The sequence below is a fragment of the Pygocentrus nattereri genome, chromosome 27 (assembly GCF_015220715.1).
Source record: "Pygocentrus nattereri isolate fPygNat1 chromosome 27, fPygNat1.pri, whole genome shotgun sequence".
In the NCBI taxonomy this organism is placed as follows: Eukaryota; Metazoa; Chordata; class Actinopteri; order Characiformes; family Serrasalmidae; genus Pygocentrus; species Pygocentrus nattereri.
The window spans coordinates 1,934,704-1,995,651 of NC_051237.1; the positions used below are offsets into that span (position 1 = coordinate 1,934,704).

The following is a 60,948-nucleotide window of genomic DNA, read 5'->3' on the forward strand; positions in this document are numbered from 1 at the left end:
ATGGCAATGACCACCAAGGAGAGGCTCTCTCTCCCTCCTTACAGGTCACCCAAATCGGTGTCAGACTACAGCCAGTAGCTCAGCCTTCTTGATGATTCAGGCCGTATAGCGTTTAATACTGATCAGAAACCTTTTCCTAAGGTCTGATCATCTCTACTCAGATACACGCCGCAGGCCAAGCAGCAGCGATATGCTCTGCTGCACCAGCACCACCAGTCTACCAAAATCTGCAGCACTGATGTTTATTTCAGGCCTTGCTCCTCATATCTACACTTTCCCTGCTCTTCCCCCACCCCAGAGCTCCCCGGCTCTAGCTATCTCGGGGCGAACCTCACCGCGCTGCACGGCGGACGAAGCGCAGTGTGGACGGGTCTCCGGTCCGCACTACGCCCCGAAAATGATTCAGCAGCTCCGCGTCCGCGGCTCCTACCTCTCGGGCTGCTGCCCTCCTGCAGGTACGGCGGCGCTGTGGGCGTGACATTGCCCGAGTTCTGTGCTGGCAGCAGCGGGGATCGCTCGTCCGTACCATCGGAGGCCATTATTAGCAGCGGTTACACCGGAGAGGAACAAGAAAACAACAGCAAACACGCACACACGCGCACACACACGCTCGGCGCCACGGCTGTAGAAATGGGGGGCAGTGGAGATCCAGCGCCGCTCCAGCAGCACCAGGAGGAGGCGGTGCCTGTGACGTAAGCAGGGTCCAACCGAGGGGTGGGAAAACACGAAGCCCCCTGCTGGACCTTACCAACAAAACAAGCGCTTCTTTTCTTGCTTCATCTAGCTAGGACTGCCTAGCAGGATTGACCCAGTGTCCTCCATAGCCACGATTCCTGACCAGCTCAGCAACAATAGGGATTCTTATTCATACGATTCATAACTTTATCTGCACACTTCCAGTTTTATTTGGCACATTTAGTACTTAACATGAAAGCAGATGTTTGGGGTGAAGAAAACGAGCCTTTTCAGATATTTTAGATACTATACTGTGATCAGATCACCCAGATTTTTACCGATTATATCATAGTGTTAAAGCCCATTGTGTGCTGCATGAATATACATATGAATATATATATACACACACACACACAATATACTATGAATATACACTGATCAGCCATAAATTAAAACACCTCCTGGTTTTTCATTCATTCTCATTTGATCAGCTCCACTTACTATAAAAGTGAAGTTTGTAGTTCTACAATTACAGACTGTAGTCCATCTGTTTCTCTGCATACTTTGTTAGCCCCCTATTACCCTGTTCTCCAGTAGTCAGGACCACCACAGAGCAGGTGGTTCATTCTCAGCATTGCAGCGACACTGACTGACAGTGGTAATGTGTAAATGTGTTGTGCTGGTACAAGTGGATTAGACACACCAGCGCTGTGGGAGTTTTTAAACACCTCAGTGTCACTGCCGGACTGAGAATAGTCCACCGAACAAAAATATCAGATGAGCTATCGTCTCTGACTTTACAGCTATAAGGTGAACCAACAATGTGTGTGTCTAACAGAGTGGACAGTGTTTTAAAACTCCAGCAGCACTGCTGTGTCTGATCCACTCGTACCAGTGCGCCACACAATAACACATCACTAGAGGTCTTCACAATATATTGCGGCACAGGACTAATTTTCAGTGTTGCGCGTGGGAGCGGGCGGGTTACTCAGCCCACTGCCAGCAGGAGTGGGACGAAGCACGCATGTAGGTTTTGTTTAATTCTTGCTCTGTGTTTACTGGGTATAAATGCCATATGGTGAAGTTACTTCACAGTGAGCCTGATGACTGCCAATTTATTTCAGCACAAAATAATGTATTTGTGAATAGACTGTCAAGTAGATGTCTGTAGACTGAGTAGATGTCTGTAGGCCTTGTTGGAACTGTGTGGATGGGAACAGGGATTCGTTGTGGGACAAATGATTCAGGTTTTCTGTGGAAACATGCAAGAGCAGGTGAGAGGGGGACTGAAAAAGCAGCCTCGTGCAGATCTCACAGCACCACCACGTCAGTGTCACTGCAGTGCTGAGAACGATCCACCACCCAAATGATGCCTGCTCTGTGGTGGCCCTGTGGGGGTCCTAATATTGAAGAAAAGGGTAAAATGGAGTTAATGAAGTATGCAGAGAAATAGACCACAGTCTGTGGTTGTAGAACAACAAAGTTCACCTATATGGTAAATAGAGCTGACAAAATGGGTGTAGAAACAAGGAGATGGTTTTAATGTTATGGCTGATCAGTGTATACATTTTGGGACCATCTTACAATGTTTTTATGTTATTATTTCTGAGACATTCATTTTGTATCCTTTTGTATCGGATGTTTTAGGCATTAGTGGATGTCCAAAAAACGGAATATCTGAATGTCTGGCCTGTTCTACATTAAAGATAGTGGCTGTGGCCAAAACTGCATGGTAATGCATGATACTAACTAGTATGTCAAAGTTGTATGCCACAAATAACAGTGCATTCATTAGTATCATACGCCTAGTGTAAAAGCACATTCAGAGGCATCATATTGAGGGTTTAGGATGTTTCTAAGAGCCTGTAACTGACAGGGGCCCTAAAAAGTATTAAAACATTAGTTTTTTTATTTAATATTACATTATTAATGTATGATCATTAATACAAAATTTTATTTACAATGTACACATAAAAATAATGGTTTCTATTCATTTTCTCTTCATGTTTTTGGCAAACATAAACATCCACTGTTTAAAGCTGCTAAAGAAACAAACTCAGGTTACTCAAATTCAGACACCCTTGATGAAAAACATGAAGTTGAAGAGTCAACTCCAAGCATTTTGACTCTCAGAGTCCTTGGACAAGACATGGCCAAGACCCCCACGCCTGTTGGAGTTGAAGAATCAATTATTTAGAATCAACCCAGCACCACTTGCTAGCAGTTAACTGAGTCTTAGCCTCGTAATGAAAATTCTGGCTTCCAAAAATGAAAAGGCAGGAGAGAGAAAGGGCAAAAGTATTGAACCATTAAACCAGCCCTGTCTCCTCATTCCCATACCCCTACCAATGAACCAGCCCTGACTCCCCATCCCCATACCCCTACCAATGAACGAGGCCTGTCTCCCCATCCCCATACCCCTACCAATGAACCAGCCCTGTCTCGTCATCCCCATACCCCTACCAATGAACCAGCCCTGTCTCGTCATCCCCATACCCCTACCAATGAACCAGCCCTGACTCCCCATCCCCATACCCCTACCAATGAACGAGGCCTGTCTCCCCATCCCCATACCCCTACCAATGAACCAGCCCTGACTCCCCATCTCCATACCCCTACCAATGAACGAGGCCTGTCTCCTCATCCCCATACCCCTACCAATGAACCAGCCCTGTCTCCTCATCCCCATACCCCTACCAATGAACCAGCCCTGTCTCCTCATCCCCATACCCCTACCAATGAACCAGCCCTGACTCCCCATCTCCATACCCCTACCAATGAACGAGGCCTGTCTCCTCATCCCCATACCCCTACCAATGAACCAGCCCTGTCTCCTCATCCCCATACCCCTACCAATGAACCAGCCCTGTCTCCTCATCCCCATACCCCTACCAATGAACCAGCCCTGACTCCCCATCCCCATACCCCTACCAATGAACGAGGCCTGTCTCCCCATCCCCATACCCCTACCAATGAACCAGCCCTGACTCCCCATCCCCATACCCCTACCAATGAACCAGCCTTGACTCCCCATACCCCTACCAATGAACCAGCCTTGACTCCCCATCTCCATACCCCTACCAATGAACCAGCCTTGACTCCCCATCCCCCTACCAATGAACCAGCCCTGACTCCCCATCCCCATACCCCTACCAATGAACCAGGCCTGACTCCCCATCCCCATACCCCTACCAATGAACCAGCCCTGACTCCCCATCCCCATACCCTTACCAATGAACGAGGCCTGTCTCCCCATCCCCATACCCCTACCAATGAACCAGGCCTGACTCCCCATCCCCATACCCCTACCAATGAACCAGCCCTGACTCCCCATCCCCATACCCCTACCAATGAACCAGCCTTGACTCCCCATACCCCTACCAATGAACCAGCCTTGACTCCCCATCTCCATACCCCTACCAATGAACCAGCCTTGACTCCCCATCCCCATACCCCTACCAATGAACCAGCCTTGACTCCCCATCCCCATACCCCTACCAATGAACCAGCCCTGTCTCCTCATCCCCATACCCCTACCAATGAACCAGCCCTGACTCCCCATACCCATACCCCTACCAATGAACGAGGCCTGTCTCCCCATCCCCATACCCCTACCAATGAACGAGGCCTGTCTCCCCATCCCCATACCCCTACCAATGAACCAGCCTTGACTCCCCATCCCCATACCCCTACCAATGAACCAGCCCTGTCTCCTCATCCCCATACCCCTACCAATGAACCAGCCCTGACTCCCCATACCCATACCCCTACCAATGAACGAGTCCTGTCTCCCCATCCCCATACCCCTACCAATGAACGAGGCCTGTCTCCCCATCCCCATACCCCTACCAATGAACCAGCCCTGTCTCCTCATCCCCATACCCCTACCAATGAACCAGCCTTGACTCCCCATCCCCATACCCCTACCAATGAACCAGCCCTGTCTCCTCATCCCCATACCCCTACCAATGAACCAGCCCTGACTCCCCATACCCATACCCCTACCAATGAACGAGGCCTGTCTCCCCATCCCCATACCCCTACCAATGAACCAGCCCTGACTCCCCATCCCCATACCCCTACCAATGAACGAGGCCTGTCTCCTCATCCCCATACCCCTAACAATGAACCAGCCCTGTCTCCTCATCCCCATAACCCTACCAATGAACCAGCCATGTCTCCTCATGCCCATACCCCTACCAATGAACCAGCCCTGTCTCCTCATCCCCATACCCCTACCAATGAACCAGCCCTGTCTCCTCATCCCCATACCCCTACCAATGAACCAGCCCTGACTCCCCATCCCCATACCCCTACCAATGAACGAGGCCTGTCTCCCCATCCCCATACCCCTACCAATGAACCAGCCCTGACTCCCCATCCCCATACCCCTACCAATGAACCAGCCCTGACTCCCCATCCCCATACCCCTACCAATGAACCAGGCCTGACTCCCCATCCCCATACCCCTACCAATGAACCAGCCCTGACTCCCCATCCCCATACCCCTACCAATGAACCAGCCTTGACTCCCCATACCCCTACCAATGAACCAGCCTTGACTCCCCATACCCCTACCAATGAACCAGCCTTGACTCCCCATCTCCATACCCCTACCAATGAACCAGCCCTGACTCCCCATACCCATACCCCTACCAATGAACAAGGCCTGACTCCCCATCCCCATACCCCTACCAATGAACCAGCCTTGACTCCCCATCCCCATACCCCTACCAATGAACCAGCCCTGTCTCCTCATCCCCATACCCCTACCAATGAACCAGCCCTGACTCCCCATACCCATACCCCTACCAATGAACAAGGCCTGTCTCCCCATCCCCATACCCCTACCAATGAACCAGGCCTGACTCCCCATCCCCATACCCCTACCAATGAACCAGCCTTGACTCCCCATCCCCATACCCCTACCAATGAACCAGCCTTGACTCCCCATCTCCATACCCCTACCAATGAACCCATACTTTAAAAAAATATGAAATAACGTCCTCTGTGTCAGTTTGTACTGCCAGTATTCAGTGCACCTGCTTCCACTGAAGAAGCAGTTTTCTTTACTGCTTTATTGCACTTAATTCTAAGCTGTTCCCCCTGTATTCTCAGTTCTGAAGGTGGTATAATATGAATAAAAGTTACTGAGCGAAATGATCATGCATACAAATCGATTATCAACATCACTGTTGTACTTCCACTCCAGCTGTAATATACAAGGGGAAACACTTTTAAAGTAGTTAAAGATGTTCCCCCTGTATTCTCAGGTCTAAAGGTGATATAATATGAAAAGTTACTGTAAAGTCACATTAATACCATAACTGTAAGACATCACCTCCAAAACCTATAGGGAAACTAACTTCGTAGGTGCACTGTGATGAGTAGCCTAACAAAAATAACTCAGATTAATTACTTTGCCTACGGAGCCCTGCTGGTGACATCCTGTATAAATAAAAATAATGCGTGGTAAGGTGTGGGAATGACTTAATTAATGTCTTGGCTACACCTTATTAAAGCTTCAGAGAGAGATTCTAATGCGTGGCCACAATTTAGTAAGCCGTGATCTCATTCCCATGCCTTACTAAGTCATGGCCATGCCTTAGGATCTTGTTCCCATGCGTTAATAAGGCGACACATTATTGTCATTTATATAGGATGTCACCAATGGGGCTCTGTACTTAGCTGTGTAATGCAGGTTATTTATTTCAGCAACAAATGTTTCAAACCCATTTAAACAATTTAGCGAGAATAATAAGGACATGGGACATAAATACACCTTAAAAATCACTGAAGTCTGAACAAAAGAATGTGTCTGCATGTACTGTATTTAAATTAGAAATGGCACATTAAATCGCCAGGATAACCCACGGAGTGTTTGAGGATTAAAACGTCTGCTAACAACAGATCTTTGTAACGGGAGCGAGGAGGCGGACGCGGAGATAAGTGAGATTTATTATTGGCAAATCCAAAATCAGCTAATTAAAAGCAGCTAATGCTGCTGTTAATGTTTCGGGGCGCGGCTGAAGTTACTGTCCTATTCACCCGCTGCTTGTTTGAAATTTCCCGTTCCACCTTAAATGGTGCAGCAGTTGCAGTGTGGCGCTTAGGCCGTTTAAGGTGGAACGGGAAAATTCGAATAAGAATCTGACCGGCTGAGTTGAGTTTGCGCCTTTACAAAGCTGCGTTGACAGTCCTAGTGGAGTAGAATGCTTTGATGAGGGAACACAAACAAAATATTTATTTTTCTTCATATTCATGTTCATTAGTGTGTTTTATTTGAGCTCCCTGAGAGTAACTGGTAGCATTTAGTAACTGCCATGAAGTGTAAACTATGTAAACCCTGGTGTGGTTTTATAGATAAAAACTTGAGACTGTGCTTTATGTGACTGCAGGTTTTCTTTGTATATTTTTGTAACTGTTTTGTTAACTCCTGTAGTGGCAGCGAATGGACATTCTGCAGAGATTATAACAAAATAATGGAGCCACTACCAGGGAGGTACAGGCAAACAGTCTTATAAGATAAAAAAAGATAAGACAATCTTTTTTTAGTCCCACAACGGGGAAATTCTCAGTGTTACAGCAGCAAAGGGACAGCAAGGCACTGAAGTAAGAGAGAAGTAACAAGAAGAGAATTAACTAGCAAGCAACTTTGTACTTCAAGTTTTTTTATATATAAAAATATATTTAAATATATATATTTATATATAAAAATATATTTAAAATATAAAAATATAAACTCTATGCTTCACAAAAATAATAATAATATAAAGAATTATATATATATATATATATATATATATATATATAATTTTTTTATTTTTTTTTGGTAGATATTTGATCTGTGGATATTTGTGGATCCAGTGATGCCTTGAACTTCATTTGAGTGGAATAAAATTGAAATTATCATTCAAAATTGAGCCTTGTTGAATGGCTTGCAAGCCAGGGGTCTCATTTATCAATCTTTTACGCATAGACCACTGTAGTCGTGCATCATTCTGTAGTCTTCGTAATGCCCACGTTAGGAACTCCAGGTCTAAGCTTCATTTCTCTATGGACAGAATGAATAGAGTTTTCGAAAAATCACCTCTATTGCCCCCTGTGTTAAATACAAATGTTCAGAACCTGACACGTTTTCTCCTGTGAACAATCTTCTCTCTAATATCACTGGTTTCTCTGAATTACAAGGTTGTTAAAGAGTTGAAATATGAATATTGCTACATGTGAGCTAAAGCTACTGTGCACTGAATTCACGTCAGTGGACTGGCAGCATCCTTAAGCAGGTTTTGGCAGTGAGCATTTCCATGTACAGGCTGAGGGCAGATGAAAAAGAATCACAATATCAGCAGGTTTCCCTTCAGTTCTCTGTTTTTCATCTCATACTCAGTGAAAGGTACTGAAATGTACCTGCACTCAGGCTGATCCAGTACAGACTCAGCTTAATATCAATACTCACCCCCTGATAAACTGATTTAGGCTCTCAGAATATCCTAATTATTATATTTTTCTGAGGACATTTTTTTAGGACATTCGCCAGCTTTTTGTTCAACTTTTCCCATTCCACTTTAAATGGTGCACCAGTCACATTCTGAACTGCTGTGCAATTTAGATACTCTGATTTCAAAAGGACATTCATGTATGGCTAAATGCACTAAATGGGGCAGTCGTGGGCTGGAGGTTAGGGATCTGGCCCTGTGACCGGAAGGTTGCCGGTTCGATCCCCAGGACCAACAGTCCATGACTGAGGTGTCCTTGAGCAAGACACCTAACCCCCAACTGCTCCCCGGGTGCCGTGGATAGGGCTGCCCACCGCTCTGGGCAAGTGTGCTCACTGCCCCCTAGTGTGTGTGTTCACTAGTGTGTATGTGGTGTCTCACTTCACAGATGGGTTAAATGCGGAGGTGGAATTTCCCCGGTTGTGGGATCAAAAAAAAAAGTATCACTTAAATGTTAAAAAAAAAAAAAAAAACTCAATTGAATTTACAAAATAAAATAACCAAACAATATAGTGTATATATGTAGACTTTCATTTGACACATTGAAAAAACATGCTTTTATTATAGGGATAGATATTTATTGTAGCCAAATGGATGTATGGTGTTGCTTTCCACTGCAGGAGTGTCAAACTCAACCTCTGAAAGGGCCATGTTAAAAAATCCCAGCAATCCGTGGGCCAGCTGTGCTTTTAGTCTGTTTTTACTTAACATTTTGCCGTGACCTGAAGGGGCCATTGTTTATTCAAAATATGCCAAAACTGCAACAGCAAAATAAGCATTAAATACTTATTGAAAGATAATTGTAAATACTAATGCATTTTTAGGTGTTTTTTTAAATTGTCTATTTGCTTGAACTAGACACCAGGCATCTTTTCTATTTGTGTAACCCCAGGCCGATAGATTGTGGTGTGGCAAGGGGGTCAGAACGCACATTGTTGCAGTGCATGCTGGGGACTGTAATACATCTCAGGGTGAAATTGTCTAGTAAGAATTGAAAATTTAAATAATTTCACGGGCAAATAGGACAGAGTCACGGGCCTGACTTGGCCCCTGGGCCTTGTGTTCGACACATGGTCTATAAGGGCTGCTAGCCATGTTTCTGCTCTTACATGTAGTTCTGCCATTGAGAATTTGACCATTCTTTGCAGCAACACCACGGTAGCTGTAGCATGGCCCAGCCATTTCTTGCTTGGTCTCAAGCAGGAGATCCTCATCCCCTTTGTGATGATTAATCAATAACAATGAGGGTCAGAGACAAACAAAACAAACAGATAATACTGTTTGAAAAGTAATTCAGTCACAAATCACACTGATAATGGACTGAAAGCTTTGAGTAAGACAATGTAAATACCAGAGCAGCTTCCTTGTTAAAAAGTCTATAGCGTTTATTCAGTTTATGTGGGATCCAAGTCTTTGAAATCTTTTGATGCATTTATAGATGTTAGAACTGTGCATGTTTACAACCGGACTGTTTTGCATGATAAAAAAAGGAAACTGTTAGAAGCTGTGCACACCTAGACTGAAGTTTAGAAATATTACCAAATGCAGTGTAGGAAGAACTGCACTCAAGTTTTATCTGGTTTTTTTTTTTCTTCTTTTCTGGGAATATCAGTGCTCTACAATATGATTGCATAGCACCCCCTGCTGGGCTGTGTCATTATTAGCGCAGTAAATATAAACACCAATACTAATCTGAAAAATGTAAACTCTAGCTTTGTCTCTGCTGCCACTGAGTGGAACAAAAAGCAGTGTAAATAAAAAACGAGATCCAATCTTGATGGATTTAGTGAGCGAACAGTGGAAGGTTATTAAAGGAACTCTTGTAAAGAAACACTGTACATGTATGCAGATGAAACAGAATTCATTTTAAATGAATGCGGTGGCGCAGCACTCCCTAAAGCATTGTCTAAGCCAGTGGTTTGCTAAGTATTTTTTCTCCAATAAATAGATAGTTCAGCATATTTAGTTCGTTTATTTGCAAAACAAAACGTGTTTAGTTTGAGTTCGTTTGGCGTAGTAGAGTCACATGACACGCAGCGCTAGCTAGTGGATTAACCAGCTAGTTAGTTAGCTACTTCAGTCTGAGTGAAGCTGTTGTCTTGTGTACACATCATGGATAAATGGTTAAAAACAGGGTCTTTGACAACAAATGACCCTGAAGCTGGACCATCTACAAGTGAAGCAGCCACTGTATCTCTTACTGAGAGAACCGAGGAAAGCAAGCATAATAAATAAATCGAAAAGACGAAGGTACAGCAGTGAGTACCTGGCACAGAAAACGAGCCGCTGTTCTGTCGAGTTGTGCTACGCATCGATATTTGCTACTTTGCGCTTTTGCGCATGCGCAGACCCACAGCCTTGTCATAAGTTTCCACGCCCATTAATCTATGCTCCCTTTCTGTCGAGTATACGTTCAGGTGAGTAATTTCTTATCTTTTTTATTGTTTCCTGACCTATAAACATTTATATAGGCTCCTTAATAAATGTTTTGCATCCTGCCTGCTCTCATCGCACTTTTCTGCAGAATGTAAAAACTAACTGATAATGTCGTGAATTTTGTGTTCTCTGTAACCAAACCATTTTGTAATCCTAACCATTTAGCTATATATATATATATATATATATATATATATATATATATATATATATATATATGCATATATGGTTTGTATACAGAAGTTATAATAAACTGCATATCCATGCTTCCCTTGTCCATACGGTGCACACAGAGTAAGCAGTGATGTAAAAAGATATGGGTCTGTACTGGAAGCATTTTTCGATAAGGGATGCATTATTTAACATGTGATATTAGTCTATCGATATATGCTACACATGGAAAATATTTAATAAGGACGTTATAATGGATTTAAATCCATGCTTCCCTTGTCCATACAGTGCACGTACTTGATTTTGTAATTAAATGCGTCATAATACCGAGTTAGGCTCTATTTAATGGGAAACACACAACTGGAAGTGCAAACCGATAAGGTAGCATTTCTCGACGGAGTAGCACAGATCGATAGAGTCTGCTGACGATTAACGCTACGGTAGCATTTTTCGACAAAGCAGCACAATTCGACAGAACACCGCCACCACTCGGCGTTGTGTGTTCGGAGGTCTTGGCAAATGAAGCGTTGAAGCCAACCAAGTTACGTCGGCATTTGGAGACCAAACACAGCGAGTAAGCATCTAAACCTGTGGAATTTTTTGAGAACAAACTTAAAGAATACCAAAGCAGGAGAAAGACCCTTGAATTGGCTTGCTCTGGAACCGATAACGCTAAAGCTGTTGAGGCTTCCTACCGTGTTGCGCAGCTAATATAAAGGCTGGAAAGCCCCGAACGATTGGGGAGAGTTTGATTTGACCTGCTGCGAAAGATGGTTAGCGTGATGTTGGGAGAAAAACCCTGCGAGCAACTGCATCTCATATCACTTTCTGATAACACAGTTGAACGGCGAATAAATGAAACGGCACATGATGTAACCCAGCAGCTTATATAGAGGGCGAGAGTCGCTTTTATGCAATACAACTGGATGAATCTACTGACATTGCCATAACCGTGAAATATTTGAAGACATACTATTTTGTAAGCCTCTACCCACCAAGACAACTGAAGCTATTTCTGATGTTTTGAATGCGTTTATTGGTCCAAATGTGTGGGGGGTGGCACTGATGGAGCAAGGGCGATGATGGGACAACGCAACGGAGTCATCGCGCGCGTGAAAGCTGTAGCCCCGCTTGCGACTTCTGTCCCCTGCAGTTTTCACAGAGAAGCATTAGCTGCCAAGAGACTGTCGAGAGACCTTAAAATTGTGCTGGATGAGGCAGTGAAGATGGTTAACTTCATTAAGGCTCGGCCACTCCAATCCCGTTTTTCTCGTGTTCAATGCGAGGAAATGGGCCGCAGTCACGTTCAGCTTTTACATACTGGGGTAAGGTGGCTTTCTCGCGGCAAGGTGCTGGCTCCACTTTTTCAATTGAGGGATGAAGTAAGAATTTTTTTTTTATTGGACTCAAACTTTGAACTTTCAGAACGCTTCACTGATTTTGAGTGGCTTGCTAAATTGAGTTACCTCTCAGACATTTTTACCCACTTGAATGGACTCAACCTTGGCCTTCAAGGCAAATCAGTTGACAGCGTTTCACGTCCAAAACAAAATAGAAGCTACAATAAAGAAGCTGGTCATGTGGACCAAGCGTGTGGAACAGTCAAACTACGAGTCATTTGACCATCGGTCAGATTTTCTGACTAAAGAAAATGCTTTTCTGCCAAATGCGGTTCTGAGCACCTGCAAAGTTTGAAAATGCAGCTGCGCGATTACTTTCCAGCTCTAGTTCATTTCAGCTGGATAGAAAATCCCTTTGTCGGCATATGCCAAGGAGCCATCACAAGTCTGAGTGCGTCTGAGCAGGACAGCCTTATTGATCTCTCTTGTGCTTTAAAATGATTTTTTTTCACAGAAGTCCTTGGTAAATTGTTGGCTTCATGTTAGGTCAGAGTACCCTGATCTTTCAGACAAGGCAGTGAGATTCCTGATGCCATTTCCCACAACTTACCTCTGCGAAACTGGATTTTCTATGTTGGTGGTACACAGGACCAAATACAGGAATAGGCTTAATGTTGAGCCAGACCTCCGTTTGCAACTTTCTGCACTTCAACCTGACATTCACCACTTGGTAGCTGGCAAACATCAGCCATCTCATTAGGTGAGTGACAAATGCTGTTTAGTTTCTTTTGTTGTGTGATTATGCAGTCAGTTTCACAGATCACGTGGCTGGTTGCACTGTATTTGGTTTTAAACGGCAATATGAAATATTCTGGGGGGCCGTGGAAAGTTTTGGGGTGGGTTAAGTGGGCCTTGGGTTGCAAAAGGTTGGGAACCCCTGGTCTAAGCAAAATAAAATATTCTCTTGTGTCCATGCAGGCTGGCTTAGTGTCAGTAAGCACAGTGGCACTTACTATAATGCTGTTTAACTGCTGTTGTGGGCTGTGCTGCAGAATGTTTGCTTAATGTAACACAAGATAAGAAGTGGAGACTCGGCTCAGTGTAAAGCATCAGTGGAAACAAAGACCATATTGTTCTTATTCATAGTTATATTTACGATCCCTTTCCATTAAAATTCAACAACTGAATCGTGTCCCCCTCATTGATGCAACAATAAAACCAACATCAAAACAATAAAATATGACATAAAAAGATGTATCGTAAAGTATACTGCGTATTGTCCACAAAAAACAACCCTTATTGTGGTCAGCCTACAGTACTATTAATGATATGCAATAATATGAACCCATTGTGTATCCAAAAAGTCAGTCGGTCATATTTATGTGCACCATCCAATAACAAATTTATTTAGGAAACTTCAGTAATAAAAAAGTGTAATGTTCAAATCAGCAGAAACTTTGAGCATCAGTTTTGAGTGTAATATGCTCAGGGGGGTTAAAGTTATCATAGTGTATTCTGGCACTGTACCAAGTCAGCAGAACACATGTAAGCCCTCCTTATCAGAGAGAACCAGACTGATGTGAAGAACACACTTTACCACTCACAGCCAATCAGAGAGGTGGTAATCCAGAACTCTCCAATGTTTTGGGCGACAGACTAGGTGGACACCAAGGGTGTGGCAAAACAAGATAAGCTGTTTATGAAAAATTAGTGTCACTTGCTTGGTTACCACCATGGCTAAACCACCAGACCACTGCAGTTTAAAGAATTAAATCAATCCACTGATAACACCTAGAAGGCAGGCCTGGTAAGTTCTCTGTGTATTTTTAACAACATATAAAGTCTGTATTTTCATTTTAAAATAAGTTCTGTATTATTGCAAAGTGGTTCAGACAAATACAATTGTTTCTATTCATATGTTCATATGTTATGCCTTTAGCCTGTTAACATCCATATCTGATCATTCTCTGAGCTTGCCTGAGCATGAAACTGAAGATTTATTCAAAATGCAGCAAAAACAAAATAGATACAAAATTGAAAACAAAAACAAAAAGTGCACATCACAGTGAGTTTGAAAGAATCACACTGATTACAGGTATCTACGCTATTTAGCTTGTTTTTAAAGCTATAAACTGTCTGGCACCTGTGTTCCTCACTGATAATTCTTAAGATTTTTCTTTTATGAAATAAACTATATGGTTATAGATTTTAAACTTAACTCTTCGTATTCAGGATTTTGGTCACATGGGACTAGGGGTGTTTATTAAAGAAAAAACAAAACAAATTTGATCAAGTATGAGAATTTGCAAATTAAAAAATTCTATTGAGTGCTGTTTGATGTCCATCCAAGATAAAGAAATACACCATTTCAATAGTATTAGACCAATCAGAGGTTGGTGGACATGAATGGGTTAAATGTACTCTTTTTTTGTTCTTAACTTGTATCACTTCAGATTGTGCATGTTTAATTAAAGTAGTCTGGAATAACAATACAAAATAATAATAAAAGTCACGAATAAAATTTGTCAGCATAGTAATGCATCTAATGCAGCATACCAGTGAAAAGTCCTCCTTCAGGCTATCTAGCAAAAAAAACTTAAATAATACTACAAAAGTATTATAAGTAAACAATCAAACTGTGACCGCTGACCTCTTCAGACCTGTGTTGTCTCTACTGTGTTCTTTATTTCAAAGATGTCAGCTTGAAGTCACATATATGGCAGTAATGTTTCCCTTTGTGGAATACCTGATTTAGCCTTACAGGCCCATCAGATCAACCAGGTGCCTTGTTTCAAGCAGCGATGGCAGAATCCAGGGACTACGGTAAAGGCTGATACCTCAGTTTGTACTATATGAAAATACACAATTGACGGTGTTAATGTTCAGCTTTCTTTAATATTTACTCTGCCAATGATTGTTAGTAATTCTCTAGCTTTAAAGATATTGTAATATTAAGGAAAATGTACACAAAACAAAAACATTCTTATGTGATATATTTGTTTTATCTGGATGTTTATGCCCGTTAGTCGGAGACTTTCTTGCAGAGTTCAAGGAGCAGATCATTGTACGGGCAACACGAGTCAGTGACATCACAGAGGCTGTCGTCTCTGAAAACCTGATCAATGACAGGGCAGCCCGTCAAGTTCAAGCTGCTCACACTGAGCAGGAGGCAATGAGGCTTCTGTTTGAGGCCCTGGAAAGAGAACCTGCTCAACACAAAGTGTCCTTTCATCTGATACTGAGAATGACAGAGCCAGAACTTATTCAAGAGCTAGGTGAGTATTCCTTAAAGCTAAGAATTACGTCGTCATAACAAGCTAGTCAAATGTTTTAAGCACAGTGTTGTCTATTCTGTTATCCAGAACTTGACGGTCTTATTGACATATCTAAAATTATATATATATTTTATATATATAAAATGAATAAAAGTTTCTCCCCCCTAATTTTGTGATCATAATGCATATTGAAAAGTAAGGCACAACATCACAGTATTTTGGTGCATGTGGGAGTGGCATTCTTGGTATTTTTGTGACTATGGGTGCAGGTGGCACTTATAAAAACCTGGTTAGGCATGCTGAAGCGATATCAAATTGTTCTGCTGCATAAACTGTCCAATTTATGCTGAGTAGCTATAGTTGTTTGTAAAAATATTGAGTTGTTTGATAAAATAAATCAGCAAAATATATTTGATATGTCAGGTGAAACAGTCTACTAGGCAAAACAGCCATAAATCTGGGTTGTTGAAAATGGGACATGCCTTCACTTAAAGCCAGGAAAATACCATTTTAGACCTTAGAAATATTGTTATGATTAGGCCATTTCTTTCCCAGAACAATGAAAAAGTCCATGCATGTCCATGCATTCCTAATAGGCAGGATTGATTACTGTAATGGTCTTTTTACAGCAATACATCCCCTACAATTTACACAGAATGCAGCAAAAACAAAATAGATACAAATATACAAAAATACAAAAAAGTGCATCACATTGTCTTTGAAAGAATTGAGCTGATTGTGGGTATCTTTTAGGATAGATTTGAAAGTTGTTTTAGTTGTTTTTAAAGCTTTAAACTGTCTGGCACCTGTGTTTATCACTGAATGTCTGTCTGTTTAGTTCCCACAAATCACTTTTACATTACAGAAAAAGTGGAAAGACCTCTTTGTTATTATGCTTCTGAACTGTGGAACTCATTACTTTTCACAACTGAGTTGAGGTCACTTTTAAAAATCTTACTCTTTCATTCTCTTTCATGTTGAGCTGCTACATGTATTAAAAATACTCTATAAAGTTTATTTTTACTGTGTGGGCTACATCAGTAACCAAAAGAGTGGGTCCAAGCCCCAAATAAGCAAGCCAGTAAATAAAGCAACACTCCCAAAAAGGAAGAACAGTTGAAAGGAACCAAGAATACTCAAAATACTCTTGTCAACACTACATAGTCAAATCAAGTTAAAGTTTATTTTAGTAACACTTTTTGCAACTGGTGTTGTCACAAAGCAGCTTTATCAGGAAAAACTGGGGTCCATGCCCCCATGGGCATGCCAGTGGCGACAGTGGCAAGGAAAAACTCTTTAATAGCAAGAGGAAGAAACCTTGAGAGGAAGCGTGACTCAAAAGGGGAACCCATTCCTCATCTGGTCTACACCGGATAGGAAACAGTAACAGCAGAGAAAAAGGTTTGACCATTGGTGCAGCTTCAGAGAGACTGATTACAGTGTTAACTGAGTGCAACAGAGACTCCGGCAGTCCTGTCTGTTACAGCCTAACTAAAATGGTGAGCCAGAAGGTAACAGACATGAGGGCCCCCTGAGATCTCAGCGCTCCTCCACTCCACTGTGAAACACGTGAGAGCAGTGGGGTGACAGCACCAACACTCCCAGTTTCCCATAATACTTTATGTCCATGAACCTCCAGATCTGCACCCTTTATCTACTCCGTTCTGAAAACTGACTGGAAGATTATTCCAAAGCTGCGGGATTTTGTATAGGAAGGCTCTTCCTCCAATGTAGCTTTATTAATTCTAGGTACTAATAGTAAGCCAGCACCCTGTGAGCTGAGTAGGTGTTATGGTTCATGATAAGAGGTAAGTTCATTCAAGTACTGAGGGGGGAGGCCATTTAGAGCATTATATGTCAGTAAAAGAATTTTGTGAGGGTGGTCACTCACACCTGTTTATCATCCCATTGACTGAAAACACCCTACTCTAATTTCATTCAAATGATCTGCTAATCTTAAAGGTTCACATATACTTGCAACTCACAGATCCATTATATTGAATCATTTTCCTCCAAAAAATAAATGACCAAGTCTAATACTTTCGGCTCATTTGGTTCTCTTTATCTACTATTAGGACTTGTGAAAATCTGATGAATTTTAGGTCAAATATAGAAAATTCTAAAGGGTTCACAAACTTTCGAGCACCACCGTATGCCATGGCCAGATGTCATGCATACCCTATACATGTGGCTAGGAATCACAGGTTCTCATTGATTCCACCTTCTTCAACAGAATGGCGACAACGGAACAGCAAGCATACCCAGACAGAAGTGGATCAGTTTTCTAGACAGAAGAAAAGGGAGGATGACAAGAGTAGAAAGAATGCTGACACACAGCTAAAGAAAGACTCGCTGAAGAGAAGAAGAATGGAGACAATGCAAGCCATAGAACAGATTGAGAAACTTTGGGAAGGAACAAAACGAGAGAGAAATGAGCTTGACAGTATGAGGGAAAGAATCCAGAGACAGCAAGATGAGATTGCCAGGATGACAGTCGAGAAAAGACAGCTAGAAGGAATGTTAGCACAAATGAGGATACAGCTGGAACATGTCAATGAAAAGATGCAACAAAACAGGGAGGGGATAAACCAAGAAAAAGATAGGATTGAGCAAATGAGAACTGACCTGCTAGCAGAGAGGAATTCCTTGGAACACAAACGTGATGAAATTGTCAGAGAGAGACAAAACATAGAAATAATGAAGTATGAGACATTGAGAGCAAAAGAGGAGATGGAGAGCAGTCGTGAAGCTACAAAGTATGAAATGGAACGAATGGAGCAAATGAAGACTGCCATACAAAGGCAAATACACGACATAGAAAAAGAAGTTGAGGAGACCAAACAAGCTAAAGACAAGATGGATCAGCTAAAAGCTGAGCTTGAGGAAGAGAGAAATGATCTAGACAGGAAGAGGGATGATATTAAACGACAAAGAGAGCAATTTGAGCAAATAAAACATGAGCTACATAGAGTGAAAGAAGAGATGGAGCAAAGATGGCATGAGACAGAGAAGGAGGATTTGGAACGGAGAGCTATAATTCAAAGAGAGAAAGAGGAGCTGACAAATGTGCAAGCGGAAGTTCAGAAAGCAAAAGAAGAGACTGAGAAGAGCAAGGAAGAATCAAAGCGTGAGAAGGACAAAATAAACCAAATGAGAGCAGAAATGCTTAAAGAGAAACACCTCTTAGAAAAAAGGTGTCAAGAGACTGTGAGAAAAGAAAAGGAGTTGGAGCAGATTATTCACAAGATTAAAACTGAAAGAGAGGAGTTGGCACTAAATGGAGAGTTAGTAAAACAAGAGTGGGAAAAGGTGGAGCAGGCCAAGGCAGATTTCCAGTCTCAAATGACATCCATTGAGACAAAAATTGAGGAAATAAAGCGAGCAAATGAAAAACTGGACCGGATGAAACTGGCCATTCATAATGAAAAGGAGGTTCTGGAAAAGCAGAGGGATGATATACGAAAGGCTAAAGAGGAGATGGAGAAAAGGAGGTACGAGATAATGACAGAGGAGCTGGAACAAAGAGCTCAGTTGCAGAAGAATAGAGATGAACTGGAGGCAATCAAAAAAGAAATACAGAGAGCTAATGATCTGGAAAGAGCAAGAGTGGAGAGAATGAAAGAGGACATCACTCGGACAAAGGAGGAGGCTCAACAAGACAGAGATGCAACTGAACAAATGAAAGCTGAGATAAAGATTGAAAGGGACAACCTTAGAAGAAGACAAGACGAAATATTGAGGGAGAGGCAAGAGCTAGAGAGAATTAGGCATGAAACAGTCAGAGCCAGAGAGGAGATGGAGAAATGCAAGGAAATCACAATAGGGGAGAATGAAAAAATGGAAAAAATGAAGGTTGACATTCAAGCCCAAATAGAAGATATAGAAAAACAGGTTAGAGAGACAACTGAAGCAAAGGAAAACATGGATGAGATGAAAGTGAAATTGGAGGAGGAGAGGGACGATTTGGAAAGGAAGAGGGACAGTGTCAAAAGAGAAATGGAGCAATGTGAGCTTATTAAATTAGAGATCATTCGAGTGAAAGAGGAAATGGAGAGTAGATGGCAAGAGACTGAAAGAGAAGAAGTAGAGATGAGAGAAAAAACACAGCAAGAGAGGGAGAGACTTGAACAACTGAGGGATGAGCTGCAGATAGTCAAAGAGGATACAGAAAAGAGCAAGAAAGAGATAGGGAAAGAAAGGGAAAGTCTTGAAATGCTGAAAAGACAAACCGCAGAGGACAGAGACGCTGCAGTCAAAAAGATGGATGAGGTCAAAACAAAAACTGAGGAGTTATCACATGTTAAAAATGAGATAGAAAAAGAGAAAGAAGACATCAAAAGAGATTGGGAAGTGATTAATCAAAAGCTGAATGAAATTACACAAATGAGAGACGAACTTCAAAATCAAATGGCAGAAATTGAAAATAAGACTGCTGCAGCCAAGTCAGCCAAAGACGAGGCAGATAAAGCCAAGCTTGCAGCAGAGGAAGTGGAGCTGATCTTGAAAAAGCAAAAGGAAGAAATGGAAAAGAGAAGATATGAGACTGTGAAAGAGGAGCTGGAGCAAAGAGCTGAGATACAAAGAAAAAAGGAGGAACTGGAGCATTTGAATAATGAGATACAAATAGCCCAAACAACATTACAAACAACAAGAGACACTGACAAAGATACATTAGAGAAGATTTTGCTTGAAGCACAGGAAGAGAGAATGATTACTGAGCAAATCAAAACTGCACTGCAGAGTGAAATGGTTCTTCAGGAAAGGCGAACAGGTGAGATAGAAAAAGAAAGGCAAGAGCTAGAGAATCTTCAGTTCCAGATGCAGAAGATGAAGGAGGAGCTGGAAAAGAAGCAGTATGACACCATGAGAGATGATCTGGAGAGGAGGGCTGGGCAGCAGAGAGAAAGGGAAGAGCTTGATAGGATCAGGGCTGAGCTGGAGAGCGACAAAGCGGCCCTACACAGAAGCGGCGAGATGATAAATCAAGATAAAGAAAAGTTGGAACAGATGATGATAGGATTTCAAGAGCAAAAGGAAGATATAAAAAGAAGACTAGAACATGCCAGACAAGCAGAGGATGGAATAAGACAAATGAGAGAAGAAATTGAGCTTCAAAGAGAACATCTGGAGAGGGTTCGTGTGGAGACGGAGAAGGAGAAAGAGCCATATGAAAAAGTCAAGAATGAGCTTAACAGATTGAGAGGGGAGATGGAAAGACTTTGGGATGAAGCAGAAGGAGAAGAACAGGAGGAAAGAGAGAAATTTCTGAGAGAGAAGGAGGAGATGAATAAGAAGATGGAGGAGATGAACTATGAGATGATGCAGATCCAAGACTTGAAAATGGAGTTAAAAAGACAGAGGGAGGAGGTAGAGGTAAAACTGGAGAAGGCAAAGAGAGAAATGAATAAACTTGAGCAGCTGAAGGCAGACCTGCAGAGACGCAAAGAGGAGATTGAGAAAAAAACTGCAGAGACTAAGAGTGAGAGGGATGAATTGGAGCAGGTGAGAGCTGAGATACTAAGGCAAAAGGAAGACGTGGAAAACAAAATGCGACTAGCGAAAACAGAGATGGAAAAGATGCAACGAGTCAAGGAAGAAATACAACAACAAAGAGATGAATTGGAAGGAAGGATGCAGAGGGCAAAAAGAGAAATGGAAGAGATGGAGCTCATGAAAAAAGAAATGGACCGAAAGAAAAAGGAGGTTGATCAAAGAATGAAGCAGACCATGAGGAAAAAAGAAGAGATGGACAGAATAAAGATGGAAATACAGAAAGCCAAAGAAGAAATGGAACATAGAAAGGCAGAGACTGAGAAGGAGAGATATGAGATGGAATGTGTTAAAGCTGAGATCCAAAAAGCAAGAGAGGAATTTGAGATTAGGGTAGAAGAGAGAGGTCCAGATCTCGAAGAAAAAGAAGAGATAAATGCTGAGATCATCAGCTTGATTCGTCAGATTGAAAGAACTAGGGAGATGATATGGAATACTAAACTTCAGGTGGAAAACAGGGTGGCGGAAAGTCAACTGGAAGCAGTATACAAAGAGCAGATGAACGCAGAGATGCAGAGACTCATTGTAGAAGTTGAACAAATCAGAGAGATGCTGCGAAGGCTTAAAAAAGAAATGGAACAAAACAAGGAGGTTATCAGGAGTGAGAAGGATGAGATAAGAATGTTAAAGACCGAGATGCAACGAAGAAGAAGAGACTTACAATACAGAGAAGAAAAGAATATGAGAGAGCGGGCTGAGTTGGAAGTCATGAGTGCCAAGATAAAGCGACAAAAAGAAGAGCTGGAGGACAGACTAGAAGACATTGTACAACAAAATGAGAAGACAGAGCAGATGAAAGAAGAAGTGCAACGGGCTTTGGAGAAAATGGAGCTTGAAAAGGAGGAAATAAGCCAGGCAAAAGAAATAATACTCCAAAGGAAGACCAAGGAAGAGAAGGTAAGCAAATATTTAGTGTTTTTTTTTTCTTTTCTTTTCCAGTTGTTCCATAGTATGAATGGTTATATTATGTAGCAGGACTGAAAAAGTCTGATGTATACATGACATTTTGAAAAGTGTTAAACAAAGAAAAGTTATGACAAGTAAAAGGAAGAAGAAATATTTATGTATTTTATATATATATATAATTTACATATTGCCAAAATAAAGGAAAGGTTTGTAATTCCAATGCTTTGGGAGGACCTTGTGCAACAGTGATTAGATGATTTAGAATCTGGAATCAAGATGATATGCTATGAAAAATGTGCAGAAGGAAATGCAATCAAGCAAACATTTATCTTAGGTATCCCAAGATGACTACAAAACAGAGAAGTTACAGCCTGGAACAACAGACTACCTCGAAAAAGAAGAGATGAGAGCTGTTGAAACACTTTCAACTGATCACTATGCAGCTATGATGTCTGATATAGACCAAGAAAGGAATGAACTGGAGCAATACAAAGAAAACATGTTAAAAGAGAAACATGAACTAGAAAGGACAAAGGAAGATGTTCAGATGGCAAGAGATGAAGTTGAAGCAAAGCTGGCCAAACTGAAAGAGGAAGAAAAAGAGATGGAAAAGAAGAAAGTGAGTCTCATAAATATGGAAGAAATACTGAATCAAAGGAAACAAGAGCTTGACAGCATGCAAGTAAATATAGAAAGACAGAAGAATGAAAAGGACTACACATATAAACCTACAGCGATGGAAACAATGCAGTCTGATATGCAAGTGCAAACTGAAGAATGGGGAAGCGTGAGAGAGATAAAAATAATGGAGGCAGATAAAAAACATGAGCTGGAGAAAGAAAGAGCAGCTTTAGAGACGTTCCGAGAAGACATTCTTGAACAAAAGAGTATTTTAGAGAAGCTAAAAGAAAAAGTAAAACTGAGAGAAGATGAACTTGAGCTTAAACAAGCTTCAATTCAGAAACAAAAACAAGAACTAGACACAGACATCCAGTTAAGGAAAGAGGAGAGAGATGAAATAGAAAGGAGAAAAAAGCAATTACACAAGGATATTGCCATGATGGAACAAAAGAAAACAAACATGGAAAGACAAATGATGGATATTAGCTTTTACCAAAAAGGTTTACAGAAGGAAAAGGATATATCTGCACAAGCAGAAATGCTTGGGGATGTAGGTGCTATGTTTACTGGCGTTGAGATACAACAAACTAGGAGAAAAGATGATCTGGAAAGGGAAAAGAATGAGTTAAAAATGGCAAAATTAGAAGTAAAGAAAGCATGGGATGACCTTCATACTCAAAATTTAAAAAACAGAGAAAATGAAGCAAGGATAAGAATAGAACTAGAACAAGAAAGAGATGCTCTAAATCACTTAAGTCTCAATATTGAAACACAGAGACAAGCTATGAAAGATGAACAACAAAAACTCAGATTAAGAATGGAAGAGCTGGAGGTCCTGCAAAGCAACCTGCAAAAACAGCAGAGAGCAAATGAAGACGCTGTGAAAATGACTATTGCTGAGAAGAGGAATCTAGAAAAAATGCAGTCTGACATAAATGAACAACAAAAACAACTGACAATGTTCCAGGATATCCAGAAGAGAGAAAAAGATGATCTTGAAAAGATGAGGTCTGAAATTGAAAAGGAAAGCCAAAAAACAAATAGTAGGCTAAATGAGGAATTGAAGAATGAAAGAGCAAAACTTGAAAGTGTAATGTTAGAACTGGAAAGTGTAAAACAAAAGAACATCGAACTGGATAAAGATTTAGAACTCCATAAAAAAATGAGGGACATACAGAAAGAGAGAGAGAAACTTGAGCAGATGAACATGCACATCTCAAGCCAAGCCAAAGATGTTGAAAATGAAAAGGAACAAGTGAGACTCAGAAAAGAGGAACTGGAAGAGATACAAGTAGAGATTTCAAAACAACAAAAACAGATGGATGACATGAAAAACACAATAATGATAGAAAAAGGACAGCTTGAGCAAAAGTGGAATGACCTGAATAAAGAAAAGAAAGAAGTTGATGATATCCTAAAGTTTGTTAGTACTGAAAAGAGCAATATTGAAAGAGAAAGATCTGAAATTGATGAGGAGAAGCAGCAACACAAGGCCAGACTGACCAGAGAGTCAGAGGATATGAAGCACAAGAAAGACACAATTGAGGAGGAGAAGAGCATGTTAGAGAAGATGAAGGTGGATCTAGACAGAGAAGCTGAGAACATAGAGAAAATGAAGCTTGACTCACAGAACGAGAAAGTGAAGGTAGAAGAAATATACGCACAGATTCAAAGAGAAAGAAACATTATCAAAAGTCTTGCTGAAGAGAACCAAAAGGAAAAAGAAGAGCTGGATGGCTTTCATGCTGAGATAGAAAAGCAAAGAGAAGCAGTTAAAGTAGATAAAGAGATGATGGACAAAGAAAAAGCAGACCTGGAGATGATGAAAGAAGCGGTAAAGGAAAGAAAAGAAGTTCTAGAAGACCAAATAACCAAAGAAAGGAAAAAGAATGAGATGACACAGGCAGAGATACAGAAGGAGAGAGACACTGTTGAACATGAAAAGCAAAGACTAAGACTGAGACAAGATGATCTAGAACGACTGCAGGCAGAAATGATAAAACAACAAAAAGCAATAGATGAGTTGAGGAACACGATCAGTACTGAAAGGAATCTGCTTGAGAAGAAAAAGGCTGAACTTGATGAACAGGAACAAGAAATGAACTACATCACTGCTCAACTCCAAGAAGAGAAGAACAATTTTGAGACAGAAAAGGCTGAAATAATAACAGAGAAAGAAAATATGATGGATAAACTCCAGAGTGAAAGGGAAAATGTGGAACTTCTGAGGAAGGAAGTGCTCAGTGAAAAAGAGTCATTAGAAAATAAAGTAGAGATTCTGAAGACAGATATGGATGAAATGGAACAAAGAAAATTCAATTTGGAGAAACAGTTAGAAAACATAAAGCTCCAGAAAGAAATGATTGAGGATGAGAGGAACCAACTGGAAGTGGCAAAGGCTGAGCTGCACAGAGAAGCTGAGAATATTGAAAAATTAAAACAAGAGACACAGAAAGAAAGACAGAGAGGAGAAGAAATGGCTGCACAACTTCAAAAAGAGAGGGATGATGCTGCAAATCTTTCTGAGGAAGTGAAGAGGAAAGTGGAAGACCTAAATAGGATGTGGGCTGATCTTGAAAAAGAACGAGAGGCACTCAAATCTGAGAAAGACAAGCTCAGGATGGAAATGCGTGATCATGAGAGCTCAAAGACAGAACTTGAGAAAGGCAGAGAAAATCTAGAAAAACAAGTGACTGAACAAGAGGAACAAACTAAAATAATTCTGTCAGACATACAGAAAGAGAGAGAGAAACTTGAGCAGATGAACATGCACATCTCAAGCCAAGCCAAAGATATTGAAAATGAAAAGGAACAAGTGAGACTCAGAAAAGAGGAACTGGAAGAGATACAAGTAGAGATTTCAAAACAAGAAAAAGAGATGGATGACATGAAAAACACAATAATGGTAGAAAAAGGACAGCTTGAGCAGAAGGTGGATGAACTGACTAAAGAAAAGAATGAAGTTGATGATATCCTAAAGTTTGTTAGTACTGAAAAGAGCAATATTGAAAGAGAAAGATCTGAAATTGATGAGGAGAAACAGCAAATGGAGAACAAGTTCAGAACTGCACTGAAGAGAGAGATGAAAAATGTGGAGCTCCTAAAGAAAGAGTTACTTGATGAGAAGGAATTAATGGAAAAGAACAAACAGCTGTTAAAGAGAGACATGGACAAAGTGGAACAACACAAGGCCAGACTGACCAGAGAGTCAGAGGACATGAAGCACAAGAAAGATACACTTGAGGAGGAGAAGAGCATGTTGGAGAAGATGAAAGTGGAACTAGACAGAGAAGCTGAGAACATAGAGAAAATGAAGCTCGACTCACAGAACGAGAAAGTGAAGGTAGAAGAAATATACGCACAGATTCAAAGAGAAAGAAACATTATCAAAAGTCTTGCTGAAGAGAACCAAAAGGAAAAAGAAGAGCTGGATGGCTTTCATGCTGAGATAGAAAAGCAAAGAGAAGCAGTTAAAGTAGATAAAGAGATGATGGACAAAGAAAAAGCAGACCTGGAGATGATGAAAGAAGCGGTAAAGGAAAGAAAAGAAGTTCTAGAAGACCAAATAACCAAAGAAAGGAAAAAGAATGAGATGACACAGGCAGAGATACAGAAGGAGAGAGACACTGTTGAACATGAAAAGCAAAGACTAAGACTGAGACAAGATGATCTAGAACGACTGCAGGCAGAAATGATAAAACAACAAAAAGCAATAGATGAGTTGAGGAACACGATCAGTACTGAAAGGAATCTGCTTGAGAAGAAAAAGGCTGAACTTGATGAACAGGAACAAGAAATGAACTACATCACTGCTCAACTCCAAGAAGAGAAGAACAACCTTGAAAGAGAAAAGGCTGAAATAATAACAGAGAAAGAAAATATGATGGATAAACTCCAGAGTGAAAGGGAAAATGTGGAACTTCTGAGGAAGGAAGTGCTCAGTGAAAAAGAGTCATTCGAAAATAAAGTAGAGATTCTGAAGACAGATATGGATGAAATGGAACAAAGAAAATTCAATTTGGAGAAACAGTTAGAAAACATAAAGCTCCAGAAAGAAATGATTGAGGATGAGAGGAACCAACTGGAAGTGGCAAAGGCTGAGCTGCACAGAGAAGCTGAGAATATTGAAAAATTAAAACAAGAGACACAGAAAGAAAGACAGAGAGGAGAAGAAATGGCTGCACAACTTCAAAAAGAGAGGGATGATGCTGCAAATCTTTCTGAGGAAGTGAAGAGGAAAGTGGAAGACCTAAATAGGATGTGGGCTGATCTTGAAAAAGAACGAGAGGCACTCAAATCTGAGAAAGACAAGCTCAGGATGGAAATGCGTGATCATGAGAGCTCAAAGACAGAACTTGAGAAAGGCAGAGAAAATCTAGAAAAACAAGTGACTGAACAAGAGGAACAAACTAAAATAATTCTGTCAGACATACAGAAAGAGAGAGAGAAACTTGAGCAGATGAACATGCACATCTCAAGCCAAGCCAAAGATGTTGAAAATGAAAAGGAACAAGTGAGACTCAGAAAAGAGGAACTGGAAGAGATACAAGTAGAGATTTCAAAACAACAAAAACAGATGGATGACATGAAAAACACAATAATGGTAGAAAAAGGACAGCTTGAGCAGAAGTTGGATGAACAGAAGAAAGAAAAGAAAGAAGTTGATGATATCCTAAAGTTTATTAGTACTGAAAAGAGCAATATTGAAAGAGAAAGATCTGAAATTGATGAGGAGAAGCAGCAAATGGAGAACAAGTTCAGAACTGCACTGAAGAGAGAGATGGAAAATGTGGAGCTCCTAAAGAAAGAGTTACTTGATGAGAAGGAATTAATGGAAAAGAACAAACAGCTGTTAAAGAGAGACATGGACAAAGTGGAACAACACAAGGCCAGACTCACCAGAGAGACAGAGGATATGAAGCACAAGAAAGACACAATTGAGGAGGAGAAGAGCATGTTAGAGAAGATGAAGGTGGATCTAGACAGAGAAGCTGAGAACATAGAGAAAATGAAGCTTGACTCACAGAACGAGAAAGTGAAGGTAGAAGAAATATACGCACAGATTCAAAGAGAAAGAAACATTATCAAAAGTCTTGCTGAAGAGAACCAAAAGGAAAAAGAAGAGCTGGATGGCTTTCATGCTGAGATAGAAAAGCAAAGAGAAGCAGTTAAAGTAGATAAAGAGATGATGGACAAAGAAAAAGCAGACCTGGAGATGATGAAAGAAGCGGTAAAGGAAAGAAAAGAAGTTCTAGAAGACCAAATAACCAAAGAAAGGAAAAAGAATGAGATGACACAGGCAGAGATACAGAAGGAGAGAGACACTGTTGAACATGAAAAGCAAAGACTAAGACTGAGACAAGATGATCTAGAACGACTGCAGGCAGAAATGATAAAACAACAAAAAGCAATAGATGAGTTGAGGAACACGATCAGTACTGAAAGGAATCTGCTTGAGAAGAAAAAGGCTGAACTTGATGAACAGGAACAAGAAATGAACTACATCACTGCTCAACTCCAAGAAGAGAAGAACAATTTTGAGACAGAAAAGGCTGAAATAATAACAGAGAAAGAAAATATGATGGATAAACTCCAGAGTGAAAGGGAAAATGTGGAACTTCTGAGGAAGGAAGTGCTCAGTGAAAAAGAGTCATTAGAAAATAAAGTAGAGATTCTGAAGACAGATATGGATGAAATGGAACAAAGAAAATTCAATTTGGAGAAACAGTTAGAAAACATAAAGCTCCAGAAAGAAATGATTGAGGATGAGAGGAACCAACTGGAAGTGGCAAAGGCTGAGCTGCACAGAGAAGCTGAGAATATTGAAAAATTAAAACAAGAGACACAGAAAGAAAGACAGAGAGGAGAAGAAATGGCTGCACAACTTCAAAAAGAGAGGGATGATGCTGCAAATCTTTCTGAGGAAGTGAAGAAGAAAGTGGAAGACCTAAATAGGATGCGGGCTGATCTTGAAAAAGAACGAGAGGCACTCAAATCTGAGAAAGACAAGCTCAGGATGGAATTGCGTGATCATGAGAGCTCAAAGATAGATGGCAGAGAAAATCTAGAGAAACAAATGACTGAACAAGAGGAACAAACTAAAATGATTCTGTCAGACATACAGAAAGAGAGAGAGAAACTTGAGCAGATGAACATGCACATCTCAAGCCAAGCCAAAGATATTGAAAATGAAAAGGAACAAGTGAGACTCAGAAAAGAGGAACTGGAAGAGATACAAGTAGAGATTTCAAAACAACAAAAACAGATGGATGACATGAAAAACACAATAATGGTAGAAAAAGGACAGCTTGAGCAGAAGTGGAATGACCTGAATAAAGAAAAGAAAGAAGTTGATGATATCCTAAAGTTTGTTAGTACTGAAAAGAGCAATATTGAAAGAGAAAGATCTGAAATTGATGAGGAGAAGCAGCAACACAAGGCCAGACTGACCAGAGAGTCAGAGGACATGAAGCACAAGAAAGATACACTTGAGGAGGAGAAGAGCATGTTAGAGAAGATGAAAGTGGAACTAGACAGAGAAGCTGAGAACATAGAGAAAATGAAGCTTGACTCACTGAACGAGAAAGTGAAGGTAGAAGAAATATACGCACAGATTCAAAGAGAAAGAAACATTATCGACAGTCTTGCTGAAGAGAACCAAAAGAAAAAAGATGAGCTGGATGGCTTTCATGCTGAGATAGAAAAGCAAAGAGAAGCATTTAAAGTAGATAAAGAGGTGATGGACAAAGAAAAAGCAGACCTGGAGATAATGAAACAAGAGGTGAGGAAAAGCAGAGAAGTTCTAGAAAAAGAAATTACAGAAGAAAGAAAAAAGAATGAGATGACACAGGCAGAGATACAGAAGGAGAGAGACACTGTTGAACATGAAAAGCAAAGACTAAGACTGAGACAAGATGATCTAGAACGACTGCAGGCAGAAATGATAAAACAACAAAAAGCAATAGATGAGTTGAGGAACACGATCAGTACTGAAAGGAATCTGCTTGAGAAGAAAAAGGCTGAACTTGATGAACAGGAACAAGAAATGAACTACATCACTGCTCAACTCCAAGAAGAGAAGAACAACCTTGAAAGAGAAAAAACTGAGAGGAGCCAACTCGAAGAAATAAAGGCTGAGCTGCACATAGAAGCTGAGAACATTGAAAAATTAAAACAAGAGACACAGAAAGAAAGACAGAGAGTAGAAGAAATGATTGCACAACTTCAAAAAGAGAGGGATGATGCTAAGAATCTTTCTGAGGAGGCGAAGAGGAAAGTGGAAGACCTAAATAGGATGCATGCTGTTTTTGAAAAAGAACAAGAGGCACTCAAATCTGAGAAAGACAAACTCAGGATGGAAATGCGTGATCATGAGAGCTCAAAGATAGATGGCAGAGAAAATCTAGAAAAACAAATGACTGAACAAGAGGAACAAACTAAAATGATTCTGTCTGACATACAGAAAGAGAAGAAATTGTTAGAAGAAATGAGAGTGGAATTCCAAAGCGAATCCAACAGAATTGAGATTTTAAAGCGAGAGGCACAGAATGACAAGAAGAAACTGGAAGAACTTTCCATTCAACTTCAAAACAAGAGGCACAGTATTGATCAACTTGCTGCAGACACTGAAAAGAGGAAGGATATTCTTGATGAAATTCAAGCTGACATAGAAAAGCAGAGGGACACAATTGCCTCAGAAAAATGCTCAGTTGAAAATGAAAAGAAAGACCTGGAGAAGGCTAAATTAGAGATTGCGAAATCTAAGGAAGACTTAGAGAACCAAATCTCTGAACAAAGAGAAAACTATGCTGTTGCACTTGCAGAAATACAAAAAGAGAGAACGGCTCTTACACAGATGCATGAAACAATCTCAAAGCAGCTTGCTAATGCTGAAAATGAAAGCAAGAATATATCACAAAGAGAAAATGAGCTAGCACAGCAACAGGCTGAGGTTCTCAAACAACAGAAAGAGATGGATGATCTGAAGGATACTATCAAGCTGGAGATGAATCAGCTTGAGCAGAGACAGGCTGACTTAGACCAGCTTCAGAAAGAGGTGGATGATTTTATGGAATTCACCAAGAATGAAATGAGAAATGTTGAGAACGAAAGAGCTGAACTGTTAGAAGAGAAACGAAAAATGGAGAGCAATTTGAGGTCTACTCTCAGAATGGAGTTACAAAATGTGGATCATCTAAAGAAAGAACTACTTGCTGAGAAGGCAATCATTTTCAATAGCAAACAGGCACTGCAAAGAGATAAAGATGATATTGAGTTGAGCAAAGCCAACATACACAGACAGTTAGACGACATCAGAATTCAGAGACAGATTATTTCAGATGAGAACAAAATGTTGCAGAAGATGAAGAATGATCTGCACAGAGAAGCATGTGATGTTGAAAAGCTTAAGCAACACCTAGAGAACGAAAACCAGAGGGCTAAAGAGACAACAGCCCAACTCCAAACAGAAAGAGATTATTTGAAGAGCCTGACTGAAGACGTCAAAAGGGAGAAGGATGTTCTGGATGGACTGCAAGTTCAAACAATAGATGAGATGACAAAGGCCAAAGAAGAGCTTGAAGAACAAAGACAACTTAGAGAAGATGACACAGAACAACTTCAAGTCAGAATTCAGAAACAGCAGAAAGAAATTGATGACATGAAGAATATCATCTTAATGGAGAAAAGTCTGTTAGAACAGAGGCAGACTGAATTTAATCAGCAATGCAAAGAAATGAATGATATGATGGAGTCTATCAGGATGGAGAAGAGTGATCTTGAGACAGAGAAGAACAGTCTTGAGAAGGAAAGGGTTAAAGTGATGGAGCAGAAGCAGCAAATGGAGAGTGATATGCAAGATGCAGTAAAGATGGAAAGAGAAAACATGGAGCAACTGAAGAATGAATTGCTTGATGAAAAGAGATTTATTGAAAACAGTAAGAAAATGTTGCAGAACAATATAGCTGACGTAGAAGAGAAGAAACTAGAACTGGCTAGAGAGGTAGAAAACCTAAAAATGCAGAAACAAGCTTGTGAGAAAGAGAGGGGTGACATACAGAAAGAAAAAGCTGGCCTGCAGAGAGAGTTAGATGACATTGCAAAGCTAAAGCAAGACACACAGACAGAAAGAGAGAAAGTGTCTGCAGTAGTAGCCCAACTTCAGAAAGAGAGAGACCAAATTAGTAATGATGCTGAAGAGAACAGCAGGAAGAAAGACATTCTTATTAGGATGCAAGATGACATAGAAAAACAAAGACAAGCAATTGAGGCTGATAAAGATATGCTTGAACAGTTAAAACACAAACTGGACAGCGATAACGAAGATACAGCTAGAGCAAAATTGCTTCTTGAAACTCAGTTTGCTGATGAAAGACAACATAATGAGCTGGCTCTGGCAGAAATACAGAAAGAGAAACACATTATTGAAATGATGAATCTAAACATCTCAAGACAGATCAATGATATGGAAAATGAAAAGGAAAAAATGCACCTAAGACAAATTGACCTAGAACGACAGGAAGCTGAGATTCAGAAACGACAAAAGGAAATGGAAGACTTAAGAAATACTAATATGAAAGAATTGGATGATCTCCAGAAGATGCACAGTAAAATAGATCAACAGCAGAAAGAAGTGGATGAGGATATTGAATTTATCAAGAAGGAGAAGCACAAGCTTGAGAAAGACAGAGTTGAAGTATTTGAACAAAAACAGAAAGTAGACAGACGTCTGAGTGATGCTCTAAAGAGCGAGAGAGAAAATGAGCTTCTGAAGAAAGAGCTGTTGGATGCCATGAAATCAATTGAGATTGAGAAAGATGAGATGCAGAAGATGAAGGCTGAGCTAGCAAGAGACATTGATGTTTTCGAAAAGTTGAAGCAAGAAATGGCAACAGAGCTCCAGAAAGAAAGGGATAGACTTGCCAGTCTGGTAGAGCTGAACAGAGAGAAGAAAGAAGAACTGGATATGATGAATGTTGACATAGAAAAGCAGAGACAAGCAATTGATTCTGATAAGAATATACTTGAAAATGAAAAAGAAAAACTTGTGCAACAAGCAAAAAGGAATATGGCTGCTCAGAGAGACCTGGAGAAGTCAAAAGATACTCTTGATAAGATGAAACTGAGTATCTCAAGAGAAAGACAGAATCTCGAGAGAGAAAAGGCAGGTGTGGAAGAAAAGAAGCAGTTTATAGAAATCAGCTTCAAGGATGCGCTGGAGAAGGATGCATTGATGAAGGATGAATTGAAGAGGGAGGGAGAAAGAATGGAACATCTGAAAGAAGAATTACTTCGTGAAAAGGAATCAATTGAAAGAAGCAAACAAATACTGCAGAAAGACATTGATGGCTTGAAACAACAGAAAGCTAACATGGATAAGGAATTAGAAGCACTAAATTTTCAGAGGCAAAACATTGAAAATGAGAGGGATGAGCTAGAGCTAATGAAGACTGAGCTACAAAGCAAGGCAGAGAACACTGAAAAGCTAATGCGAGAGAGAGAAAGACTTGCACTTCAGAGGGCCCAGGAAGACACCACTTTGGATACAGACAAACAACAAGAAGAATTTGATAACAAGGTGAAAATGCTTGAAAGCTGGGCAAAGGAATTGGAAAAAACTAACACTGAGCTTGAAAGAAGAAAAGAGGATCTTGAAAAACAATATGCAAAACAGATGGTACACGGTGCAAAAATTCTGAGTGATGTAGAGAAAGAGAGAGATACAGCTGAGGATTTTAAGCTGAGCCTCCTTCTTCAAGTGAATGAAATAGAAAAGGAAAAGAATCTCATCACAGTTAAAAATAATGAGCTACAGCTCTTACAAGGAGAAATGCAAAAACAAAAAGAAGAGATGATTAAAGAGGAGGAAAGAATAGAAAAAGAAAGATTGAGATTACAGAGAGAGAAGGAAGTATGTGTAAAGATGAGAAAAGAGTCCAAGAATGAAATGGACAAGATCCACAAACTAAAGCTAGAGGTACAAAACCAGACTGAAGAAAATGAGGAAAAAATGAAAGGAATTATAAGAGAACTTAACAAACTTGAAGAGGCAAAAGCTCTGCTGCAGAAAGAGACCAGTGAGATTCAAAGAAAAGAAGCAGAGACAAAAACCGAGAGAGAAGAGCTGGTACAGATGAAGTCTGACATTTTGATACAGAGAGCAGGTCTTGACACCAGAAGACAAGAAATTACATTGGAGATGGAAGAACTTGCTCGTGTCCGAAATGAAACAGAGAAGCAGAATAAGGAACTAGAGGACAAGATGCAAAAAACAAAACATGAGATGGGAGAAATGATACTTATGAAGCTTGAAATTGATGGAAGCAAGAAAGACCTCGATCAGAGGATGAGACAGGCCACAAGAAGACGTGATGAAGTGGAAAATATGAGGGCAGAAATTGAGAGTGCCAGAGAAGAACTCGGAAAGGAAAGAGACATGGTCAACAGGGAAAAGCAAGAGGTAGAACAAATAAAAGCTGATTTACAAAAGGCAAGAGAGACGTTTCAGCTCAGCACGGTGGAGAGTGACACAGATTTGGAAGAAAAGGAGCAAATAGACAGAGAATTACTGAGGTTAGCTGAAGAAATTGAAAGAGCTATGTATGTAGTGCAAAAAACCAAGCGTGACATGGAAATCAAGATTGAGAGCATGGAAATTAAGGCAGATGAAATGCAACAAATGAATCCTGAGCTGCAGAAGCTGATTCAAGAAATCGAACACATACGAATGATTTTGAAGAGAATAAATAATGAGGTCAAAATAGTGAGAAAGCAAAAGGAAGAACTTGCAAGCCTGAGGCTTGACATCGAGGTGCAGGCGCATCAAATGAATGAAACCTTTGAGCAGCAGGCAAATGAGTTACAAAAAGTAAAAGAGCAGATGGAAAACAAAATAAGAACAGAGATGGAGCAAAACAGGGCTGATCTGGAGAGACAAAGACAAGATATAGAACTTGAAAAACAAAAAATCCATGAGGAGAATCAATTGCTGGAAAAAGACAAGGCTGATGTACAGATAAAATCTGAGGTCCTAGACAGCCTCTTACAGGAGGCAACATGGGAAATGGAAAAAGCAATAAAACTACGATCAGCAACAGCGAGAGAGATGGGAATTGAGAGTGATGAGATTAAAATGTTAGATTCAGAGAGGATAAGGACAGGAATGGAAAGATTAGACATAGACGATTTTAAAGATATAACTTTCGTCTCAGAGGCAGAGGACAGTGAGTGTGACATGGAACAGGCCAAGACAGAAATGGAAAAACTGGCACAGGTGAAGGCTGAGTTGCATAGACAGATGGTGGAACTTGAGGACATTAAAGAAGACACAAAACTAAGAAGGGATGAGGAAAAACAAATTAAGACTGAGACACTGAAGCAAAAGGAAGATGCTGAAAGGCAACAAGCACCATTTGTAGATCAGGAAATGGAAATCATTAAGAGGCAGAAAGAAGAATTAGAGGACAGGATTCAAAGGACAACACGTGAGATGGGGGAGCTGGAACTGACGAGGTCTGAGATTTCCATGGAGAAGAAAGAGCTGGACCAGAAAATGAGACAGGTTATGAGAAAAAAGGATGAGATGGAAAGGATGAAGACTGAGATGGAGGAAGCCAGGGAAGGATTGGAAAGGGATAAAGAGACGATTGAACAAAAGAGTTATGAATTGGAACAGATGAGAGATGAAATTCAAAGAGCAAGAGATGAATTCCAGCTCTTAATGGAGGAGGACAGAGATCTAGAAGATGAGTCAGAAACAAATGCGCGCATACAGAGACTGATCTTAGAGGTTGTGAGGATCAGAAACATGGTGCAGAATTTAAAAGATTACATGGAACAGAGGATGGAGGAGAGCAAAACTGAGACAGAGGAAAGAGAGAAAATGAAATCTGAGATGAAATGGTTGATTCAAGAAATTGGACAAATAAGAGAGACTCTTAGGAAGATAAAAGAAGAAATTGAAACCACTAGGAGAGAGAGGAATGAGGTGGAGCAACAAAGAGATGAAATAACTAAACAAAAGGAGCATATGGAAAAGAACAAAGAATTACTGAAGGTGAAGATTGCAGAAGATTCAGCAAAGCATCTGGATGATTCAGACACAATAGCTGTGCAGTTACAAAAGCAAAAAGAAGAACTTGTCAAAGTCATTGAAGAACTCCAGAAGTGTAAGAATGAACTAGCACTGGTGCTGAGAGATACACACAGCCAGAAGGAAACTGCCAAAGAATTGAAAGACAATATCAAAAAGAAGAAGACAGAGCTTGATGTGATAAACTCAGAACTACAGAGGGGAAAACAAATGCTTAAAGAGCAGAAATATAATACAGAAAAGGGCAGAAGGATTATAGAAGAGATTGAGAAAAGGCAGAAAACCGTTGAAGAAATGAATGTCGAGGTAATAAGAAAGCAGGAAATGATGGAAAAAGAGAAAGAAAAGATTAACATTGAAAAGCAAGAACTGGACATTATGAAAGCTGAAGTACAAAAACAGAAAGGTGATGTGGAGTTACTAAGAAATGGTATAGTTCTGGAGAGGAATCAACTACAACAGGTCCAAGATGAAATTGATAGACAAAAAAAGGAACTGAATAATAAGGCTGAGGCTACTGCAGCAGAGTGGAGAAACCTGGAAAAGATCAAGTCTGACGTGGACGATTTGAAAGATGAACTGGAGAAGACATTCAAAGAGAGGACACGATCAGAATGGGAAAAATTAGAGGAGTTACGATGTGAAATAATTAGAGAAAAACAGGAAGCTGAAAAGATGAAGGAACTGGTCAGCAGGGACAGAGATGAAATAAATCAAAATAAAGTCAGTTTGGAATTAAAAATGAAAGAAATCAACATATTGAAAGACAACATTGAAAGGGAGAAGATGGAACTGGAAAAGGCCAACAATGAGCTTCAGATGAGACGTAAGAACATTGAAATTACAATGCAGAAAGCACAAAAAGAAAGGGATCAAGCAGAAGGCATGGCACTAAAACTACAACAGGAAAAAGAACACATTGAAAATGTAATTGTAGAAATTACAGATAAGAGAAAAGACTTAGATTTAATGATTAAAGAAGTTCAACAGGAAAGAAATCTGCTGGACAATGATAAGGCTATGCATGAAAAGGAGAAGGCTGAGCATCAACTTAAAAAGGGTGAGTTGGAGAGAGAAAGTGAAGACCTGGAGACCAAGATCATAAAGCTTAGAGAGATAAATAACATCATGAGAAATGAGATTCAGGTGGAGAGAGTCAGTCTACAGCAGGTGCAGGCAGACATTGTAAATGAAAGAAATGCACTTGAAAAAGAAAAGGAACAAATGGACTTCCAAAGGCAGGAACTGATCGCACTGCAAATAAAATTACAAAAGCAAGAGGAAGAGACAGAAAGAAAGTGGAAAACTGAGTCTGAGCTAAAAAAGGAGAAAGAGCAATATAAAATTCTACTTGAAGAAATTCAGAGAAAGAGAGATGAACTGGAGAAGACAGCCGTGGAGATAGCAAAGCAAAATGAAGACAATGAGATGAAGAAAGCCGTTCTTGAGAAGGAGAAAAAGGACACTGAAGGCAAATGGGTTGAGTTACAGAGGAGAAGTGAGGAGCTAGAGTTGCATATAACAAAGCAGAAGGAAAAGGAGGACATGGACAAGATGGCAATGGAAAAGCAGAGAAGAGAACTGGAGAAAGAAATCACAGAAATGACCAGACAAAAAGAAACGATGGAAAAAGAAAAGGAGAACATGGTGAAGAAGCAGAATGAACTAGACATTGTGAAAGAGCAAATACACAAAGAAAAAGATGAAATGGAGCAAGTCCAAAATAAGATCATGACTGCTGAACTTTTACTTGGGCAAAGAGAGACTGAAATGAATGAACAAAAGCAGATTCTGGAAGACAGTTTGAGGAAGATGAAAGAAGAGAGAAGTGATCTGGATAAGATGCGAATGGAACTGGAAGCTAAAACTCAACACATAAAAGACATCAGTGAGAAAATGAAACAGGAGAGAGAGGAAGTTGATCATTTAACGAATGAAATCCAAATAGAGAAGAAAGACATGGAAAATGAAAAGAATGAGTTACAACAAATGAAAGACAGGTTAGATGCAACATATGATGAGATTGCTCTGGAAAAACAAAAGATAGAAAATGAGAGAAAAGCTCTTGAAGAATCAAAGGCAGCTATGCAGAGAGAAGCTGAGGACATAAAGAATGAAGTGGAGAAGGTCAGCATGGACAGGCAGAAACTGAATGAGATGGAGACTGAACTACAAACAGAGAAAGATCAATATGAAGTTCTTCTTGAAGAAACTCAGAGAAAGAGAGATGAACTGGAGAAGACAGCTATGGAGATAGCAAAGCAAAATGAAGAGACTGAGATGAAGAAAGCCGTTCTTGAGAAGGAGAAAAAGGACACTGAAGGCAAATGGTTGGAGTTACAGAGGAGAAGTGAGGAGCTAGAGTTGCATATAACAAAGCAGAAGGAAAAGGAGGACATGGACAAGATGGCAATGGAAAAGCAGAGAATAGAACTGGAGAAAGAAATCACAGAAATGACCAGACAAAAAGAAACGATGGAAAACGAAAAGGAGAACATGGTGAAGAAGCAGAATGAACTAGACATTGTGAAAGAGCAAATACACAAAGAAAAAGATGAAATGGAGCAAGTCCAAAATAAGATCATGACTGCTGAACTTTTACTTGGGCAAAGAGAGACTGAAATGAATGAACAAAAGCAGATTCTGGAAGACAGTTTGAGGAAGATGAAAGAAGAGAGAAGTGATCTGGATAAGATGCGAATGGAACTGGAAGCTAAAACTCAACACATAAAAGACATCAGTGAGAAAATGAAACAGGAGAGAGAGGAAGTTGATCATTTAACGAATGAAATGCAAATAGAGAAGAAAGACATGGAAAATGAAAAGAATGAGTTACAACAAATGAAAGACAAGTTAGATGCAACATATGATGAGATTGCTCTGGAAAAACAAAAGATAGAAAATGAGAGAAAAGCTCTTGAAGAATCAAAGGCAGCTATGCAGAGAGAAGCTGAGGACATGAAGAATGAAGTGGAGAAGGTCAGCATGGACAGGCAGAAACTGAATGAGATGGAGACTGAACTACAAACAGAGAAAGATCAATATGAAGTTCTTCTTGAAGAAACTCAGAGAAAGAGAGATGAACTGGAGAAGACAGCTATGGAGATAGCAAAGCAAAATGAAGAGACTGAGATGAAGAAAGCCGTTCTTGAGAAGGAGAAAAAGGACACTGAAGGCAAATGGTTGGAGTTACAGAGGAGAAGTGAGGAGCTAGAGTTGCATATAACAAAGCAGAAGGAAAAGGAGGACATGGACAAGATGGCAATGGAAAAGCAGAGAATAGAACTGGAGAAAGAAATCACAGAAATGACCAGACAAAAAGAAACGATGGAAAAAGAAAAGGAGAACATGGTGAAGAAGCAGAATGAACTAGACATTGTGAAAGAGCAAATACACAAAGAAAAAGATGAAATGGAGCAAGTCCAAAATAAGATCATGACTGCTGAACTTTTACTTGGGCAAAGAGAGACTGAAATGAATGAACAAAAGCAGATTCTGGAAGACAGTTTGAGGAAGATGAAAGAAGAGAGAAGTGATCTGGATAAGATGAGAATGGAACTGGAAGCTAAAACTCAACACATAAAAGACATCAGTGAGAAAATGAAACAGGAGAGAGAGGAAGTTGATCATTTAACGAATGAAATCCAAATAGAGAAGAAAGACATGGAAAATGAAAAGAATGAGTTACAACAAATGAAAGACAGGTTAGATGCAACATATGATGAGATTGCTCTGGAAAAACAAATGATAGAAAATGAGAGAAAAGCTCTTGAAGAGTCAAAGGCAGCTATGCAGAGAGAAGCTGAGGACATGAAGAATGAAGTGGAGAAGGTCAGCATGGACAGGCAGAAACTGAATGAGATGGAGATTGAACTACAAACAGAGAAAGATCAATATGAAGTTCTTCTTGAAGAAACTCAGAGAAAGAGAGATGAACTGGAGAAGACAGCTATGGAGATAGCAAAGCAAAATGAAGAGACTGAGATGAAGAAAGCCGTTCTTGAGAAGGAGAAAAAGGACACTGAAGGCAAATGGGTTGAGTTACAGAGGAGAAGTGAGGAGCTGGAGTTGCATATAACAAAGCAGAAGGAAAAGGAGGACATGGACAAGATGGCAATGCAAAAGCAGAGAATAGAACTGGAGAAAGAATTCACAGAAATGACCAGACAAAAAGAAACGATGGAAAAAGAAAAGGAGAACATGGTGAAGAAGCAGAATGAACTAGACATTGTGAAAGAGCAAATACACAAAGAAAAAGATGAAATGGAGCAAGTCCAAAATAAGATCATGACTGCTGAACTTTTACTTGGGCAAAGAGAGACTGAAATGAATGAACAAAAGCAGATTCTGGAAGACAGTTTGAGGAAGATGAAAGAAGAGAGAAGTGATCTGGATAAGATGCGAATGGAACTGGAAGCTAAAACTCAACACATAAAAGACATCAGTGAGAAAATGAAACAGGAGAGAGAGGAAGTTGATCATTTAACGAATGAAATCCAAATAGAGAAGAAAGACATGGAAAATGAAAAGAATGAGTTACAACAAATGAAAGACAGGTTAGATGCAACATATGATGAGATTGCTCTGGAAAAACAAATGATAGAAAATGAGAGAAAAGCTCTTGAAGAGTCAAAGGCAGCTATGCAGAGAGAAGCTGAGGACATGAAGAATGAAGTGGAGAAGGTCAGCATGGACAGGCAGAAACTGAATGAGATGGAGATTGAACTACAAACAGAGAAAGATCAATATGAAGTTCTTCTTGAAGAAACTCAGAGAAAGAGAGATGAACTGGAGAAGACAGCTATGGAGATAGCAAAGCAAAATGAAGAGACTGAGATGAAGAAAGCCGTTCTTGAGAAGGAGAAAAAGGACACTGAAGGCAAATGGTTGGAGTTACAGAGGAGAAGTGAGGAGCTAGAGTTGCATATAACAAAGCAGAAGGAAAAGGAGGACATGGACAAGATGGCAATGGAAAAGCAGAGAATAGAACTGGAGAAAGAAATCACAGAAATGACCAGACAAAAAGAAACGATGGAAAAAGAAAAGGAGAACATGGTGAAGAAGCAGAATGAACTAGACATTGTGAAAGAGCAAATACACAAAGAAAAAGATGAAATGGAGCAAGTCCAAAATAAGATCATGACTGCTGAACTTTTACTTGGGCAAAGAGAGACTGAAATGAATGAACAAAAGCAGATTCTGGAAGACAGTTTGAGGAAGATGAAAGAAGAGAGAAGTGATCTGGATAAGATGCGAATGGAACTGGAAGCTAAAACTCAACACATAAAAGACATCAGTGAGAAAATGAAACAGGAGAGAGAGGAAGTTGATCATTTAACGAATGAAATCCAAATAGAGAAGAAAGACATGGAAAATGAAAAGAATGAGTTACAACAAATGAAAGACAGGTTAGATGCAACATATGATGAGATTGCTCTGGAAAAACAAATGATAGAAAATGAGAGAAAAGCTCTTGAAGAGTCAAAGGCAGCTATGCAGAGAGAAGCTGAGGACATGAAGAATGAAGTGGAGAAGGTCAGCATGGACAGGCAGAAACTGAATGAGATGGAGATTGAACTACAAACAGAGAAAGATCAATATGAAGTTCTTCTTGAAGAAACTCAGAGAAAGAGAGATGAACTGGAGAAGACAGCTATGGAGATAGCAAAGCAAAATGAAGAGACTGAGATGAAGAAAGCCGTTCTTGAGAAGGAGAAAAAGGACACTGAAGGCAAATGGTTGGAGTTACAGAGGAGAAGTGAGGAGCTAGAGTTGCATATAACAAAGCAGAAGGAAAAGGAGGACATGGACAAGATGGCAATGGAAAAACAGAGAATAGAACTGGAGAAAGAAATCACAGAAATGACCAGACAAAAAGAAATGATGGAAAAAGAAAAGGAGAACATGGTGAAGAAGCAGAATGAACTAGACATTGTGAAAGAGCAAATACACAAAGAAAAAGATGAAATGGAGCAAGTCCAAAATAAGATCATGACTGCTGAACTTTTACTTGGGCAAAGAGAGACTGAAATGAATGAACAAAAGCAGATTCTGGAAGACAGTTTGAGGAAGATGAAAGAAGAGAGAAGTGATCTGGATAAGATGCGAATGGAACTGGAAGCTAAAACTCAACACATAAAAGACATCAGTGAGAAAATGAAACAGGAGAGAGAGGAAGTTGATCATTTAACGAATGAAATCCAAATAGAGAAGAAAGACATGGAAAATGAAAAGAATGAGTTACAACAAATGAAAGACAGGTTAGATGCAACATATGATGAGATTGCTCTGGAAAAACAAATGATAGAAAATGAGAGAAAAGCTCTTGAAGAGTCAAAGGCAGCTATGCAGAGAGAAGCTGAGGACATGAAGAATGAAGTGGAGAAGGTCAGCATGGACAGGCAGAAACTGAATGAGATGGAGATTGAACTACAAACAGAGAAAGATCAATATGAAGTTCTTCTTGAAGAAACTCAGAGAAAGAGAGATGAACTGGAGAAGACAGCTATGGAGATAGCAAAGCAAAATGAAGAGACTGAGATGAAGAAAGCCGTTCTTGAGAAGGAGAAAAAGGACACTGAAGGCAAATGGTTGGAGTTACAGAGGAGAAGTGAGGAGCTAGAGTTGCATATAACAAAGCAGAAGGAAAAGGAGGACATGGACAAGATGGCAATGGAAAAACAGAGAATAGAACTGGAGAAAGAAATCACAGAAATGACCAGACAAAAAGAAACGATGGAAAAAGAAAAGGAGAACATGGTGAAGAAGCAGAATGAACTAGACATTGTGAAAGAGCAAATACACAAAGAAAAAGATGAAATGGAGCAAGTCCAAAATAAGATCATGACTGCTGAACTTTTACTTGGGCAAAGAGAGACTGAAATGAATGAACAAAAGCAGATTCTGGAAGACAGTTTGAGGAAGATGAAAGAAGAGAGAAGTGATCTGGATAAGATGAGAATGGAACTGGAAGCTAAAACTCAACACATAAAAGACATCAGTGAGAAAATGAAACAGGAGAGAGAGGAAGTTGATCATTTAACGAATGAAATCCAAATAGAGAAGAAAGACATGGAAAATGAAAAGAATGAGTTACAACAAATGAAAGACAGGTTAGATGCAACATATGATGAGATTGCTCTGGAAAAACAAATGATAGAAAATGAGAGAAAAGCTCTTGAAGAGTCAAAGGCAGCTATGCAGAGAGAAGCTGAGGACATGAAGAATGAAGTGGAGAAGGTCAGCATGGACAGGCAGAAACTGAATGAGATGGAGATTGAACTACAAACAGAGAAAGATCAATATGAAGTTCTTCTTGAAGAAACTCAGAGAAAGAGAGATGAACTGGAGAAGACAGCTATGGAGATAGCAAAGCAAAATGAAGAGACTGAGATGAAGAAAGCCGTTCTTGAGAAGGAGAAAAAGGACACTGAAGGCAAATGGGTTGAGTTACAGAGGAGAAGTGAGGAGCTAGAGTTGCATATAACAAAGCAGAAGGAAAAGGAGGACATGGACAAGATGGCAATGGAAAAGCAGAGAAGAGAACTGGAGAAAGAAATCACAGAAATGACCAGACAAAAAGAAACGATGGAAAAAGAAAAGGAGAACATGGTGAAGAAGCAGAATGAACTAGACATTGTGAAAGAGCAAATACACAAAGAAAAAGATGAAATGGAGCAAGTCCAAAATAAGATCATGACTGCTGAACTTTTACTTGGGCAAAGAGAGACTGAAATGAATGAACAAAAGCAGATTCTGGAAGACAGTTTGAGGAAGATGAAAGAAGAGAGAAGTGATCTGGATAAGATGCGAATGGAACTGGAAGCTAAAACTCAACACATAAAAGACATCAGTGAGAAAATGAAACAGGAGAGAGAGGAAGTTGATCATTTAACGAATGAAATCCAAATAGAGAAGAAAGACATGGAAAATGAAAAGAATGAGTTACAACAAATGAAAGACAAGTTAGATGCAACATATGATGAGATTGCTCTGGAAAAACAAATGATAGAAAATGAGAGAAAAGCTCTTGAAGAGTCAAAGGCAGCTATGCAGAGAGAAGCTGAGGACATGAAGAATGAAGTGGAGAAGGTCAGCATGGACAGGCAGAAACTGAATGAGATGGAGATTGAACTACAAACAGAGAAAGATCAATATGAAGTTCTTCTTGAAGAAACTCAGAGAAAGAGAGATGAACTGGAGAAGACAGCTATGGAGATAGCAAAGCAAAATGAAGAGACTGAGATGAAGAAAGCCGTTCTTGAGAAGGAGAAAAAGGACACTGAAGGCAAATGGGTTGAGTTACAGAGGAGAAGTGAGGAGCTGGAGTTGCATATAACAAAGCAGAAGGAAAAGGAGGACATGGACAAGATGGCAATGCAAAAGCAGAGAATAGAACTGGAGAAAGAATTCACAGAAATGACCAGACAAAAAGAAACGATGGAAAAAGAAAAGGAGAACATGGTGAAGAAGCAGAATGAACTAGACATTGTGAAAGAGCAAATACACAAAGAAAAAGATGAAATGGAGCAAGTCCAAAATAAGATCATGACTGCTGAACTTTTACTTGGGCAAAGAGAGACTGAAATGAATGAACAAAAGCAGATTCTGGAAGACAGTTTGAGGAAGATGAAAGAAGAGAGAAGTGATCTGGATAAGATGCGAATGGAACTGGAAGCTAAAACTCAACACATAAAAGACATCAGTGAGAAAATGAAACAGGAGAGAGAGGAAGTTGATCATTTAACGAATGAAATCCAAATAGAGAAGAAAGACATGGAAAATGAAAAGAATGAGTTACAACAAATGAAAGACAGGTTAGATGCAACATATGATGAGATTGCTCTGGAAAAACAAATGATAGAAAATGAGAGAAAAGCTCTTGAAGAGTCAAAGGCAGCTATGCAGAGAGAAGCTGAGGACATGAAGAATGAAGTGGAGAAGGTCAGCATGGACAGGCAGAAACTGAATGAGATGGAGATTGAACTACAAACAGAGAAAGATCAATATGAAGTTCTTCTTGAAGAAACTCAGAGAAAGAGAGATGAACTGGAGAAGACAGCTATGGAGATAGCAAAGCAAAATGAAGAGACTGAGATGAAGAAAGCCGTTCTTGAGAAGGAGAAAAAGGACACTGAAGGCAAATGGTTGGAGTTACAGAGGAGAAGTGAGGAGCTAGAGTTGCATATAACAAAGCAGAAGGAAAAGGAGGACATGGACAAGATGGCAATGGAAAAGCAGAGAATAGAACTGGAGAAAGAAATCACAGAAATGACCAGACAAAAAGAAACGATGGAAAAAGAAAAGGAGAACATGGTGAAGAAGCAGAATGAACTAGACATTGTGAAAGAGCAAATACACAAAGAAAAAGATGAAATGGAGCAAGTCCAAAATAAGATCATGACTGCTGAACTTTTACTTGGGCAAAGAGAGACTGAAATGAATGAACAAAAGCAGATTCTGGAAGACAGTTTGAGGAAGATGAAAGAAGAGAGAAGTGATCTGGATAAGATGAGAATGGAACTGGAAGCTAAAACTCAACACATAAAAGACATCAGTGAGAAAATGAAACAGGAGAGAGAGGAAGTTGATCATTTAACGAATGAAATCCAAATAGAGAAGAAAGACATGGAAAATGAAAAGAATGAGTTACAACAAATGAAAGACAAGTTAGATGCAACATATGATGAGATTGCTCTGGAAAAACAAAAGATAGAAAATGAGAGAAAAGCTCTTGAAGAGTCAAAGGCAGCTATGCAGAGAGAAGCTGAGGACATGAAGAATGAAGTGGAGAAGGTCAGCATGGACAGGCAGAAACTGAATGAGATGGAGATTGAACTACAAACAGAGAAAGATCAATATGAAGTTCTTCTTGAAGAAACTCAGAGAAAGAGAGATGAACTGGAGAAGACAGCTATGGAGATAGCAAAGCAAAATGAAGAGACTGAGATGAAGAAAGCCGTTCTTGAGAAGGAGAAAAAGGACACTGAAGGCAAATGGTTGGAGTTACAGAGGAGAAGTGAGGAGCTAGAGTTGCATATAACAAAGCAGAAGGAAAAGGAGGACATGGACAAGATGGCAATGGAAAAGCAGAGAATAGAACTGGAGAAAGAAATCACAGAAATGACCAGACAAAAAGAAACGATGGAAAAAGAAAAGGAGAACATGGTGAAGAAGCAGAATGAACTAGACATTGTGAAAGAGCAAATACACAAAGAAAAAGATGAAATGGAGCAAGTCCAAAATAAGATCATGACTGCTGAACTTTTACTTGGGCAAAGAGAGACTGAAATGAATGAACAAAAGCAGATTCTGGAAGACAGTTTGAGGAAGATGAAAGAAGAGAGAAGTGATCTGGATAAGATGAGAATGGAACTGGAAGCTCAAAGTCAGCAAATGGAAGACAACATCAGAGAGAAAATGAAACAGGAGAGAGATGAAATTGATCAACTGATGAATAAAATAGAAATGCAAAAGAAAGACATGGAAAATGAAAAATATGTTAAAAATAATTTGAACAATGAGTTGGAACAAATGAAAGTCAACTTAGAGGTACAATGTGCTGAGATTGAGCATGAAAAACAAAAGATAGAAAATGAGAGAAAAGTGTTTGAGCAGTTAAAAGCAGCTATGCAGAGAGAAGCTGAGGACCTGAAGAATGAACTGGAGAAGGTCAGCATGGACAGGCAGCAACTGAATGAGATGGAGACTGAACTACAAATAGAGAAAGATCAATATGAAGTTCTTCTTGAAGAAACTCAGAGAAAGAGAGATGAACTGGAGAAGACAGCTATGGAGATAGCAAAGCAAAATGAAGACACTGAGATGAAGAAAGCCGTTCTTGAGAAGGAGAAAAAGGACACTGAAGACAAATGGTTGGAGTTACAGAGGAGAAGTGAGGAGCTGGAACTGCAGAAGACAAAACAGAAGGAAAAGCAGACGATGGTCAATGCAGCATTGGAAAAAGAGAGGAAAGCACTAGAAAAAGAAATGAATGAAATAAGAAGGCAGAAGGAAGAGGCTGAAAAAGAAAAGAGTGATGCTATGAAGAAGGTGAATGAACTAGACATACTTAAAGAACAAATGCATCGAGAAAAGAATGAAATGGAAGAAGTCAAAACCAAGATGATGACTGCAGAAGCTCTACTTGGCCAAAAAGAAGCTGAAATATACAAACAAAAGCAGATTCTGGAAGACAGTCTGAGGAAGGTGATGGAAGAGAGAAGTGACCTGGATAATATGAGAATGGAATTAGAAGCTCAAAGTCAACAAATAGACGAAAACGTCAGAGCGAAAATGAAGCAGGAACGAGAAGAACTTGATCAATTGATGAATGAAATACAAATGGAGAAGAAAAATATGGAAAATGAAAAATACAATACAGAAGAATTGAAGAATGAGTTAGCACAATTTAAAAGCAACTTAGAGGTAAAATATGGCGAGATAGAGCTTGAACAACAAAAGATAGAAAATGAGAAAAAAGCACTGGAACAATCAAAGGTGTCAATACAGAGAAAATCTGAGGTCATGATGGATGTAGTGGAGAAAGCCAGCATGGACAGACAAAAACTGAATGAAGCTATGAAGGAACTAGAAAAAGAAAAGGATCAATACAAGATAATTGTGGAAGAAATTCAGAGAAAGAGAGAAGAAGTGGAAAAGGTGTCTGCTGAGATGGCAAAGCAAAATGAAGATTTTGAGGCAAAGAAAGCCCTTCTTGAGAAAGAGAAGAATGACCTTGAAAGCAAATGGTTGGAGTTACAGAGGAGAGGTGAGGAACTGGAACTGCAGATGACAAAACATGAAAAGGAGGACATGGATAAGATGGCTGTAGAAGAAGAAAGAGCGCTGCAAGAAGCTATAGAAATAACAACACAGAAAAAAGAGGTGGAAAATGAAATGCTAGATATGATGAAGAAGGAGAAAGAGCAAATACAAAAAGAGAAAGATGAAATAGAGAAAACCAAAAGCAAGATGATGACTGACAAACTTTTACTTGATCAAAGAGAGACTGAAATAAATGAACAGAACCAAATTCTAGAGGACAGTTTGAGGAAGATGATGGAGGAGAGAAGTGATCTGGATAAGAAGAGAATGGAACTGGAATCTCAAACTCAACAATGGGAAGACATTAGAGAGAAAGTGAAGCAGGAAAGAGAGCAACTTGATCAATTAATGCATGAAATACAAAAGGAGAAGAAAGACATGGAAAATGAGAAGTATGTTGCAAATAATTTGAAGAGTGAGTTGGAACAAATGAAAGCTGACTTCAAGATAAAATATGAGGAGATTGAGCTTGACAAACAAAAGACCGAGAGCGAGAGGAAAACCTTTGAGCAACTAAAGTCTGCTATGCAGAGGGATATTGAGGATATGAAGAGTGCTTTAGTGAAAGCACAAATGGACAGACAAAAATTAGGTGACATTGAAACTGAACTAGGAAAAGAGAAAGAGCATTACAAGTTCCTTGTTGACGAAACACAGAGAAAGAGAGATGAACTGGAGAAGATGACTGCAGAGATAGCAAAGCAAAATGAAGACATTGAAACAAAGAAAGCCCTTCTTGAGAAAGAGAAAAATGAAATTAAAAGCAAATGGCTGAGAGGTGAGGTGAGAGGTGGGCAGTTGGAATTGCAGATTACAAAACACGAAGAAATGCAGGACTGGGGCACAATGGCCGTGGAAGAAGAGCAAAAAGAGCTAGACAAAGAAACTCAAAAAGAAGAGGGAGTAAAAGAAAAAGATGACATGGAGAAGTGGAATGACTTAAACATTCTAAAAGAACAAATACAAAGAGAAAGGAATGAAATGGAGGAAGTAAAAACCAAAATGATGACTGCTGAACTTTTACTTGAGCAAAGAGAGGCTAAAATGAATGAACAAAAGCAAATTCTGGAGGACAGTCTGCAGAAGCTGATGGAGGAGAAAAGTGATCTGGATAAGATGAGAATGGAACTGGAAACTCAAAAACAACAAATGGAAGACATCATCAGAGAGAAAATGCAACAGGAGAGAGAGGAACTTGATCAATTAATGCATAAAATACAAATGGAGAAGAAAGACATGGAAAATGCTACAAGTAACTTGAAGAGTGAGTTAGAACAGATGAAAACTGACTTTGAGGTAAAATATGGTGAGATTCAGCTTGAAAAACAAAAGATAGAGAGTGACAGAAGAACTTTTGAACAGTCAAAGGCAGCTATGCAGAGAGAAGTTGAGGACATGAAGAATGCTTTGGAGAAGGCCAGCGTGGACAGACAAAAATTTGACAAAACTGACACTGAAGTGAAAACAGAGAAAGATCATTATAACCTGCTTCTTGAAGAAATACAGAGGAAGAGAGATGAACTGGAGAAGATGACTGCAGAGATATTGGAGCAAAAGGAAGACAGTGAGACAAAGAAAGCACTGCTTGAGAAAGAGAAAAGTGACTTTGAAAGCAAAAAGATGAGAATTGAGGAGCTGGAACTGCAGATTAAAAACCAGAAAGAAAAGGAGGACATGAACAAGATGGCGATGGAAGATGAGAGGAAAGCTTTAGAAAAAGAAATGACAGAAATAACAAGACAGAAAAAAGAAGCAGAAAAAGAAAAAGAAGACATGGTGAAAAGGCAGGAAGAACTAGGCTTTCTAAAAGAGCAAATACAAAAAGAGAAAGATGAAATAGAGAAAGTCAAAAACAACTTGATGACTGACAAACTTTTACTTGATGAAAGAGAGGCTGAAATAAACCAACAAAAGCAGATTCTGGAGGACAGTTTGATTAAGATGATGGTGGAAAGAAGTGATCTGGATAAGATGAGAGTGGAACTGGAAGCTCAAACTCAACAAATGGAAGAAATCAGAGAGAAAATGAAACAGGAGAGAGAAGTTGTTGATCAACTGATGAATGAAACACAGATGGAGAAGAAAGACATGGAAAATGAAAGGCACAACACAAATAATTTGAAGAATGAGTTAGAACAAATGAAAGACAACTTAGAGATAAAACATGGTGAGATTGAGCTTGAAAAACAAAAGATAGAGAATGAGAAAAGTGTTTTTGAACAGTCCAACGCAGCTCTGCAGAGGGAAGTTAATGACCTAAAGAAACGTCTAGAGAAGGTCAGCCTGGACAGGCAAAAACTGAATGAGACTATGATGGAAGTAGAAATAGAAAAAGAGCAATGTAAGGTTCTTGTTGAAGACACTCTGAGCAAGAGAGATGAAATTGAGAAGATGGCTGCAGAACTAGCAAAGCAGAATGAAGATACTGAGGCAAAGAAAAGCCTTCTTGAGAAAGAGAGGAATGACATTGACAGCAAATGGTTGGAGTTTCAACAGAGAAGTAAGGAGCTGGAATTGCAGATTAAAAACCAGAAGGAAAAGGAGGACATGGACAAGATGAAACTGGAAAATGAGAGGAAAGCTATAGAAAAAGAAATGAGAGAAATAACAAGACAGAATAAAGAAGCAGAAAAAGAAAAAGAAGACATGGTGAAGAGGCAGAAAGAACTAGATATTCTAGAAGAGCAAATGCACAAGGAGAAAGAAAAACTAGAAGAAGTCAAAAATGAGATGATGATTGACAGAATTTTACTTGATCAAAGAGAGACTGAGTTAAACCAACAAAAGCAAATTGTGCAGGACGTTTTGAGGATGAAGGAGGAGAAAAGTGATTTGGATAAGATGAGAATGGAGCTTGAGGCTCAAACTCAACAAATGGAGCATAACATCAGAGAGAAGAACAAGGAAATAATGGATCACCTAACATCAGAGCTCAAGGAAAGGAGAGCTAAACTGGATTTAGAACAAGAGGAATTTGAAGCTGAAAAACAAAAAGTACACAATGAGTGGAGAGATCTTGAGCAGTCAAAGGCAGAGACTCAGAGAATGGCTGATGAGCTCAAGAATGTTCTAGAGGAGACCAAGAGGGAGAAGGAAAAGGTGGAGGAGATGAAGGCTCAACTTCAAAGAGCAAAAGAGGACAAAGAAGGTGGTTTGGATGAGATAAGAAAGAAAGAACTTGAACTGGAAGGAATAATTCTTGAGATAGAGAACAAAAATGCCCTTCTTGAGAAAGAGAAAAATGACATAGAAAGCAAATTGTCTGACTTTAAGAGCAAATATGAAGAGTTGGAATTGCAGCTTAAAAATTACAGGGAAATGCAGCACATAGACTGGGTGGCAATCGATAAAGAGAGAAAAACATTGAAACAGGAAATGATTGCGATAATGAGACAGAAAGATGATATGAACAAGGAAAAAGAATGTATAGAGACAAGGGTGTATGAGTTGAAGTCTCTGCAAGAAGAAATAGAAAAACAGAGGACTGAAACTGAAAAAAATAAAAATGAGCTGATGGACATGAAATCGCAACTTGACTCAAGAGAGACTGAAATAAATTACCAGGAGCAAAGACTGAATGACAGTTTGAAAAGGCTGATGGAGGAGAGGAACGAACTGGATAAGATGAGGACTGCACTTGAAGCTGAACAGCAACAGGAGCAAATCGTCAGTGAGAAAGTGAAAAGGGAAAGTGAGAAACTTAATCAGTTGATGAATGAAATACAAACAGAAAAGCAAGACATAGAAAACAATAGGGAGATGATGAAAAATGTAAAGAAAGAACTGGACAAACAACAAGAGGAGATCAAGCTCCTTAAAGAGGAAACAAACAAGAAAATACAGAAGCTTGAACAGCTTGAACTTGATATTCAACAAAAGCAAAGTGAGATGGTCTTTAAACAGACGCAGCTGCAAAGAGAAAGAGAAGAACTTAATAAAATATTGCTTGGCATGCAAATGGAAAGTGACAAAATTGAGAGACAGAAAAGGTCTTTAGAAATCCAGAGAGAAGAATTCAAACAGGTACAGACTGAAAAGGAATTAACTCAGATTCTTGATATAGACTTAGCTGCTTCAGCTGTGCAGATACCTGCAATGGTGCAAAGTGACACAAAAGACATTCAAGACCAACAGACACAAATTACAGACATAAAGAAGGAGCAAGACAAGCTGGAGGAACAAGATCAAGGTGTGGAGATCATAACACAGCTAACCAAGCTGAAACAAAGAGAAAGTGAGCTAACCCAAATCAAGGATGAACTTGAAAAAAGAATACGTAATTTGAGGGAAGAGGAGAGAACTATGGCTTTGGAGATACTGAAGCAGAGAGAGAACTTGGTCCAGATAGAAGCAGAGACGTACAGAGTGAAAGAAGAACTAAACACACAAAAGGAATTGCTACATGACACACAAGCTGAACTGGACCAAATTAAAGCAGAAATCCAAAGACAAAAAGATCTAATGGGAAGCGTTGATGTTGGAAAAGACATAACACCTATTGAAATGCAGCAGAAGAGGATTAAAGTAGATATTCAGACACAGACAAGTGAAGACATCAAGCTAACACCAAGAGTACCATCTCCTGTGGCGATAAGGGAAAAAGATCCAATAATGTTTGCAGAGCAACTTGCAAAGGACGAGACTGATAACCTTTTACAGTCCTTCAAGATGGAGAAGGAAGATATGAAACAAATCATCGAGCGAGAGAGGACTGAACTAAGGCAGTATAAAGCAGAACTGGAGAGACAACAAGAAGAGATATATGCCTGCAAACAAAATATAGAGAACGAGAAGATAGAATTAGAAATGACAAAGGAGAAAATGACAAAAGTCATGGAAAGCATGGCAGAGGAGATGGAGAGGACAAAGGAGAAGCAAATCCAGTTTCAGAGACAGAGCATGGACTTGGAAATGATCATAGAAGAGATTAGGAAGAAAAGAGAAGAACTGGATTTGATCAATATGGAGATACAGAGAGTGAGACAACAGATGGACATGGAATCCAGCAAAGAAATAAGTACTGAGCAAATCAAGATAAGTCTATATAAAGACACAGAAATGGCAAAAGACAGACTGGAAGAGACTGAAGCTGAGATACAGAAAGAGCAGGAAGAACTGAAGATCAAGGAGGAGACTGTGCATCCTACTGAAAAAGATGCCACAGAAGAGGATAAAGAAGAACTCACATCCACACTAGAGCATCTGAGGATGAAGTCTGATACAGTTAAGGAAGTGGCATTAGGTGATGGTTACAGAAAGAGTGATGAGACACAGCTTCAGATAGAAGAACTGAATAATCTAATGGAAGCACTGAAGACTAAAGAAGACCATCTACAAAACATAAAGTCTGACCTTCACAGAGAACGAGTGGAAATCAACAGTATCAGAGAAGCACTGCATATAGAGAGAGATGAATTGAAGCAAATGAAACTTGATATGGATAGACAAAAGGAAGAGTTACAGCATGTCCAACAAAACATACAAAACGAGAGAGATGAATTAGAATCCAGGGTCAAAAGCACTGAGGACATGGAAAACATCATAATGGAGCTCATGAGAGAGAAAGAGAGAACTGAAGAAATGGTAGCTCAACTTACCAAAGAGCAGGAAATGCATGAAATTAGAAATATAACCGAAAACCAACAACTGCAGAGCAAAACAGCAGAGCTTGAACATATGAAAACTATGCTGTTAAATGAAAAAGAAGAAATTGAAAATGTGAAGGCACTGTTAGAGAAAGAGAGACGCCACTTGAAAGAAATGAAGGAGGAAATAGAGACACAAAGACAAGACATAAAAGTTATGACCATTAGTGAGCAAAGAGATGATCAAACCAGGACTGCACAAGAGAAAGATGGAACTGTACAGATAGCTGTGGTTGAAGAGAAAGAGCAATCTACGGAAGAAAAGGACACGGCTGAACTGAGAAAGGGCGAGGCAGTGCACTTAATGGAGTTGTTGATAAATGAGAAAGAGCAAATACACAAGATCAAGGCTGAACTTGTAAAAAGTCAAAAGGCAGTTGAAAACATGAAGGCCCTGACAGAAAGAGAAAGGGAGACGTTTGAAGTGGAGAAGGCTGAAGCACAGCAACAGATAGAGCGTATGGAAAGTATTTTGAAAGATTCCAAGAAGGACAATGAAAGAGCAAAAGGCATGATTAATCAACTTCAAGAGGAAATGATAACCAATGAGGCAAATCTTGAAGAAGCAAAGATAAAGATTGACAACTTAAAGCTCATAAATGATGATTTGGAGAGAACGAGAACAGAATTAGAGTACCATAACCAGCTCCTCAAAGAGCAGATGGGTGATTTGGAAATTAAGTTGCAAGAGTTACAGGAAAACGTTCCTAAAATAGACGTTAGTTCAGAAATTCAAGAAGAAAAAGAAAATACAGAGAGGGAAGACAGACAGCAAGAGGCTCTAGAGGAGGCTAGAAGAGAACTTAAGAGACAGAAAGAGGAAATTGATAAAGAAACCACAGACTTAAAGATCAAAACAGATGAATTAATGATCCTTCAAGACGAAATGAAAAACCAGAGTAATATCATTGAAGAACTGAGGGCCACCTTGACTGTGAAGAGAAGTGAGCTTGATGAGAAGAGGGATGAATTAAACAAACAAAAGCAATATATGGATGACATGGTGAAAGCCTCAAAGAGAGAGTTGAAAGAGGCACGTGCTGAAATTGAAATGCAGAAGCAGCAAATAAATGAACATATCAAGCAAGCTGTTAAAAGTGAGAGGGATGAACTTGAAAATCTCAAGAATTACCTACTGAAAGAGAAGAGGGATGTTGAAAGTGCAAAGGAAAAGATAAACAAAGAAATGGAGGACATTGACAAAATTCGAAACCAGTTACACGTCCAAATAGGAGAGATGGATGCTGAGAAACAGATGCTAAGTAACAGAGAGAATGATCTTAAAGAGGCTCAGTCTGAGCTACGAAATAAGACTAATGATGCAGAGAAACTCATGGAAGAAGAGAGGGAAAAACTAGAGATGGTGGCTGCTGAACAGCAAAAGGAGAAAGAGGAGCTTGAGTTTATTATTGGGGAGACCAAGAAGAAACAAAAATACCTAGAATATGAGCTACACAGTCAACTACAACATGTGAAGAACACGAAGGACATGCTTGCAAAGGAGAAACTTGATCTGGATCAAATGAAGGTAGAAATACAGAGGACACAAGATGAGCTAGATAATACTTTAACAAAGCAGCAAAAAGAATTTCAGTTCCGGGAGAGTGACATCCAAAGAGAAAAAGCAACTCTAGAGCAGATGAAGGCTGACTTACATAGGCAAACCAATGAAATAAACAGTGAGAAAGAGGATATGAACATCAAGAGAAACAGACTTGAGCACTGGGAAGCAGAACTACAGAAACAGCAGTCTGAGATTGAGGTATTTAAGAACACTGTGATCGCTGAGAAAGTTCAACTAGAGCAAACACAGGCAGAAATACAACAGCAGCAATATGAAATAAACAGCATTTTGGAAGAAACCAGAAAAGAGCGATATGCAGTTGAGCAAGTGAAGCATGAAACTGAACAGAGGAGAAAGGAGATTGAGAACATGATGCGTGAGACTCTGAGAATAGAAAAAGGTGAATGGGATCAGTTACAAAGTGAGTTACAACAAGAGAAGAAGGAAATTGAGAAAGACAGGCAAACACTGAAAATGTTAATGGCTGAGCTTGAACAAAAACAATCTGATTTAGATAAAGAGGAAGAGAGGATTAAACTGGACAGACAAAACATTCAAAAGGAGGCAGACAGCTTGGAACAAATGAAAGCAGAGATGCAAAGAAAAGCTGAGAATATTGAGAAATATATGAAGGAGACACAGACAGAGAAGTTGAGAGTGGAAGAAATGGGTGCTCTCCTCATTAAAGAAAGGGAAGACTTTCAGAGGATTATCGAGGAGACCAAAAGGCATGAGGTGGAAACAAAAAGAATGCAAGCTGAGTTAAGAAAACAGAAACAAGAGCTTGAAGTCAGCATGCAGTTGCTTCTGGGTGAAAAGAATGAGCTGGACAAGAGTAAAACAGACTTTGAGACACTCAAGGAGAATATGGAAAAGCAGATTATAGAAGAGAGGGCAAAGGATGTTTTGACAAGGACAGAATTACGACACCAAAGAGAGGTTTTGGAACAGCTGCACACTGATATAATGACACAGAAAGAAATCATGGAACAGGAAAAGAGGAAAACAAGATTCAGGGAACATGAAATAGAAGCCGATCAGAAAAAGTTGGAAGAACAGCAGAAGGAAATTGAGGACTTTAAAGGTACTTTGATGATGGAAAAAACTCAGCTTGAGAAGAGACAGCAAGACCTGGATGACATGGCAGAGCAAATGAGAAAGGAGAGAAATAATCTAGAGACCATGGAAAATGAAATAGAAGAAAAAACACATAAATTAAATGAGAAAATTCAAGAAATAGCAAAAGAGAAAAGTAAAGTGGAAACAACTAAGGCTGAAATACAAAGACGAACCATGGAGAAAGCCATGGAGGAGACAGTGAAGGAGAGCGAGAGGGTGGCAGAAGTTGCGCCCCAGCTTGGAAAGGAAAGAGAAGAGCTCGAGAACATCAGCAGAGAAGTGAAGAAGAAAGAGGCATATCTAGATCAACTGAATGCTGAGATACAAAGATGCCAACACGAAATGGTAAATATGAAAGACCTGTATGAGAAAGAGATCAGTCTGATTCAACAGAAGCGAGCTGACTTACAGAGAGAGGTGGATGAGTTAGAAGCCAAGTCAAAACAACTTAGGAAAAAGACTGAGATCACAATGCCAGAAAAGGTTGATGAACAACTGCTCAGAAGCAAAACTGAGGAAGAGGAAAGGGATGTAGGAAAAATGGAATTGAGAAAACAAGAACTAGAGCTATTGCAAGCACGGCTCCATAAACAAAGGGATGAACTGCTAGATCTACAGAACATAGTCACAAAGGAGAAGAATGAACTCAAAACAAGGCAGATAGAGGTAAGTCAAAAGCAGCAAGAGGTGGATGATACCATAGAAGCATTGAGAGGGAAGAGAGATGAGATGGAAAGAGAAAGGTCTGAATTTGATGGAGAGAGAGACATGTTCATGAAAAGACTGCAAAGAGAGAAAGATGAACTTGACGAACTGAAAACTCTTATTCAGAAGGACAAGGAGGAAACTGAAGACTGTAAAGAGAGCCTGAAGAACGAGAAGAGTTGTATTGAAAGTGACAGAGCTGATCTAGACAGACAGAGGGGACTACTAGAACTTGCACAACAAAATATACAACATGAGAGAACTTTACTGCAACAGGAAAAAGCACAGATGCAGAAAGAGACAGATGATATGGAGAACAGAACAAAAAGAGCAAAGGTTGAATTAAATGAGATTGATTTCCAGCTTGAAGAGCTCAAAAAGGAGATGGGCAACATCACCGAGCAGATTATCAGAAAGCAAAAGGAGCTGAAGATGCTGAACAATGAAATCAATGAAACGCAACAAGTCATAGAACATTATAGACAAATCCCAGTAATGCTTGAGCAAGTTGAAGAAAAAGAGACTCTACTGTTACCTGAGGCAAGTGTTTCAAGGGAAGAAGCAGAGATACTTAAAGAACAGGAATATCCTGAATACAAAGAGAGGCCGTTGGAAAAGAAAGAGAAAAAGTGGCTACAAGCAATAATCAAAACAGATGGTCAAACACAAACTGATATGGAAGATCTAGAGGAAAGCTTTAGCAGTGAAAAACTGAAAGCAGAGCAAGACGTAACAATTAGAGGGAAACAACAAGCCTCAAGTGATCCAAGGCAAGTGGACTATGACGTTCCCCCACAAGGGGAAGAAATAGAAACAATAAGGAAATCGCTGAGGTCAGAAATGGAAGAGCTAAACCAAATGAAGACAATTGTCATGAAAGAGAGAGATGAACTGACACAGGCAAAGACTGATCTTGAAGTGAAGGTTGAGAATCTTGAAATGATTCTGGAGCAAGCTAAGAAGGAGAAAGAGAGGGATAAGACTATGCTAATCCATCTTATGAAAGAGAAAGAGGAATTATTCCTTGCCATTGCTGAGAAAGATAATGAGATTAAGGAACTCCACATGACATTGCAGAAAAAGTCAGAGGAACAGGAAAAGACAATAGCAGATATTAAAGAAGAGAAGAAGAAACTAGAGATCGACAAGGGCTTGTTAAGGAAAGAGAGAGATGAATTTGAACAAATGAGAGTTGGAGTACCTGGGATGAAGGTAAAGAGGATAAGAGAAACAGTTGAACTTGAAGAACTGAAAGACAAAGCAGACACACAGCAAAAGGAATCTAGCAAAGGTATTCCGGAAAAGAAAACGACAGATGAGAAAGAGGTACAAGCAATTGAGAAAGAACAGGACAAAAGGACAAAAACAGCTAATGCTGAGACACAAACTTCTGCAGGAGAACCAAGGCAACAAGAACTTTTCCATGGCATAGCAGAGCCCATAAGAGATGACCTCATGAGATCTGACTCAGAAAGACAGAGAGCTGACCTTGAGAACAGGAAAAAAGAAATAAAAACAAGCGAACTAAGACTTGAAAATGCAAAAGCCATGTTGGAGAAAGTAGAATATGAATGTAGTGTTGCCGAAAAAAGGATGAAAGAGATCATTGAGAATATTCAAATGAACAGTAATGAGCTGGAGCAGATTATGGCAGAAATCCAGAAACAGAGAGAGGACATGGAACATTTAACACAACAGTGTCAAAGCAGAAGACTTGAACTGAAGCAAATAGAAGCCAATATACAACAAAAGGAGAGAATGAAAAGAGAGTTGACTGAAGTGAAAATAGAAATGCACAGAGAAGAAGAAGGCAGAGAAAAAGAGATCACAGTTAAACAAACATACAAGGAGAAAGCGAAGGATGTCTGTATACAGTGTAAAATGGAAAAACAAATGGAGGATGCAGAAACTATCACAGAACTTGCAACTGATGCTGAAGTCGTGGAGAAAAAGACAAGCATGACTCAGACATGTGATACAGATATATTAACTATTGAAGATCAGACACCTGACCCAAACCTTCTGACTTACAAAAGAGAGATAGATGAGATGACTAGAACAATAGAGGATATGAAAAAGGAGCTAGAGAAAAGATTGCATGACATTCAGAGGAAGGAACTGGAGAGAGCTGGAGTACAGAAAGAGAAAATCGAGGTGGAGCTCAAGAAAGCTGAAATGGAAAGGTACAAAGAAGCACTTCGTCAAGAGCGGGAGAAAGACAAACAGAAAGTGATGGAGAAGGAGAAAGAAATCATTCTGTTAAAGGAGTGTTTGCTGATTGAGATTGAACAGCTAAAGAGCAAGAAGCTAGACAAAAACACAGAAGAATACCTGCAGAAGCTACAGCAACTCATCAGCAAAACAGCGATAAAAATGGAAAGATTCAGGCGGGTGACGGACAAAGCTGTACAAACAGTGACAGAGGAGCGCACAGGAGAAGAAGAGAGAGGGACAGATCATCAGGTGGAGGTTGTCAGAGTGTATGGCTGGGCTGGAAGAGAGGAGGCTGCCACCTCTGCTGTGCATGTCCTGGCTGAAGAGGAGGAGGAGGAGGAGGAGGAGGAGGGGGAGAGAACTGAACCAGTGAGGGGAGAGGTGGCTGTGAGCATGTCACGGAGAAGGTGGCTGCTGCGGTGGATCAGGCGATGCTGCTGCTGCTGCTGCCCGAGAGAATCTGAAGAGGAAGAGCAGGACATTCTGTGATCTGTACTCAGCCTCCCACAAACCAAGTGCACTTAAACCTGAAAGACATTTCATAAGCCATTGACCAGTTTCTAATTACACATTTTCATTCTTGTGACAATATTTTGTTAGTCAAAAGAAAACCTAATTTTTCTTGCTTCATTCAAAATACACCAGATTTTTAATTTTGCAAGTATTTTTTAAAAATGCATGCTGCCCTTTACATTTCATGACAAATCGAACAATACAAATTTTGGAAAGCAAAGATGTTATTTTCCTTCTATAAAGGTACCGTTTCTGATATATGAGGTTTTCTTATGACTGTCATCATTTACAAAAGAAACAAAAAGAACGTTTCATGGCATTTAACAGACAAATGAATGTTAGACTATTTGAGGATGGATGGTTATGTAACATTTTCAAGAACATATTTAAATAAAAAAATGTACACATGCTATGATGGGAAAGTCACTACTAATGTCCCACCATTTACATTTTCTGTTGAATGGTTGCAAGCTTGTGTAAAATGAACTATAATTAACCAAAATGTGTACATTTGAATACATATTTGTGTTCTTTCCCCAGAATAATTTCTATAGGACAATCTGGAAACTGGAAACACATTTCAAAACTGTCTCCATTGATTTCGAGCAACCCATTTTGTATTAGATTTCATTTTTGTATTTGTTTTTTTTTTTACATTTGAATTGTTCTAAATTGATCTTGACAAAAATTGAATGATTTGATTGGAAATCTTAAAATGAATGATCACTCCCTTTGTTACAAGGTTCACGGTAACATGTGCACATGTCTGGACCAGATGGTGCACCTATTGAAAAAAACTGCACTGTACTGCTGGGATTAAGGCTCAGGTTATGCTGAAGGTCACCAAGAACTGGATATGTCCTCATTTGGATGGAAGGACAGCAGGATTTCTCTCCTATGTTGCCTGAGACATCCAGCCTGACTGTCAGATCATGCTGCAGAATTAAGCATTTAGCACACTCAGAGCGTGTGCAGGTGTTTCACAGTGACAGATGGCTGGAAGTCAAGAAACAATGAAAGGTTGCATAGTCATCGGAGGATGCATGTGCTAGCCTTCACTATTCCACCCTGTTACTGTCAGGTGATGGGAGAAAGACCTCTGACTATAATTAAATTGGGCTAATAAAAACATGACAAAATTGACTCACCAAAGACTTGGGAACCAGCACAGCCCTGAAAACGCCACAAATTTCCAAAAGCAGACTGCAGCACTGAGCCGTGAGCACGAAGGGATGGTGCTACAAATGTACCTGAACAAAAAAGGGAGCTGTGTTATATTATTTTTAAAAAACGAAATTAATACTGGGGATGAAATCAGATGTGGATTCATGTACTAACATTTTATCCAAGAAGGAGTTTTAACACAGTTGTTTAATAATAATATCAGAATATATATTTTCTAATTGTTTTACCAAAATGTTCATGTATCCTGTTAACGCCAAAAATTGGGATAAATGTGATTTTGACATCAGACCTGTCTGTCTCTTTTTGAAAAGTCACTCACACACTACACATTTCAGAATAGTCAAATCTCAGAACACTGGCTTTGTTCTGGAAAACAAAGTTTAACATTCATAAAGTTTAAAACTTAGTAAAACAGAATATTTTCAGTGTTTTTCAGCACTGTGCTTTTATGCTATGGATAGGTCTAAAGACCAGTTTAGACAATAGATATACAAGTAGCAGGTTACAACCCCACTTCCCAGTTTTATCATGAATTAAAGAACAGTAAATAATAGCAACAAAATTTAAGTCACTGCCATGACTAACAAGACAAATGACAAAAAACTCATAGCATC

At 39.6% G+C, this 60,948-nt stretch overlaps 2 protein-coding genes across 4 annotated transcripts in view; one reads left to right on the forward strand and one right to left on the reverse strand.

Moving 5' to 3' along the window:
• Positions 1 to 691, reverse strand: part of pip4p2 (phosphatidylinositol-4,5-bisphosphate 4-phosphatase 2) — an 18,769-nt gene extending 18,078 nt beyond the window's left edge. Inside the window, exon 1 of one of the 2 annotated variants that reach the window (XM_017708640.2) lies at positions 431 to 691. In XM_017708640.2, coding sequence (XP_017564129.1) covers positions 431 to 539 — 109 coding nt within the window. In that variant the 5' untranslated portion in view covers positions 540 to 691. The remainder of the gene's footprint in view (positions 1 to 430) is intronic. The other variant, XM_017708641.2, reaches the window with a different exon arrangement.
• Positions 692 to 12,706: 12,015 nt separating this feature from the next.
• si:ch211-250g4.3 (nuclear anchorage protein 1) lies at positions 12,707 to 60,622 on the forward strand. 2 transcript variants are annotated; one of them, XM_037535582.1, is made up of 5 exons: positions 12,707 to 12,881; positions 14,877 to 14,944; positions 15,148 to 15,396; positions 17,630 to 21,843; positions 22,187 to 60,622. In XM_037535582.1, the coding sequence occupies exons 2-5, from the start codon at positions 14,923 to 14,925 to the stop codon at positions 59,123 to 59,125; spliced, it is 41,424 nt and encodes a 13,807-aa protein (XP_037391479.1). In that variant the 5' UTR covers positions 12,707 to 12,881; positions 14,877 to 14,922; the 3' UTR covers positions 59,126 to 60,622. The 2 variants fall into 2 exon arrangements, with proteins under 2 accessions (XP_037391479.1, XP_037391478.1); XM_037535581.1 differs by lacking the exon at positions 12,707 to 12,881 and adding an exon at positions 13,842 to 13,928.
• Positions 60,623 to 60,948: the final 326 nt, after the last annotated feature.

Excerpts from the sequence above, each read along its gene's own strand:
- si:ch211-250g4.3 (XM_037535582.1), top strand. The coding sequence starts at position 14,923 with ATGGCAGAATCCAGGGACTACG. Across the intron at positions 14,945-15,147 it reads GGCAGAATCCAGGGACTACG|TCGGAGACTTTCTTGCAGAG; the intron begins GTAAAGGCTGAT and ends TATGCCCGTTAG. Across the intron at positions 15,397-17,629 it reads AGAACTTATTCAAGAGCTAG|AATGGCGACAACGGAACAGC; the intron begins GTGAGTATTCCT and ends CTTCTTCAACAG.